The sequence below is a fragment of the Loxodonta africana genome, chromosome 2 (genome assembly GCF_030014295.1).
Source record: "Loxodonta africana isolate mLoxAfr1 chromosome 2, mLoxAfr1.hap2, whole genome shotgun sequence".
In the NCBI taxonomy this organism is placed as follows: domain Eukaryota; kingdom Metazoa; phylum Chordata; class Mammalia; order Proboscidea; family Elephantidae; genus Loxodonta; species Loxodonta africana.
In genome coordinates this window covers 126,050,119-126,122,207 of record NC_087343.1, presented here as the reverse complement: position 1 = coordinate 126,122,207, position 72,089 = coordinate 126,050,119, and the positions used below count along the sequence as shown (strand labels likewise).

The window sequence follows — 72,089 nt, the reverse complement described above, 5'->3', positions numbered from 1 at the left end:
ATTCCCCCATCAGTTAATTTCTCAAAATAATATTTAATGGGTATCTCACAGACTAACTGGAAAACAGGCAGGAATAAAGAGAGGCCATGCAGATAAAACCACAGCCAAAAATAGAACCAGAGAGCCAATCCACTGGGGCACTGCTACCACTGCCACTGAACACAGAAACCACAGCCTGCACTGTTGTCATTCCAGGTATTCAACACTGAATCCAAGGGCTGGCAACACAGATACTGCTGTGCCCGCCAACTGGATGTTGCTGCCACTGACACCAGACAAACGTCTCCACTGTCCTTGCTTCTTTGTGTCATTAGTTTGAAATTCAAAATCTCAGATGAGTGCATCTGATTGGGAAAGTTGAAGTCAAAGGCCTACATTCCAGCTGGCAAAGGAGCTAGTATAGTAGGTATCTGTTCACCTCAACTTCTCCTTTGGGAGGCATCCTCAATAGGATGGAGGCTTAAGTGTTAGACATCAAAAACCGCAATTGTCCTTTATATACAGAATATTCAGAGCGAACACCATGGGGTGTAATAGAAGGACACAGGGTTGTTTTGTTTTAAAGCAGTGCTATGTTTAATGAACACTGCACAGTGCCTGGCTAGCAGACACTAAATAAATAGCAATTGTTATTGATGCTATCATAATCAAGATCATGGTCATAATTGTTACAAAATGTCAACCACTAGGGATTACTGAGCAGAACTAAATGAGATAGCAAAAGTAAGGTCTGCAAAGACGGATGACAAAGAGGACTAGATGGTCGCTCCTGATGCCATGATAATATATAAAACCCTCTAGAAATTAGATATGACCCCAAAGACAGAAGGGGGTAACCCTAAATTGGCTAAAATTAAGAATCTCCCACCACGGTGGATTAGAGACTCAAAACAGAAAAATAAGTTTGTTTTGTTTGTTTGTAAATTGTGCTTTAAGTGAAAGTTTACAGTTCACGTTAGTCTCTCACACCAAAATTTATACACACATTGTTAAGTAATACAGAAAATAAGTTGTTACAGAAAAACAAAAAGAGGTATATTTCTTGTATACTTATAGGCTGATATTTGTACCCAGCACAACTATTTTCAGGTACAGTGTACCAGTCAAGCAAGGTGCCTGTATTGACTCCTTTAGGAAAGCTTCCGAGGACTGCCACACCACAGTCCCTTTCTAAAAGGCCACTATAATACCAGATTGCCTCACTACACTCTAAGGTGATCTGGCCCCAGGTTTATGCCTTAGGAGCCCCTGACTTCCCTCCTAGGAAGTATGCATTTAGGTCACACAGAGTTAGAGAAGCAATTAGTGTTAATGGCAGGAGGAAAGAAAGTAGTTCAGTCATCATAAGGGCAGCAGGGTAGACTGTTCAATGGCTACCACTTCCTCCCATCTTAATATGCAGGCCCCTTTGCAATGTGACTTTTCTGGTTCTCCTGCGAAGAGGTGAAGTCTATTTGTCCAACCCCTTTAATCTGGGCTGGCCTTACAACTTGCTTTAACCAAGAGGATGCTGTGGAAGTGATATGAGTTCTGAAGCCATGGCCTCAAGAGATCTTGCAGCATCTGCTTTGCCCTCTTGGAATACTGCCGTGAGAGCTTTATGCCATGAAGAAACTTCGGATAACTTGCAGAGAGACCAAGCTGTCTAGTTGTCCCACCTGAATCCATTCCCCTGCCAACCCACCAGCTGAATGTAGTTGTATGAGTGAGCCCAGGTGAGACAAGCAGAACTGCCCAACCAACCCAAAAAAACATGAGAAGACTTTGTTTTAAAGCACTAATCCTTGGGTCATTTCTTACCATGAGGCAACCATGTAAAGAAGCTGGTCTAGCCTGCAGGAAAATGAGAAGCCATGTGGAGATCAAGGGACCCTAGCTGACTGCCAGTACCAACTGTGAGACCATCTTTGACTTTCCAACCTTCCAACCATGCAGCAGCATGACTAATCCTAGGTGAAAGCAGCAGAGAAACTGCCCAGTAAGCCAAAAGAATCTTGAGAAATAATAAATGCTTGACTCCTTTTTTTCTCTCACCCTCTATTTTATACATTGATAAATACTGCCTTTGCATAGTCAATAAAACCTTCAAAGTACATGTTGAATCTGATCACTTCTCATGAGCTCTATCACTATCATACTGATCCAACTATAGAATCTCATGCATGGTTTATAAAATGGGCTCCTAACAAGTTTTTGTGGTGTGATTAAAATATTCTATATCTTGATTGAAGTAAAAGAGCTGGAAGAGATCCATATTTGTATCCATTCCAAAGAAAAGAGATCTAACAGAATGTGGAAATTGTCAAACAATATCATTATCACACGCAAGTAGAATTTTGCCAAACATCATTCAAAGGCAGTTGCAGCAGTGCATTGACAGGGAACCACCAGAAATTCAAGCCAGATTTAGAAGAGGACATAGAACAAGGGATATAATTGCTGATGTCAGATGGATCTTGGTTGAAAGCAGAGAATACCAGAAAGATGTTTACCTGTAATTTATTTCCTGTGCAAAGGCATTAGACTGTGTAGATTATAACAAATTATAGATAACACTGCAAAAAATGGGAATTCTAGAACACTTAATTATGCTCATGCAGAACCTGTACATAGAACAAGAGGCAGTTGTTTGAAAAGAAAAAGGGGATATTAAGTGGTTTAAAATCAGAAAAGATGTGCATCAGGGTTGTATCCTTTCACCATACTGATTCAATCTATATGCTGAGCAAATAGTCTAAGAAACTGGACTATGTAAAGAACGTGGTATCAGGGCTGGCGGAAGAGTCTAAAAACCTGCGATATGCAGATGACACAACCTTGCTTGCTGAAAGCAAAGAGGACCTGAAGCATTTACTGATGATCAAAGACCACAGCCTTCAGTATGGATTACACCTCAACATAAAGAAAACAGAAATCCTCACAGCTGGACCAATAAGCAACATCATGATAAACAGAGAAAATATTGAAGTTGTCAAGGATTTCATTTTACTTGTATCTGTAATCAGTGCCCATGGAAGCAGCAGTCAAGAAATCAAACAACATACTGCATTGGGCAAATGTGCTGCAGAAGATCTCTTTAAAAATGTCACTTTGACGACTAACGTGCACCTGACCAAAGTTATAGTATTGTTATTCACCTCATATGCATGTGAAAGCTGGACAATTCTGAATAAGGGAAACTGAAGAATTGATATATTTGAATTATGGTGCTGGCAAAGAATACTGAATATGCCATGGACTGCCAGGACAAATCTGTCTTGGAAGCAGTACAGCCAGAATGCTCCTTAGAGGGGAGGATGCCAAGACTTCATTTAACATACTTTGGATATGTTCTCAGAAGGGGCCAGTCCCTGGAGAAGAACTTCATGCTTGATAGAGGGTCAGCAGAAAAGAGGAAGATCCTTAATGAGATGGACTGACACAGTGGCCCCAACAATGGGCTCAAACATAGCAATGATTTTGAGGATGGTGCAGGACTGGGCAGTGCTTCGTTCTGGGGCACTATGAGTCGTACATAGGGGCTCTATGAGTCAGAATCAACTTGAGAGCACCTAAAAACAATAACAACATATCTCGATTGTGGTGACAGAGACATAACTATATATATTTGTCAAAACTCATCAAATTGTAAATTTTTAAAGGGTAAATATTACTGTATTTAAATTATTCCTGAATAATCCTGACTTTAAAAAAAGTAACATGAAGCTACCCAAGCTTTCAGACCATTTTCAAACAAAGATCAATGAATTTATGTTAAACCGGATATACTGTTTTGAGGACAATTGCAAAATAATCTTCAGTATGAGATAAAGAGAAGAAACCAACTACAGAAACATCAAAATTTACTCTAAATATGCAAACGCATGTACAAGTCACTACTTCTCAGAAGCTTATAGAACTAGCTATATTTTTGCCTATAACATATAACTCATTAAACTTAGCTATAATATATAACTAAGTTTAATGAGTTATATGTTATAGGCAAAAATCTCTGTATTCAATGATCCTATGGTATGTATAAGGAGCCCTGGTGATGCAGTGGTTAAGAGCTAGGGCTGCTAAACAAAAGGTTGGCAGTTCAAATCCACCAGCCACTCCCTGGAAACCCTACGAGTTGGAATCGATTTGATGGCAGTGAGTTTTATGGTACATAAAGCATTCAAGGAGCAATTACTATCATCAGCTGGTACTATCAAATAGGTTGCTTTTGTGTTTAATAAAATGATACGCAGAGTTTGAATCAGCAGACATATTTACAGTACATATTTGAGGGAAAAACAATTAACCACTTTTTGCTCCCTTTAAAACCCCATGCTGTAACAAAGAGCCTTTTAAAATTTATTATTTTGTAAGCCATAATGTGGAAAGAAAAAAATACGTATTGTAGCCAGTATAAGAGAGCACCAGAAACGAGTGTAGCAAGGAAAGCGCTTTAGTTGGGATTAAAATTGCACTCACTGTTATTCACAGAAAATAGTTGGTGGTGGCCAAGACCAGTGCCTCCTGGTCTTGACTCAATGTCAGAGACAAGAGAGAATGCAGTCAAATTGTGGCTACTTGGGATAGACAGAAGCACCACGCCATCCCCCGACAGCAAAGACCCGAAAAACTAAGTAAAACGGAGACAAACGTCATTCCTGGAACCTGAAGTGCCAAATGAAGAGATAGAGAACTCAGCCAAGCACTGAATGGAATAAGAAACTGACAGAGCATGGAGAGCGAGGAGAAATACATGCGGAGGGCCCCATCAGCTAACGCAGCACTGATCCACCACCTTGGACTCTAATCCGGGCTCGGCAGACAGGGAGCACGGGAAAGTAGCTTCCCGGAACTCCCAGCAGGAGACAGAGCTCCCAGTAACCAGAGATGTACACTTTCCCACTCCCTGTATTCTTCCCGCTGTTCTACCTCAGAGGTTCCCGGCTGGCTGCGGTGGCCCAGCTGGCTGGGAAGTGCAGCATCTTTACCGCTTGGATTCACCCCACCCATGTCGGAGATCAGCAGACAGGGAGTACAGGAAAGCAGCTTCACAGAAGTTCCTAGCAGGAGATAGAGCTTTCCTAGTGCCCCCCGTTCCGCCACCCCCACCCCCCCCCCCACCTCCTCTGCTTCCCGCCACACACAGTCTCTTGGCCGGGGGGCAACTGCTTTGGCCTCAGGCTGCTTGGATTCGTCCTGCACACACTGGCCAGGTCCCTGAGTTGGTATTCGTTCTTTCCGTCTCTTTTGGTTTCTTCTGTTCCTTCTACCACCTCCCCCTCCTTTCTCTGGAACACCTGGCTCCATGTGCCATCTTTGCTTCTTCTTGAAAGGCTGAGAAGCCATGCTGGACTAGGGAACCACTCCCCCGGCCTGCGACACTACACTGGTGGGATCCCTGAGGCTTTTTTTTTTTTTTTTTTTTCTTGCTTTGCTTTGTTCGGGTTTTGTTTGCTTTCTGCTTCTTTTTGCAGCTTGGGAGCCCCTTCTAGCTGGGCTGCACTGATGGCTTAGGAACCACTCCCCCAAGCTGCACAGCCCTATAGGTGGGATCAGTGGGGGCATTTCTTTTTTCCTTCTCTTTTTTTCTTTCTTTTCTCTCTTTTTCCCTTTCTGTCTTCATTTCTCAGTTCTCATCTCTCCACACTCATCTTCTTTTCCTGTCTCCTGAATACCTGCTGCTGTGTGACATCTATACTCCCTCTAGCCAGGCTATACTGCACAGGCTGGGAGCCACTTCCGCAGTCTTAGCAGCCCCACCAGTGAGACTCCAGGACTCCTGGGGGCTTCTCTTTTCTTTTTTTCTTTTCCAAATTTTAATCTAGTTTTTTTTTTTCTTTTTCCCTTTTTGCTTCTATTTCTCATGTTCTCATCTCTCCACTCCAACGGCAAGTTCCCTTTGCATGTTTTTTTTTTCCTTTGTTTGTTTTTGGCTCCTGTTTCTCTCTCCTCTTTCCCATACCCATATTAGCTCCATACATCACAACCTCCCCCCCTTTTTCCTGCCTATGCACACCGTGTGCTGAACATCACACCTCCGAGCAGCTCAGACACAGCGTATTGGAATCTGCCCAGCACTGATTCCTGGCCCGCCCTGTTGGCCGTAGTAGTACGTGCCACAAACAACCCATCACAGGCCCTCCCCTTCAGCTGGACCTGCCCTGCTGCACCACAGCTGAGTGACCGGCCCCACCCATTGGACAGGGAGGTGAAAAGTATCGTGACTACAGATGAGCAAACAACATAGAACGCGTAGCCTGGCTGCTTAGACATAACCAAATAAAACATACAGGATGAAACAAACAAATCTACAATCAAGAAACAAAGAAAATAACTACTGAATGTCCCAAAGACAGCAGACAACATCAAAACATATTTTAAAAAAGGACAGGATGAGTCTAGTAGGTGTCCAAAATAAAACACCAGATGACTTTCCAGTAGAAGAAAAGGCACTAGAACTACCTGACGGGAATTTAAATCTCTAATATTCAGAGAAATCCAAGAGTTGACGCAAAAAGCAGACAAAAATGAGGAAAAAATAGACAAATTTTTGGAAAAGGCAGAAAAATTCATGGAAAATACAGACCAAAAATGGAACAACTCAGGAAAGTAATACAGGGACAAAATGGCAAAATAAATTCACAACTAGAAATCATACAAAAACAACAATTGGAAGTCCAAAAGATAAACAAGATTTCAGAAATGGACAATGTCATAGAAGGGCTGAGGAGCAGGTTTGAAATGATGGAAGACAGAATCAGCAAAACTGAAGACAAACACTTGCATACAACTGTGAGGAAAAAGTCAGAAAAAAGAACAAAGAAAAATGAAGAAACCCTAAGAATTATGTGCCATAAAATTAAAAGTAAAAATTTGCAAGTGATTGGCGTTCCAGAACAGGGAGAGAAAATGGAAAACACAGAGAGGATCACTGAAGAATTGCTGACAGAAACCTTCCCTAATATCATGAATGATGAAAAGCTGACCATCCAAGAAGCTCAACAAACCCCATATAGGATAGACCCCAAAAGAAAAACACCAAGGCATATCATAATCACACTAGCTAAAACCAAAGACAAAGAAAAAATCCTGCGAGCAGCTTGAGAAAAACAAAAAGTCACATACAGAGGAGAAACAGTAAGACCAAGCACTCATTATTTGGCAGAAACTATTCAGGCAAGAAGGCAACAGGCTGATGTATATAAAACCTTGAAAGAAAAAAATTACCAACCAAGAATAATATATCCTGCAAAACTTTCATTCAGATATGATGGTGAGATTAGGGCATTTCCACATATATTAAGGAAATATGTAAAAACCAAACCAAACTCACAAGAATTATTAAAGGGAGTCCTTCGGTCTGAGAACAAACAATATCAGACCACAGCCTGAATCTAGGACGCAAGATTGTACCAGCCAGGTACCAACCTAGGAAATGAACTCTCAGGGACTATCCAAAATCAAAACGATTGCAACACAGAACCAGAGAGGTTAATTTGTAAATGACAACATCAGGAAAATAAAAGAGGATATAAACGGTATAGGTATAGAACTTTCTAATGGAGAGGAAGGCAAGGCAATACCAAGTAATAGTAGAAGATAAGGGTAAATTTCAAGGTAACCACGAAGAAACAAACCATCAAAATAAAGAAGAAAAACATAAAGTCTCAATAAAAACAAAATCTACAAAAACAAAGGAAATTAAAAAGAAATCTACAAACAAAAGGAACTCAGCACAGGAGGGTAACAGGAACAAAGAAAATGTTAGCACCACAAAAAAAAAAGCACTACAAAAACACAATGGAGTATTATGAAACGATAAAGACCAACAACGGATCTGTGAAGCATGTCATAACATGGATGCATCTGGAGGACATTATGCTGAGTGAATTAAGTTAATCACAAAAGGTCAAATATTGTATGACACCACGACTGTATAAACTCATGAAAAGGTTTACATACAAAGAGAAACAATATTTGATGGTTACAAGCGAGAGGAGGGGTGGGGATGGAAAAACACCTCATAGACAAAAGATAACCAGTAACTTTGAAGGGTGAGGCAGTACACAATACTGGGGAAGCCAGCACAACCTGTACAACTGCAAGGCCATGGTAGCTCCATAGACACATTCAAACTCCCTGAGGAGCCGAATTGCTGGGCTGAGGGCTGTGGGGACCATGGTCTCAGGGAACATCTAGCTCAATTGGCATAACATAGTTTATAAAGACGTTCTACATTCTACTTTGTGAGCAGCGTCTGGGGTCTTAAAAGCCTGTGAGCGGCTATCTAGGATACTCCACTGGTCTCATCCCTTCAGGAGCATGGAAGAATGAAGAAAACTAAAGACATAAGTGAAAGATTAGTCCAAAGGACTAATGGACCACATCTACCACGGCCTCCACCAGAATAAGTCCAGTGCATCTAGATGGTGCCCGGCTACCATCACTGACTGCTCTGACAGGGATCACAATAGAGGGTCCCAGAGAGAGCTGGAGAAAAATGTAGAACAAAATTCTAACTCAAAAAGAAAGACTAGACTTGTCTGACAGAGACAGAAGAAACCCTGAGAGTATGGCCCCCCACACCCTTTCAGCTCAGTAATGAGGCCACTCCTGAGGTTCACCCTTCAACCAAAGATTGAACAGGCCCGTGGAACAAAACAAAAGGGGCGTACCAGCCCTGTGCCAGGGACTGGAAGGCAGGAGGGATCAGGAAAGCTGGTAATACAGAACCCAGGGTTGAGAAAGGAGAGTGTTTACATGTCATGGGGTTGTTAACCAATGTCATACAACTATGTGTGCGCTGTTTGATGAGAAACTAGTTTGTTCTGTAAACCTTCACCTAAAATTAAAAAATAAAGGAAGAAAAGAAAGCAGGAAAAAATTGTGGCTACTTGGAGCAGTCTCTTCAGCACTTGGGTGAAGGTCCAGGAATGCATGGCTGCTTTCCCACATTCACATATGCTAGCTATCAAAGATCGGGCACAGGCTGTGACATGTCTCTCAATACCTACTTTACCTTTTTCCTTTCTAATTTTATTCTGGGCCGCAAGTTACCCAGCCTGTCTTAAAGCTTGGCATGGCTAATGATATATAAAGTGCTGAGACGAACCTCTAGAAAAGCTCCTTTAAAAAGGGATATAACGCTAGCATGTGACTTTTTGCCCTTTTTCCTTTCCTCTTTTTGATGGGAGAATTCAGTAGCTAGAGCTGCATCAGTCACATTGAACCATGAAGTGATCTTGAAGATCAAAATCAAGTGCTAAGGGTGGCACAGCACATAGGGACCCAAATTCTTGCTGACATTATGGAGCTGCCAGAAGTTCTGGACTTCTACCTCAGGACTCTGTTGAGAGAAAAATAAGCCTCTATCCTGTTCAAGGAAACCCTGGTGGCATAATGGTTAAGAGCTATGGCTGCTAACCGAAAGGTTGGCCCTTCAAATCCACCAGGTGCTAGTTGGAAACCGTATGGGGCAGTTCTACTCTGTCCTACAGGGTCGCTATGAATCAGAATTGACTCAATGGCAACAGATTTGGGTTTTTTTTTTTTTTTTTTTGGTTTTATCCTGTTCAAACCTCTGTTTTATGTATTATGAAGGATAATTCTAACCAATACAAATGAAAATTACACATTTTTTAAATAAGGGCTATAGACAATTTTGATTTTTTCAGTGGCTTACTCAAACAGATTATCACAAAGATAAACTCTTTGAATGGTTGAACCTATCACTTCAGATCTAAAATGTAACATTTAATGTTAAAGATAGCTGCCATCTCCCGTTTAACCTCCCTCTCAGCTCAGTTCAACTGAGCTGTAGTGCTATGGTCTCAAAAAAAGCTGCCTTACACTCACTTACAAATCCAATTGTTACTTCTAAATTCTAACCTTGCTAGTGCTGACACTCATCCTCCTGGCAAATTCAAAGAGCAGAGAACAATAAAAGACTAGGAAACCCTGGTGGCATAGTGGTTAAGTGCTACGGCTGCTAACCAAGAGATGGGCAGTTCAAATCTGCCAGGTGCTTCTTGGAAACTCTATTGCGCAGCTGTACTCTGTCCTATTGGATCACTATGTGTCAGAATCGACTCAACGGCAGTGGGTTTGGTTTTGGGTTTTTTTAATAGCTGTTAAAATTCCAAACCACCTTATACAGGTGGGTAAATTCAACTACTCCCCATTCATAGGTCTTGTATTATTTATAGTAAAGAGCTACTGTTACCTAAACCCTGAAGTCTCAGTGGCTTAACACAACGCAAGTCCGGAGATCAGAAGTAGGGACAGGAACTCTGCTCCATTCATTCATTCAGGCATTCAAGTTTCTTCCATCAAACAGCTCAATGTCTACAGGTAGAAAATGTTAATTGGATATATGTTTTGTTATGAATATTTTCACAAAAAAACAAGTTCAATGTCTTCTACTGAATCCTTTCTGCATTGTGCCAGCAGAAAGGGTGGGCATGGGAGACAGCATGGACGATTTTTCAGGGGGCTGGAAATGGCACATATCAATGCCTCACACATCCAACTGACCAGGGTACAGACATAAGGCCCCACACAGCTGGAAGGATGTGGAGAAACAGTCTTGCTATGGGCTAAAGAGAAAAGAAAATGGGATGTTATCTAACAAAACTTAGTGGCTTAAAAAACAGTAATTATTATCTCAGCTTCTTTAGGTTAGAAATTCAGGGGCAGATTAGCCAAGTGCTTCTTCTGTCTTGGGATCCCTCATCAGGTTACAGTCAGATGTTGACCAGGACTGCAGTCATCTGAAGGCTTGACTGAAGGATCTCCCTCCAACGTGGTTTAGTCACACAGCTGACATGTTGTTGCTGGCTCTTGGTAGGAGGCCTGTTCCTCTCAACATGGGCTTTTCCAGTGGGCTGCTTGAGTGTAAGCAGCTGGCTTACCCCAAAGTTTACAATCTAAGAGATCAAAGTATAAGCCACAATGCCCTTTATAACTTACCTTTAGTAATCAAACTCTGCCACTTCTACCATACTACTGATCAAAGACCAGCCCTGATTCAATATGGGAAACTACACCAGGGTGTGAATACCAGAGCGAGGATGACTGCAGACTATCTTGAAGACACAAGGTTTGCTGTATATTATCACAGGTACCTTTAAGGCAGAGAGGTCACACCACTGTCTACCTATTTATTAGCACAGGTTTGACTAAATTAGGAGAAAAGACAATATGCTGGCAGTACCCCAGAGGCTATCGGAAAAGCAGACTCAACCCTCTTAGACATAATACAAATGCTTCTCTCACGATTTCATTCTTTATTGTGGCACAAACCCTTCCAAAATTCCTCCAGACCTTCCCCCAATATAAAGCCGTAAGGTACAAGAAAAAAAAATGATTTTAAAAAATTCTCTTGGGCTAGAAAAGGTTTTTTTTTTAATACAAAGCAAGTTTTTAAAATGAGGCTTAAATTATACAAAATATTTTAAACACCATGAACAAAGTAAGGAAACCAACGACAAATTGGAAAAAAATTATTATTTATAAAACATAAAGAGCTAATTTCCCTAAATTCCACCCTGCCAAAAAAAAAATCTAAAAATCACTCAACAAAAAATTCAAAAGAAAAACAAAGAATTTTCAATTAAATGTGTCACCAAAACCAAAAACCCATAGCCATCGAGTCAATTCTGACTCAAAGCAACCCTACAGGACAGAGTAGAAGTGCTCATAGGGTTTCCAAGGCTATAGCCTTTATGGAAACAGACTACCACATCTTTCTCCCATGGAGCAGCTGGTGGGTTTGAACTGCTGACCTTTTGGTTAGCAGCCAAGTGTCTAGCCACTGCACCACCAGGGCTCCTTGAATGTGCCAAAAGCCTACTAAAATGCTCTTTTTAGAGATTTTAAAAGAGGAATAAACACACAAGGACAAAGAGAATGAAAAAGAAGACCAAAGAGACAAGAAGTATTCAATTTTGGAAGCTGAGAAGTACATGAGCAACTGGTTACTGATTTAGCAGGCAACAGAAAACGAAAGCTAAACGCCTACATGTAGGAAAATCAAGAAGCAAAACAATTTGCCCTTCGAAAGGCTGGGGTGTGTGGCAATGTCAACACCGGAAGGTCTGGTTGTCAGTCTGTGTAACAACTCTGATTCTGACGTTCCCTCTACTACTCCACAGGGTCAGATTCATACATAACTTATTTTTGCTAGTGTGTACATATACAATCACAACAATGAGTTTTCAATTTGAAAAGTGAATGCTAAGTAAAACGTTTTCAAGTATTTATAATGAATATTCAGAGAGAGTTTAGACAGCAAGGAGACACCACTGCACGGCTTCACTTGGTCATCAAAGATTCTGTGACACTACGCTCACCCCTTCCAAATTACTCCAACGGTCCAGGGGAAACATGTAGGCTAGGCCCAAAACATTGTTTCTGGACTCACTGGATCAATCATATCACATACTCCTACGTTCTTAGAAAATGAGAACTAGGTTAGAAAATCTTCTCCTGGACTAATATTTCATGATTTTAGCCTGAAAGGGTATTTCAAAGCTAAAGCCAAATTTGTCTCCATAGACTAGTCACAGCATTATAACAATGTCACAATGAAGTCTCCCTGGGGGAAAAAACAAGAAATTTCCCAAGTTATGAGCCCCACCCTCCAAAAAATTCCAACAGATACTTTTTTTAAAATAACAAATCAAAATACAGAATTCAGAGACTGTAAACCATGCAACAATGTCTTTTATTATGTATGGGTTTTAAAATTATTTCCTTAATCCCTCCATACACAGGCAAAAACAAATGTTCCATTTAACATATTCAAACATGCAAACCTGGTCACTGCCTAGAGAAGGGAAAACTATCCCCAAAGCATTTTTAACCAGGAGGCCAATTCATCTGCCGACCTCCAAGAACATGGAGATGAACATGATAGACAGACTGTCCCCCATCTGAACCTTCATTCACCACCATTCGATAACCCTTGCTCAGGCCCAGATCAGCAGCACATTTCTTGCCAACAATCATTAAATGTCCCAGAAGCTGTAAGAGAAAAAAAAGTTTCTTAAGCATATGCAATTTAAAACTTCCTGCCATTAAACAACAAACTGCCAAGAAAAACATTAAATTAAAAAACCACCAAGTTGAAACATACCCCTTTAAAGGGGCAAATATGTGAAAACGCTTTTAACCCTAATACAGCAAAAATTATATTAAGAACCCATTAAGATTAGATATTAAATCACTGCTAAATGGAGCCTATTAACTAACAACAATTTCAATAAACAAAATAGACACAAAATCTGCTGCTTGATTAAATAACATTTTTAAAATCATATTCCAAATGGTATTTAAGTTTCCTTAATAAAGCAAGACATCTTGCTTTCTTGGTATGAGGGAATATATAAGTCAAGACAGGTTTGGTTACATGGTGGTAACAAACCACCCCCAAATCTGTCTTACAACAAAGACATTGTTGTGTTCATTACGTGTTCATCATAGGTTGGTTGCTGCTTTGTATTCTACATCTTTTTCACTTAGAGACCCAGCCCGATCAAGCAGCCTCTTTATGGTAACGGTGGCAGTGGAAAAAGAGAACATGGTAAAGCAGATGCTGGCTCTTAAAGTTTCTGCTCAAAAATGACATATACCACTTATGCGTGCATTTGTTCATTGGCCAAATCAAGTCATATGACCAGGCCTGCCCTCAATGAGCAGTAAGTATAATGCACTTCCCTAAAGAAACAAAATGTAGTGAGAATTTATGAACAATTATGCAATCTACCACAAGGAGCATTGTTGTTGCTAGCTGCTGTCAAGCCAACTCCAACTCACAGCAACCTTACGCACAACTAAACGAAATGATGCCCGGTACTTCTGCATCGCCCTCATCATCACTGGCACGTGAGTTCATCACTGCAGCTACTGTGCCGATCCATCTCTCCAAGCATCTCCCACCCCCTCATTGGGCCTCTACTTCACTAAACATAATGCCCACTTCTAGCGATTGATCCTTCTGGATGTGTCCATAGCAAGCAAGTCAGACGATGTGTTGTGATCCATAAGGTTTTCACTAGCTGATTTTTGGAAGTACATCACCATGCCTTTTTTCCTAATCGGTCTTGGTCTGGAAGCGCCACTGAAACCTGTCTACCATCTGTGACCTTGCTCGTATTTGAGATACTGGTGGCACAGCTTCCAGCATCATAGCAACACACAGACAGGTGGTGGACAAGGAGCATTAGGAAAACTTTTCATTGAAGCCTGTACCCCCTGGCAAAACAACACGTATAGGTAAAGATATGTATCTGTGTGAATACATACATAAAATATATATATATACATATACACACATACATATATTTTTTTTTCTATGTAATCAACAGCATTAATAGATGGTTACTGAGCCCTTTCCTACATATTATCACATTTCTACATTGAGGAAAAATGAGTATTACCAACTTATCTTTGCCTAGAACCCTTCTTGTTTAGGAATCTAGTTTACTTGTTCTTTTGATATGGATGCTTGTATTAATTTGAAGAGAAACTTGACCTTTATATTTAAAATCAGGCAAAAGAACCACAATTTTTGCTCCAGAAAAATAAACTCCAAAGTCTCACGTCATCTCTTTGGTCAAAAGGCTATCCCAGTTGAGCCAGAAAAACCCTCCCTATCGAGGTACAGTATTCCCTCTTTGCTACTGCCCCAAACACCAATGAAGCAAAGCTGGTTCTGGAAATCAAGACCCTTCTGAAGGTAGAAGGCTGACCAGTGTGGTAGTATTGTTTGCTAAATAGTGTTTCCCTGTTGTATCTATTTCGTAGCACATAAAAGGTGTTAAAATAAATAAATAAACTTTCCTCTGTTTTTTAGTGATCTTAAAAATCTCACTGCCATCATAAGAATCAAATTGCGGCTTTGACTAGAGTCGGTAAGCATCCATAAGCTTCAGACTACAAAGGACGGTACAGCAGGAACAGCAGAGTTCACTATCCTGGGAATTATTATTGTTGTCAGTGGCTATCGAGTCGATTCTGACTCACTGAGACCCAATGTGACTGAGCAGAGCTGCCCCATAGGGTTTCCTAGGCTGTAATCTTTACAGGAGATTGCCAGGTCTTTCTCCGACAGAGCTGCTGGATGGGTTCAAAGCACCAACCTTTCAGCTTAGCAGCCAAACACTTAACCATTGCACCATGAAGGTCCTTTGGGGCTTATAATGACAATGGAAATAGAAACTTTAGATTCTCTCTTCCTTCCCTCTTTTCTTGTCATAGGAACCAGAGGAGTTCCCTCTCCTGAGAGCTTGTTAGAATGTTTGTAAGAGAGGCAAGCCCCCACCTTTGTTCTCTTACCATAAGAAATCATAAAGATTGAACAGGTAGTTTAATGTTCTTTCTCTCTCCATCCCTTCCACCTTTATCTTTACTTAAAAAAAAAAGCTAGCAGCACACAAGTAGGCTCCATTTGCAAATGGAGACAAACTACCTGTAGACTGAGTCAAAAAGCAGAAACAGGATGAACAGGAGTGATACCAATATTTGCCACAGAGTCCTGCAAGTCCCCAAAAACTATAACAGATCTGGGAATGTTCATGTTCGTCACGAATTTAATTAAGGGTTAACACAGTTTTAAAGTTGTTCAGTGAATCCTTCCCAGCAAAGAACTGTGTCTTCTATGTTAAAGAGCTGACCTTAAAACTCCAATTTAGAAAGTTAACTGGGTAAAAATTAACATTCTATCTAGAGGCAAGCTCAACGTTAGACTGAGAGGCTCTGACTTTAAAATACCATAATTTGTGCAACTACAATGAATGTTAAACTTTAAAACTCTAAAGGTTTAATCTTTCTGTTATTCCAGATAAGGTGGTATTTTACCACTCAGCACTCTAACCTTTGAACTCTATGATTTGTGCAAATGCACTGAGTTAAAAATTAATGCCTGAAGTTTCTAAAGTTTCAGGAGTAATTTCTCACTTAAAAAGACACACCCAAGTAAACAGAATACTGAAGACACAAAACATCCATTTTTTAATTTCCAGGTTTATTTTTTACTTATTGTGAAACACCACATATATAAAAATGTATGAAAGCACAATTTAAAGAATAATAAAACAAACATGTATGCCTACTAAAAAAAAAAACCAAACCCATTGCCATCAAGTCATTTCTGACTCATATGATCCTATAGGATAGAGTAGAACTGCCCCACCTTTCAGTTAGCAGCCGCAGCTCTTAATCACTACACCACCAGGGTTTCTGTACGCCTTTTTTTTTTTTTTTTACTAGCAAGTCAAAAAATAGGACATTATCATTCCCTAGAAGACTCCTGAGTGACTCTATTTATTCTCCACCTTTCCCCCAACTTCAGAGATTACAAGTATCTTTCCTCAGTTTTTTTGTTAAGGAATCCTTCCTAACCCCAAGGACATGAAGGCATTCTCTAATTTTGGCTTCTAAACACCTTCCTTTAACTGAAAATATGATGTTTTGGTCCAATTTCATTTTTTGATATGATATCCCAGCATTGTTTATTAGAAAAATCCACCCTAAAATGACATTTCTGGCATTTGCTTCAAAAAAATTAGGGGGAGAGGAGAGATATGGGACTGATAAATTGACAATTGTTGGCATTAGTTGACATGTATCTGAGGCTTCATTATACTGTACTTGCTATTCTCCCTACTTCTCCATGTTTGAAATTTTGCATTATAAAATTTATCAAAACCAAAGAAGCAAACAAACACTTCCTTTCCTTACTGATCTGGAACATGACTGTTAAACACCGAAGGTTCACAGACATAAGGGTCTGTTTCTGGACTCTCTATTTCATTCCAAAGTTCCATTTATCTCTGAACTGATACCACTCTGTTTTTTAATTACTGCTGCTGTAACATGCAACTGTTAGGGCAAGTCCTCTACCTTGTTCTTCAAGAGGCTTTTTTACTATTGCTGAACTTTTCCACTTTCCACCTATACTTTGGAATCAGCTTGTCAAGTTCCAAAATTTTTATTTTAACTGAATCTATAGCTCAAACTGAGGAAAATGATATATTCATGAAATTTAGTCTTCTAATCCATGAAAATAGTATATCTATCTATTTACTTAGGTTATCAATAGTCTTTTAATAAAGAATTGACAAGAAAGGTCTAACCATCTATTTCCAAAAAATCTGCCACTGAAAACCCTGTGGAACACAGTTCTACTCTGACACACATGGGGTCACCATGAGTTGGAGCTAACTCGACAGCAACTGGAACTGAGAGAAACTTTATATAAAACAGACTTTCCATCTTGCCCATCACCCTCAAGTGCCATTATGGAATGAGCTCCTTAAGTCTCAGGTCAGGCGCCTCATTAACTCTAATTCTCTAAGGTCATGTAACTTTCTCCAGAGTCAATGTCATTATGAAGCTGTAATACCCATCAGCCTAAGTAACAGGTATAGATGACTGAGTCCAGACTAAGGAATAAATGATTAAGTTTAGACCACAGGGATAAAGGTCATATCCAACAGGTAGGAAGCCAGATCAATGCTAATAAGGAACACTGAATCGCTATTTGCAAAATTATAAGGACAGGAAGTAGAAAGAGTTGTGTAATTTACTCAATCGGGATTAAGAGGGTATGACGAACGTTCAATATGTAGCTAAACGGGGACATTGAAAATATATAAAAGTCATTTAAAATTAAGAGGTCTCTAACTGATATCTTTGATAGCATAATTCCCCTAACCCTGTTTGAGACCAGAATCATGATCCTATTTCATTAGGATCAACTCTCTCACTGGTGTGCCAGGGCCTGGCTAAAATGCACTTTGATCTATCTGCCAAGAGAATGGCAAGCCTTAACTCCTTATAAAGGCAACTGGGTCAAATTAAATATGTACTGACTTTTCTAAGGTAAATTGGGATGTCTCCACCCCTTTTATTTATCTAGCAGTAATGCCACACTGGATCACCCTTCCAGTGACTGAGAATGCACAGCTGATAGGAGAAATCGTGTGCTAATAATGCTATCAATGTAGATGGGCCACTGTATACATTTACACCACCCAGGGACTCTGTATACTAGGATACAGATAGCAAATTAAGCACATACTATTTGAATTAAAATTAAGAAGAGAGGCATATCCTTGGCGAGACAGACTGAATAAACTGGGACTCTCCTAAATTCACAGATTATATCAATCTGGATCAAACTAAAATGTTTGATCTTATTTGACATAATATAGAAAATCAATACAAGGCCAAATTACTGATCAGTTTGGGAACTGTGACTTATTTTGCCTTGAAAGAACAGTATGTTGTACCTTAAAAGTCTACCTATCCTTAGCCATTAACCCAAAAACCGGGAAATGCACATCCAAACTGCAATGACATATCACTTCACACACACTAAAATGGCTACAGTCAGAGATAATAACGACTGTTGGCCAAAATGCAGAAAAACTGGTACCTTCATACATTGCCGGTGGGACTGTAAAATGGTACAACTGCTTTGGAAAACACTCTGACAGTTCCCCAAAATGTTACACATAAGAGTCACTGTATGACCCAGCAATTCTACTCCTAGGTACATACGCAAAGAAATGAAAAAATGCATCCACATAAAAACTTGTACAAATGTTCATAGCAGTATTTTTTCACAATAACCAAAAAGTAGAAACAACCCAAATGTCCATCCACTGATGAATAAATGTGGTATTTAGTAGAGTATCATTCAGCCATAAAAAAGAATGAAGTCACAGGTCAGGAGCCAACATGTAATTGATACATGGTATCACAAGCCTTGAAAACTTTGCAATAAATGAAAGAAACAGTCACAAAAGATCAGACTGTATGATTTTGTTTATATGAAACACGCAGAACAGGCAAATCTATTGAGACAGAAAGTAGACTGGTGGTTGCCTAGAGCTTGGAAGGGAAGGGCTTTATGGGAGGGAGGTGGCATACTGGTTAAGAGCTATGGCTGCAAATCAAAAGGTTGACAGTTCTAATCCACCAGCTGCTCCTTGGAAACACTATGGGGCGGTTCTATTCTGTCCTTCAGGGCTGCTATGAGTCAGAATCTACTCAATGGCAGTGGGTTTGGTTTTAGTTTTTTTGTCAATGGGTATGGGTTTCCATTTGGAGGTGATGAAAATATTCTAAAATCGGCTGTGGCGATGGTTGCATGACTCTATGAACATACTAAAAACCTCTGTATTGTACACTTTAAATGGGTGATTTATATAGTATGTGAAGTACAGCACAATAAAGCTATTTAAAAAAAAAAAACCTATCCTAATTGTTCCAATTACTCAACTCAAGGGGTAAATGGGAAGGATCTTTGGGGAAAGCACTAGAATTCCTTAACATGTCTGTTAATAGTACTTTTCCTTTATGAAAACAAATGAACAAATAGTGACCATTGTGCCTAAGTTAAGACAGGCCTTTCCTCAAAGACAGTTGCATTTCCGCATTCAAGGAAAATAAGCAATACCTCCTAATCCCTTGATTAGAACCTTTTTGTTTAGTAGTCCTGTACTCTTTTGATATTTAAGTCTCCAGCAGTTTAGGGAGAAACTTGTCCTTATGCTTAAGATAAAGCAAAAGGAAACTGGAATGAATTTAATCATAGACTCCCAATTTCTACCTTGTAGAGAAGAAAAAGGATCACAATTTCCTTTCCCTTTGATGGGACAGTGGCCTAGTTGAACTAGCAAAGGTTTAAGGCAACCCTTCTTTCTTTGTCCGCCCACAATCACCAAAGGAATAATGCCGTATGTGGGGCCTCAGATCATTCAGGATACTGAAGATGCCCTCCTTTAGACAGAGGGCTGAAAGCAAGGAGAGTAATAGGTGAATAATGTTTGGTCACTGCTTTTATTAAGAGAAACGAAAGTGAAATACTTCAACCCATGTGTCTCTTGGTGTCCTGAAATTTTTATTTCCCTGCTTTGAAAGAATCCAAACACAATCTAGTCCTTGTGAGAAACCATCCCCAAGTTTTTGGCTCTAAAACACCTTACACAGTAAAGGGATCTCACAGAACTTCCCAAGGCAAAGGAAAATGAACAAACATTGATACTAGAAAAACCACCTAAACTTCTCTTTGGCAATTGTTTTAAGGTACTACTACCTTAAATTATACCAAACACACCTTTATGCTACTTAAATTAGCAGTTTCATAAAAGTTTGGGGAAAAAAAAATACTGTTCAAATACCACCACCACCTTAGACTACGGAAGCATCTTCAGTTTTTTTTATTAGAGTAACAGGGCATCTTCTCTCACTTTTCTATGCTCAATCTTAAAGGATAATGGTATTGTAATAAAATATACAGATGTTAGTACCAATAAATTAATTCATAATGAAAATTAAGAATGTAAGAACACACAGTTTAAAGAAACAAATGTTTACAACGGTCATCACTCTTCTATGTATATTTTTAAATCTATGCCATCACTTGCCTATGTAACAATTCTAAAATTTTGATTCTCTGGCATAGAAGATGACAGAAGTAGCCCTATCTATAATTCCTCTCATTTACATAAGTCAGCAATCTGTAACTGGGTCTCAAAAAAGCTGCTTCCATAAAATTTTACAAATACCATTTAATCTTATAATGAAGATTAAAATAGCCTGTGAAACTCAGGCACCTTGTAAGGTTTCCTTTGGAAAACACTACAGAAATCTGAAAACCTCTAATCTAGGTAAACAAATACTATAAATCCTCATGGAAATAGCAATAATGAATGAATATTTTCTACAGAGTTAAGCTGGTAGAAATTTATACAAATTGTGGATACAACTCTGTCTTCTTAAAACAGTTTATTCAAAATAATTTCCTTATTCTTGACCACTCAGGGTTAAAACTATGAAAATTACAGTACTATGCTAGCCTGACAGAATCTGAGATATTTTTAAAGCCCATCCGACCACGTATTATGTGGTACCAGGACTGCTGTGCTTTTCAAGTTATATCTTTGTTTCACAGATTTTCTAATTTCTTCTACAGAGCAAAGTGATACTTCCTGATTACCTCTTTCTGTTCCCGGGCTGCTACTTAAGCTAGCAGTCAGCAAACTTTTTCTGTAAAGGACCAAATACTCAATATTTGAGACTTGCAGGCCATATGGCCTCTGTCAAAATTAACAATGCTATTAGGAGATAATAATTTAAAAAATGAAAGTAGCTGTGTCCCAATAAAATTTACAGCTAGCCAGATGGCCCACAGACCATAGATTGCCAACCCCTGCTATAATTTGTAGATTCAGTAACCAAACTTTTGGACTCACTAAGCACAAGTATTTGGAGTGTTCATTGTGAGTTATATACATGGACTTTGTATACCTATTTTAGATAAACATAGTTTATTTGATCTTGGCTTTCATATATTTGTGACTTTCCTTTTAGTGTATGCCTCCGATGTATCTGCACAAATCACCTTTAAACATCATTTTCATTACCAGAATTTCAAAAGTTTGAATTTTTCTTTTTTCTCAGATCTAATGACACAGCATACCAATTCCTTGTCTTACAGCACACCAATAAAATGTATTTTATTTCTAAATATATGTTTCATGAAATTCAAACTATTTATACATTATATTTAAGCCCTAATGGTTTTCCTGGTTTTCCTTAGTAATAGCTCTAGCAAGATGAAAATGTCTATCGCTGTGGAACAAAATTTAGTCTCCTAATTTAAAAAGCAAGATAATAGACAAATTTGTGTTAATAAATTTACTTACACTTTCATCATCATCTTCTGCTACAGAAATCTGGGAAATATGTTTCTTAGGTATCACCAGAAAATGTGTTGGTGCTTGAGGGGAGATGTCATGAAAAGCGAGACACTAAAGAAAAGAAAATATCCAAGTTTTAGTTTATCATTTGGTAAGCTAAACTTAACATAATTTCAGAGTATTTAAAGAGCACTAACCACACACAGAGGCCCTGGTGGTGCAGTGGTTAAAAGCACACCTGCTAACCAAAAGGTCAGCACTTTGAATCCACCAGTTGCTCCTTGGAAACCCTATGGGGCAGTTCCACTCTGTCCTATACAGTCACTATGAGTTGGAACTGACTCGACGATGGGTTTGGTTTTTGGTTTAACCACATGCATAGCACTGTACTAGCTGCTAAGAAAAGAATTAATATAAAACACACAAGGTCCCAGGGTCCTTTTCATGGAACTTACAGTCTAGTGAGAAGATCAATTTTAAATAAAGATATAATCATCAAAGGTCATACATGTTACAAAGAAAAAGGGTGAAACTGTAAGATAATAACAAAAAAAAAAAGATTTAGTGACATTTAAGTCGAGATCCAAGGGATAAGTAGAAACTAGCCAACTAGTTTCCTACCTTTCCAGTCTCAACTCATGCAACTCTTTACATTAAAGTCACACTGTCCATTATCTCTCCATACTCAGAGCTTTTTCAAATGCGGTTCCCTCTACTGCAATTATCCCCTCTCCGGTAACATCAACTTATGTCTAACTTAAACTGCTATTCATTCCTCAGCTCTCATATAGATTGTGTCTGAAGGAAACCTTGGATTACTCCCTGTCCCATATCACCCTTCTTCCTCAGGTCAGAAGCACCTGTTGTGCAGTTTCCTGTGTTTTTCCTTTACAGCTTCAATCAGTTTTGTAATTACATATTTGGCTGATATTTGATCAGTACCTATTCTTCCCACTTTATTTAACTATTTAAGAAATATACCTATTCTCTTTTGTAGAACTGAGGAGGGTGAGTAGCATTTAGACAAATTACCACACAAGAGGTATCCATAAACGAATATATTACATGAATGTTTTTATATCTCTTGTTCTCCTCTGAAGGTGGAAGCTGCCCAAGAGAGCCCATCCACGCTTATCTGTCTCAGAAGTAATTTTATTTGGTACTCCATAAAAAATGCTGTATCATTCTATGTGGGCAGCTCCTGTCTGGAGGGGGGATGAGAAGGCAGAGGGGGCAGAAGCTGGCTGAATGGACATGAAAATAGAAGGTGGAGAGAAGGAATGTGCTGTCTTGAGAGAAATTCTTGTATGAGAGGCTGACTTGATTTGTAAACTGTCACTTAAAGCACAATTAAAAATTTTTAAAATGCTGTATCATTTAGATTGTTTCATGATGTTAATTAAACTGTTGGATTTGGGGGTTCAAAACTCAATATTTCAACGATCATTTGTAAAAGGCAGTAGCAAATTTTTTTTTAAATATGCTTTTCCTAAAACAATTTTCCCCCAAATAGTACCAAATAAGGCATTTAAACCAAATTTACCTCTAAGAAAATAAATTGTAGATACATTTTGAATCCAGTATAGCATAAAATGATGTTTCTTTGATATTCCGTATTTCTTAAATTTAAATTAACAGGAAGTTTACAAAGCGTTTATATCTAAACCAGCCAACCTCCTGCCCCACTTTATCTAAAATCCAAACCCATAAACACAACCGTCCACTAAATACTTTGCATAGGACGTCTCAAAGTCACGTTGACTCGGCCTTTCTAAATCAAAATTTCACCTATAATGAAGTCAACAAAACCTACGAGTCAGAGTCGACTCAATGGCAACTGTTCAGCATAGAATTGCTTCCTGTGGAAAATAAAAGAAACCATTCAACTGTCTATACGTGGAAAATGTTCAGTGGGAGAGGCCAAAAGAAGGCAAATCCCAGACGCGGGCCCACTCCTATCTCCGGAGTCCGCGGCCCGAGCCGGGAGGGGTGCTTGCCAAACCGCGCGGAAGCGGCCTGCGGGCCGGTTCGCCGCCCAGCTCCAAGGCGTCCAGCGCGGCCCGGGCCCGCAGCCCTAGAGAGCTGCGCGGCGAGGCCAGGCACCCGGGAACGCCCCTGGCTGGCCGGCTGTGCGCGGGAGATCGCGGAGATTGGGCCCGAGTCAGGGCCGGATAGGGTTTCTCCCTATCAGGGAGAGAGCTGGCGAGATTGCGAGATTCCTCACACAGGCGAGGTCCGAGGCAGCCGTGCAGCGGGCGGGCGGCCACGCCGAGGACTCGGCGCGCCCCCCACACGCGCCCAGGCCCCGCGGCGCACCGCGGGCGGCCGGGCGGCGGCCTGGCCCGCGCCCGGGCTGATAACGAGTAACCGGAGCTCCGGCACGCGCCGGCAGGCCGCCTCCGAGCGGCCGCGGCCCTGCCCGCTGGCGCGGGATCCGCGACAGAGGCCATGCGGGTCCTTGGCCCGGGCGGCCGGGTCCCTTCCCTTCCGGGCGGCGCCGCCCAAGCCTCCTCTTCCCTCCGCGGGAAATCCGCGTGTCCATGGGCGGCTGCTCCCTCCTCAGCCCACGAGCCAGGCGGCGCCCGGTGCCTACCCGGTCATCCTCAAAAATGATTTTGGCTGGGATTTCCTTGCGGATGATTTTCCCGAAGATTGTGTCGCCACCAGGCCGAGCGACCTGAGCTTTGGCGATCTCATCTGCCATCTCGGTCTCCCTCCTGCGCCGCGGCTCCGGGAGAAGCTCCGGAGGAGGAAAGAGCAAGGCGAGCGGGAGAGGGACGGCAGCGCGGCCAAGCCTGCGCGAGGACCGCTGCTCGCGCGCCCGAGCTGGCCGTGCGCGTGCGCACTGGAGACTTGAGCTGCAGCTGCCGCGGGGGCGCGGGAGTCCCCGGGGAACTGCCTGTAGCGACCCGGTTTGGAGGAGGTTCTCCATCCAAGGGTCGAAGAGCCTCAGAGACTTTTTTTCCATTCTTTAATTTCTTCATTTCTTCCTTCTTCCTTCCCTCCCTCCATTCTTCATTTCTCACCCTTCTTTTCTCCCTCCGTCCTTCCATCTCTCTTTTTCTGTCTCCTGCTGTGTATAACTCTCCGGGGAGTGGAGTTCCTGGTGTAAGCACTTTTTCACGTATCTTACGGAGTGTTGTAGGTAAAGCTGAATGCTGTACTGAAAAGATTTAATAATCGAAGTGTGTTGGTCAGGTTTGTTGGCTGAGACACCCCACTACTTCTCTGGGACTAGGGGAGCAATAGAATCGTCTGTTTTGATTTTTGCAGCAGTGTTTCACTACTCGGCTACCTAAGGTCTTGGCTCCTTCTTGCGTCACTTTTTTTCTAGCAGTGGTTGTCAACCCTGACTGCACGTTAAAATCACTTGGGGAGCTTTGAAAAATCCCCGAGACCCTGGCCGCACACCAGATCAATTAAATCGGCATCTCTGGTTGTGGGACCTAGACATTGGTAGTTTGTAAACCTCCGCAAATGCTTCCGATTCAAATTTGAAAACGACTGTTCTAGAAATAATTATTCCCAGCAACAATCAAAAGAATGTAATACGCCCCACCTTAAACAACTTTCCTTAACCACACACCCTCCTCCATATCTCTGCTATCTTAAAGAGTTTATATTGTGTTCACTTTCTCATCTTTCTTTTTCAAACCCATTACCCTCTTGTCAAGGTCACTGTGGGCCTGCACTTATACAAAATCCTAGGGGCAACCCCAGTTCTGATCATACAGTACCTTTCTGCATTATTTGGCGCAGTTGACCATTCGCTCCTGTCGGCAATAATCTTCACCCTCCTGGTTTTCCTCTTACCTCTTCTTACCTTCTCTACCCCACTACCCTAATCCAAGCTACTATCTCTTGCCTAGAGTACTTCAATAGCCTCCTATCGGGCCTCTCCACTTGCACTATAGTCAAATTACCATGCGGGAGCAACATGGTCTTTATAAATCCTGGTATCATTCTCCTGCTGGTAATACTTCTAAGACATTCCATCCCATTCAGAATAAAATCCAAAATCCTCATAGGATCCTATGTGATCAGGCCCATGGCTGCCTCTCCTACCTCTTTGCCTTCAATTTCCGCCTTATTGACTGGCTTCACTCATATTGGGCGTGGTAGACAGAATAACGGCGCCCCAGAGATGTCCGTGCCCAAATCCCTGGAACCTATAAATATGTTACTTTACATGGCAAAGGGGACTTGAGATGCGGAGGTTATCCTAGATTATCCAGTTGGGCCCAGTGTCATCACAAGAGAGGGAAGTGAAGCAGGAGAGTGAGAGTCAAGACGTTTGAAGATCCTACCTTGCTGACTTTGAAGATGGAAGGGGCTGTGACCCAAGGAATGCAGACAGCATTTTGGAGGGCAGATGTTTGAATTGGATTTTTTTTTTTTTTAACTAAAGTCAAGGAAGGTGTCAGCTGGGCTGTATTCCTTCTGGAGGCTCTAGGGAAGAATTCATTCTTTTGCCTTTTCCAGCTTTTAAAGGCCACCTGCCTTCCTTGGCTTGACTTCTTCAAAGTCAGCAACATAGCATCTTCAAACCTCTCCTCGATTCTGCTTCCTTCTTCCACTTACAATGATCCTTGTAATTACATTGGGCCCACCTGGCTAAGTCACGCTACTCTTCCCATCTCAGAATCCTTAAGCACATCTTCAATGTCTCCTTTGCCATATAAGGTAACCTATTCGGACACTTTTGGAATTAGACATGAACTTCTTTGGGAAGTTCCGCCTACCATAGAGCTCCAAGAACTTACATAATGAACACGTTGGAATTTTCTGTTCGGTTCTGGGTCCCACACTTTGACATTCAGACAAACCAGGACATTTTCTTAGAACAATCAGGACAGTAAAGAGCCAACTCATTTGTGGAACAGCTGAAGGAACCGTATATTTATCTAAGAGAAGAGAAGCCTCAGGACTTGGTACTCTTGGCATTATGGGAACTGTATTTTCAAATACTGGCAGATGAGAGGTTTTGGTTACGTGAATACAGGACCCTAGTTGCCAGAAATTATCACGATGAATTACCAATTTTCAAGAAATTGGGTTATCCTCCTAAACGGTAAATGAAAATAAGCATCTTCTAATCATTTTTTAGCATTCAGAAGGCACTACAATGCAACATCACAAATAGAATTTATTTTTTCCTGGAAAAAGGACAATACCAGTAAGGTTGGTTTCACTGCTTGAACCGAATGCATCGTAATAAAGAGTCAGCTATTATTTTGCTGGGTCATGATGACTTGGCAATATTCTTTAACATGGGCCTTGGCGATTCATCAGCCCAAACCCTTCATTCTCAATAAAGAGTAAATTTTATCTAAAAAGTAATCCGAAAGGCTGTGGGGGTAGAGAAAGCAACCAACAATTGTGCAATGGGGAAAAGTTTGAGAATTTTCTTGATGCTTGCAAGGGCAGATATTAAGACGCACTTGTTTTATGATTGTTTACGATTAAACATGATACCACCAATATCATCCATTTCAGACCTCTTCATTTACCAGCAAAACCAAGGAGCACGGCAAGTAGAGGAGGCAGGATGTTTAGACTAGGCTTCGGGGTCAGACATAAAACATTGGTATACCAGACCCACATTTACAGCCGTGTGATCTCGGGCAAATAACTTATCCTCACCTTCTTAGTGGATTAAAAGAAACGATCTACAAATGGCGCTTTTAGGAGTCAGCGTTCCAAAGTCGGCTGCAGTTGTTAGGACATGGTTCTTTTTTATGCACGTTCCCAAAAAGACAATCACAACTGGGAACTGTTAACATAAGAGCGCTGTAATAAACGACTCCAAAGCCCAAACAAGAAGTAATGACATATAAGTGCCGAATGAATCCGTTAAAACCCAAACCACTCTCCGAGGGCGACTCTAAGAGACCGGAAGCGATTCTGCCCCTCACGAACATGGTATCGAGGCGGTTTCCGCTCTTCTCTGTCTAGTACGTAATTGGGCTACGCAGCCTCTCGCGGTTTTACCAGTTACCACACGCTTAGCAAACACCTCTCCCCCGCCCTTCCAAGGAAGGCGGGGCTACGAAGAAGATGCTGCGTGATGATTGGTTGCGGAGCCTTAGGAGCGTAGCTACGGGAAGTTGGACAGTCATTGCCCGGCAGTGATTGGTTGCTGAGAGGCGGGGCGACTCGACCGCTTAGGAGGTGGTTGCAACAGCGAGGAGAACCATGAGTCAAGCGGCCAAGGTGACAGGGCTCGGGCAGGGAGTGGGTGCGATGTCGACGGGGAGGGTAAGATCCTTACGGCCTTGCGAAGGTTGTCTGGGGTCTGCGTAGTTGGGAGTGAGAAACCCTCCACGGTGGATGTGGCCGTTGCCCCTGAGGAGCCCGGCGACCAACCCCGAGGGGCGGTCCAGGTTTTGTGCAGCTGCGGAGGAGGGAAGGAAGCATCAGTGTGGTTCCTATTTCTTGGTGCTACCGGGGTAAACGATGTTTATTCGCCATGCAAGCCTGCCACTTGAGTTCTCCCGTTTCATCTCCAGACTTGGTATTTGTCTGAGGGACCCATTTCACATCCCTGAGAAGTGTACGGGACGCCAAAGGCAATCCTGAGCTATAACCATCCAATGAGGTGCAAGGTTTATCTGGATAACCAGAAGGTGCACAGAAGTCTAGGAACCAAGGAAACCACATCCCAGCAGATTTACTTGCCAAAAGTAGCACTTTTCGAGACACTGGAGATCAGCGAGCTCTGAATGCTGTCAGTGAGGTTGGGAAGTGCCGGCCCTGTCCTGGTCGTAGCCTTGAGGACTTGCTCTTAAGATTGTAGTTTCCCGTCAAGCCGATGCAGAATTCTCGGGGGCCGGCCATCCCTAACCTAAATGTCATCAGCAGAGCCGGTTGGGACCTGTACCTGTCACTTGCCGAAACAAGCATGGTCAGATACAGTGCGGTGAGGCAAAGGAATGCTTATTGTTGGCGATAATAGGGAGCCACCAAGCGGTGCGTCTTGTGCTATTGAACTTGGTGTTCACAGCACCAATAGAAACAGAATTGAAAAGGATTATTCATTCAAAATTTATTGAGCGTCCATAATAGCTATTTTTAGCTTATACTATCTAGGCATAACAAATACAACAATAAACAGACCTTTTTTTTTTTTTGCCTTCTGTAAGGAAGTCTAGCAAGGAGGGAGATTTTAAACAGTTATTCATTAAAATTGTAGTAAGTGCTTTGAACTGAAAATACAAGTGTGTTCTGAGAGCATATAAGTGGGATTTAACCTATTTGGAGGGATACAAAAAAAGATCTCTCGCTTAAATATAAGTTAAATTCAGACCTGAAGTTTGATTAGAAATTACTTAAGAGAAGAGAGAAAAAAGAGTATTCCAGAAAGAGGAACATTCCTTGAAGTGGAAAGTTGCTTGGAAAACTTGGATATATGAGAATAAATAGCATTCTTTTTAAAAACACTTCTGGTGAGGCCTACCATCTATAGGGAGTACCTGGGTGGTACAAACGATTAACACATTCAGCTGCTAACCAAAAAGTTGGAGGTTTGATTCCACCCAGAGGTGCACTGAAAGAAAAGGCCTGGCAACTGACTTCCAAAAAATAGATATTGAAAACCCTGCGGAGCACAGCTCTACTCTGACACACACGAGGTCACCATGAGTCAGAATCAACTGGATGGCAACTAGTTTATCATCTATAGATGGTACTAGTGCTAAGTGCAGAGGATATAGAGGTGACCATAAAACCTTTGGCAAAGTATGGAACAAACAGCAAGTAACATAACAGTGTTATGACAGGATCATTGCTCAGTGATATGGTTGTACTTGGGGGTGGGGAGATAGGGGGCTTCTAACAGACTTAAAAGGGCTGAGGAAGTGATAACTATCTAAAGTGAAGTCTAGTACAAAAATATACCATACTCCCTTAAGATAAGCTAGCCGATTTAGACCAAAATTGAGGCAAAAGACTTAATAATTTTGCCAGCCTTACAATAAGTAGCAATGTCAGATTCAAACCCATCTGATTGTAAAAATATGTTGTTTTGTTAGGTGCCATCGAGTCAACCCTGTGTACAACAGAACAAAACACTGGCCGGTCCTGCACCATCCTCAAAATTATTATCCTTGAGTCCATTGTTGAAGCCACTGTGTAAATCAGTCTCGTTGAGGGTGTTCCTCTTTTTCACTGACCCTATACTTTACCAAGCATGATGTCCTCCTCCAGAGACTGGTCCCTCCTGATAACATATCCAAGTGTGTGAGACAAAGTCTCGCCATCCTTGCTTCTGATGAGCGTTCTGGCTGTACTTCTTCCAAGACAGATTTGTTCATTCTTCTGGCATTCCATGGTATATATTCTTCACCAACACCATAATTCAAAGTTATCAATTATTCTTCCTTATTCATTGTCCAGCTGGCATATGCATATGAGGCAATTGAAAACACCAAAGTGACATCTTTGCTTTTTAGCACTTTAAAGAGGCCTTTTGCAGCAGATTTGCCCAATGCAATACTTCGTTTCATTTCTTGATTGCCACTTCCACAGGCATTGATTGTGGATCCAAGTAAAATGAAATCCTCGACAACTTCAGTATTTCCTCCGTTTATCATAATGTTGCTTATTGGTCCAGTTGTGAGGATTTTCCTTTCTTTATGTTGAGGTGTAATCCATACCGAAGGCTGTGGTCTTTGATCTTCATCCGTAAGTGCTTCAAGCCGTCTTCACTTTCAGCAAGCAAGATTGTGTCATCTGAATAACACAGGTTGTTAATGAGTCTTCCTCCAGTCCTGATGTCCTGTTTTTTATATAGTCCAGTTTCTCAGATTATCTGCTCAGCATATACATTGAATAAGTAAGGTGAAAGGATACAATCCTGATGCACACCTTTACTGACTTTAAACCTTGCAGCATCCCCTTGTTCTGTTCAAGTGACTACCTCTTGATCTTTGTACAGGTTCCTCATGAGCACAATTAAGTGTTCTGGAATTCCCATTCTTTGCAATGTTATCCATAATTTATCATGATTCACACAGTAGAATACCTTTATATTGTCAATAAAACGCAGGCAAACATCCTTCTGGTATTCTCTGCTTTCAGCCAGGAACCATCTGACAGCAGCAGTGATATCCCTTGTTCCACATCCTCTTCTAAATCCGGCTTGAATTTCTGGCAGTTTCCTGTCAATGTACTGCTGCAGCCCCTTTTGAATGATCTTCAGCAAAATTTTACTTGTGTGCAATATTACTGATATTGTTCAGTAATTTCCACGTTCTGTTGGATCATCCTTCTTTAGAATCGGTACAAACACAGGATCTCTTCCAGTTGATTGGCCAGGTAGCTGTCTTCCAAATTTCTTGGCAAAGATGAGTGAGCACCTCCAGTGCTGCATCCATTTGTTGAAACATCTTAATTTGTATTCTGTCAATTCCTGGAGCCTTGTTTTTTGTCAATGCCTTCAGTGCACCTTGGACTTCGTCCTTCAGTACCATCAGTTCTTGATCATATGCCAGCTCCTGAAATGGTTGAACATCAACCAGTTCTTTTTGATATAGTGACTTCGTATATTCCTTCCATCTTCTTTTGATGTTTCCTACATCATTTAATATTCTCTCTGTAGAATCCTTCAGTATTGCAACTTGAGGCTTGAATGTTTTCTTCAGTTCTTTCAGCTTGAGAAATGCTGAACATGTTCTTCCCTTTTGGTTTTCTGTCTCCAGGTCTTTGTACTTGTCATCATAATTTACTTTGTCTTCTCAAGCCACCCTTTGAAATCTTCCATTCAGCTCTTTTACTTCATCATTTCTTCCTTTCACTTTAGCTACTGTATGTTCAAGAGCGAGTTTGGTCTTTTCTTCCTTTCCTGTCTTTTTAATGACCTCTTGCTTTCTTCATGTGTGATATTCTTTATGTCATTCCACAACTCATCTGGTCTTCGGTCATAAGTGTTCAATGCATCAAATCTATTCTTGAGATGGTCAATTAATCCGGGTGAAATGTACTCAAGATCACACTTTGGCTCTCGAGGACTTGCTCTAATTTTCTTCAGCTTCAGCTTTGTCTTGCATATGAGCAATTGATGGTGTGTTCCACAGTCAGTCCCTGGCCTTGTTCTGACGGATGGTATTGAGCTTTTCCGTCATCTCTTTCCACAGATGTAGTTGATTTGATTCCTGTGTATTCCATCTGGCAAGATCCACATATATAAAAACCAAAAACCAAACCCATTGCGGTAGAGTTGATTCTGACTCATAGCAACACTATAGGACAGAGTAGAACTGCCACAAAGGGTTTCCAAGGAGCGCCTGGTGGATTTGAACTGCCGACCTTTTGGTTAGCAGCTGTAGCCCTTAACTACTATGTCACCAGGGTTTCCTCCATGTGTATAAAAAAAAATATAGTCACCATTTATGTTGTTGAAAAAAGGTATTTACAGTGAATAAGTAGTTGGTCTTGCAGAATTCTATCATGTGATCTCTGGCTCAGTTTCTATCACCAAGGCTGTATTTTCCAACTGTGGATCCTTCTTTGTTTCCAACTTTGGCATTCCAATCACCAGCAATTATCAATGCATCATGATTGCTTGTTTGATCGATTTTAGACTGCAGAAGTTGGCAAAAATCTTCAATTTCTTCATCTTTGGCCTTAGTGGTTGGTGCATAAATTTGAATAATAGTCATATTAACTGGTCTTCCTCGTAGGCGTATGGATATTTTCCTATCACTGACAGTGTTGTACTACAGAATAGGCCTTGAAATGTTCTTTTTGATGATAAATGCAACGCCTATTCTTCTTCAAGTCATCATTCCCGGCATGGTAGACCATATCGCTGTCTGATTCAAAATGGCCGATACCAGTCCATTTCAGCTCACTAACACCTAGGGTATCAATCTTTATGCATTCTATTCCATTTTTGATGACTTCCAATTTTCCTAGGTTCATACTTCATACATTCCACATTCTGATTATTAATGGATGTTTGCAGCTGTTTCTTCCCACTTGGAATCATGCCACATCAGCAAATGAAGGTCTGGAAATCTTGACTGTATCCACGTCATTAAGATCAACTCTGCTTTGAGAAGGCAGCTCCTCCCCAGTTATCTTTTGAGTACCTTCCAACCTGAGGGGCTCATCTTTCAGCACTATATCAGACAAGGTTCTGCTGCTAATCATAAGGTTTTCACTGTCCAGTTTTTTCAGAAGTATACTGCCAGGTCCTTTTTCCTAGTCTGTCTTAGTCTGGAAGCTCCGCTGAAAGCTGTCCACCAAGCATGACCCTGCTGGTACTTGAAATACCATTGGCAGATCTTGCAGTATTACAGCAACATGCAAGCCACCACGGTATGACAAACTGCTACCTAAATCTCTAATCAGTGTAAGTTAAAAAGGAGGAGAAGATGGTCTGTGACCTAGGTTTCTGCATTTTTAATAAAAGTTTATTAGCTCCAAGGCTATAATGATGACTTTTTTTTTTTTTTTATTAGTCCTTAAACCAGTGATGCTGATTGTTGTACTAGTAGAAACACCCTTCTTTCTCTTTTCTTCTAGATAGTGTGTATAAACCATTAGGTTTACTTACTTGTCTCTTCTTAATCCCATGCAACCTGTCATCCACCACTCTTGCAGTATTAAACTCCTTAGGTTTCCGCAATGTTCTGTGCTCTTCTAGCTTCTGTCCCTGGTCACTCCTTTTTCTTTTTTTTTTAATAACTCAAGAGCTACAAAAAGTTGTAAAAATAGTATGTAGTATCTCCACCTTCCCTATTAACATTTACCACACTTACTCTATAGTTCTTTCCATTGCTCATTTTGTAAATACTTTTTTTCTCTCCTATCTTGCATTGAATGTTTCCCAAGATTCTGTTCTCAATTATCTCCTCAGGCCTCTACTTTCTCTTCTTTAATGTGCCTGTTTACTCATGGATTCTGTTTTCAAGACTCTAATATCATTGATTTCCTAATCTACAGCTCCACCACTGATGACTCCCCTGAACTTTAACTTCCTGTTCAGCATTATTGCCATCATCTTAAATTGAACATGTTTAAAATAAAACTTACTTTCTTTTTCCCAATTTCTTCTTTTAAACTTCTCGTTTCTGTTAAAGGCTCTAGTATTCCCCCAGGCTGGAAACCTTGAATGTACCTTTGACCCTTTACTTTCCCCTGCTTCTGTACTTCCAGTTAGTCACTGTATTGGTTTCCTAGGGCTGCCAGAGCAAATTGTCACAAACTGGGTGACTTAAAACAACAGAAATTTATTTGCTCACAACTTAGTTCAGAAGTCCAAAATCAAGGTGTTGGCAGGGTTGGTTCCTACTGGGTCTCTGAGGGAGAAACCATCCCATGCCTCTCTCCTAGCCACTGGTGGTTGCTGACAATTTTATGTGTTCCTTGGCTTGTAGATGTATCACTTCGATCTGTGGGTCCATCTTCCCATCGCTACCTTCTCTGTGTCTCTGTGTGTCCTTCTCTGTCTCTTATAAGGACAGTCTCATTGGATTTTGGGCCCATCCTAATCCAGTGTGACCTCATCTCAATCCCTACCGTAATTACATCTACAAAGACCCTATTTCCAAATACGGTCACATTCTGAGGTTCCAGGTAGACATGAATTTTGGGGGGATACTATTCAACTCACCATAGTCTCTAAGTTCTGTCTATTCTTTCTTTTTTTTTTCTCCTGCTCCTTTCTCTCCTTGCCTACTGCCATTGCCCTAGTCCAGGCAGTTAGTACTACTGCCAAGCTGCATTGCTTCTCCAACCCTTCTCCTAGGTAAAGATTGTGTTATTATCTCTCTCGGAAATATTTACTGGTACTTCATTATCAGTAGCATAAAGTTAAAGCTATTCATTTGTTCGTTATTAGACATTACGTAATTGAGCATCCAATATGTCGGGCCTTGTGCTAGCCTTAAGATGCAAATATAATGCCCTTATTCTGAAAGAACCCTCAGTCTGATGCTAGAGACAGACACTGAAACATAACTTAAACTATGAAATAGTAAGTGCTTTCACAAGTGTAAGACCCTGTAGGATGGAGTAGATAGAACTGCCCCACAGAGTTTCTAAGGCAGTAATTTTAAGGGAAGCAGCTGCCACATCTTTCTCCTGTGGAACAGCTGGTGGGTTTGAACCACTGACCTTTCAGTTAGCAGCCAAGTGCTTAACGACTGTGCCACCAGGGCTCCTTGTGGGAGCACAGAGAAGGGGCATTTAATTCTTCCTGAAGTTGTCAGGAAGCATCACAACGAAGGTGAGGTTTGAGAGAAAGCTTGAAAGGCAAGTGGGAGTTCCCTGGGTAATGAAGGGATAAACAGTAATTTCAGACATGGAAACAGCTTGTACAAAAGCCAAGGAGCCGTATTTGAGGGAATCTATTTTTTTTTTTTAATTTTTTTTTTTTATGGAGTGAATTAGTGAAAGATGAAGTTGCGTGAGATTGAGAACCAGGTGTGCCACGTGTGGTAGAGACTGCCAGGTGTGTTCTGCCCTAATTTCTCTTCTTCCTTAACAGTAAAGCCTTCACTTTTTGATTTGGTACTTAGCTGCCTGCAATAAATACATTTGCAAGCTTCCATTGTGTTATGTCCAATGAAATATAAGTGAAAATGTAATAGGTAAACTACAAAAGATAACTGGTTTGCACCTTTTCCCCCTTTGGGTGGAAAATGTGGCAGCTGGAGCACTAGCCCCATTGGACCATGAGGATGAGGGCCAAACCACTGGAATGGTAGAATAGTGACCAGAAGGAGCCTAGGTCCCTAGTGATTTCATGGAGCTACTAACCTAGCTGGAATGGCTACCTCCAGATTTTATGTTGTTTATGTTATGTGCCGTCCAGTCAATTCTGACTTCGCAACTCAAAGTAGAACTGCCCTGTAGGGTTTCCTAGGCTGTAATCTTTACAGGAGCAGATGGCCCACCAGCTCTTTTCTCCCACAGAGCCTCTGGTGAGATGAGACCACCCACTTTTTGGTTAGCAGCCAAATGCTAACTGGGGCTCCTTTTGTTTATATTAGAGGGAAATAAATGTCTACCTTATTTCAACCACAGTTTTCAGGGTTTTTGTCACACACAGCTGAATCTGATCTTAATGATACATCATGGTATGTGTTTGGACTTGGTTCTGTGGAAGACAGTGTGAAGCATATGTTGTAGTTGCTGAGAAGTGGATTCCAACTCGTGGTGACCCCATGTATACAGAGTAGAACTGTGTTCCGTAGGGTTTTCAAGGCTGTGACTTTTCAGAAGCAGATCGCCAGGTCTGTTTCTGAGGTGCCTCTGTGTGGGTCTGAACCACCAGCCTTCCGGCTAGTAGTCGAGCGCTTAACCATTAGTGCCACCCAGGGACTCCTGTGTGGCCTATACCCAGTTGACTTTCTTTGTACAGTATCTCTCTGGTAGAACTTCAGAGACAACTGTATGTATTTTGTTGGCAGGGGTGTATTTTTAATTACTAATAGGTTTTCTGGGGCCCTGATGGTGCAGTGGTTAAGAGTTATGGCTGCTAACCAAAAGGCCGGCAGTTCAAATCCACCAGCCACTCCTTCGAAACCCTGTAATGCAGTTCTCTGTCCTGTAGGGTCGTTATGACTCGGAATCAACTCGACAGCAACAAGTTTGGTTTGATTTTTTAAATAGGTTTTCCACATCAGTGCTGGAAATTTTTTGAAGAAAAATTTTATTCATTTCTCCTTGCTACAGTAATTTTAAAAATTCTTTTACTGAGAACCTATGGATGTTAAGTACTCCCTGTCTTTGTATGATTGGAAATACTTTTTTGATCTCACTATTGAATAATAATTTAGCTACTTTTGCATTCTACATTGATGTTTATGTTCCTTTCTGGCATCTGCTGTTGCTTATGAGAAATCTGCATCAGTCTAATCATCACTTTTTGTAGATAATCTGTTCTTCCCTTCGGGCAGCTTTAAAAAGTTTGTGTTCTTTCACTATGGTATGTCTAAACATGGAGTCATTATTTATTTATTAGCTTTCATGCCTCTTTAAACTGAGAATTAAATGCTGGGAAATCTCAGCTATTGTCTTTTTTTAAAAGCTTTATTAAGATATAATTCACATAACAAAATTCACCTGTTTAAAATGTACGATTCAATGGCTTTTAGTATATTCACAAAGTTGTACATCTACCAACACAATCAATTTTAGAACATTTCATTACCCTAAAAGGAAATCTTAAACGCCTTAGCCATCATCCACCATTTTCCCCTACCCTCAAGCCCTGGGTAACCACTAATCTGTTTTCCGTCTCTATAGATTTGTCTTTTCTGTATATTTCATATAAATGGAATCATGCAATATGTACACCTTTGTGTCTGGCTTCTTTCACTTAACATAATGATTTCAAGGTTCATTCATGTTGTAACATGTCTCAGTACTTCATTTTCAGTTATTATCTTTTCAAATACTGCTAGTCTACCATTCCTCATTCTCCCTATTTCCTCCCTTTTGTTTGTTTTTAAACTAATATATATTGTTACAGAAACATGACAGAACAGGCTGCTTATAACTTAGGAATTCTAGCAACTACCTGTATTATGATTTGTATAGAATAAGAAGTAGGAATAATATGACTTAATTTATATCATATCACCTTGTTTAAGCTACTTTTTAGTGTGCAGCTAAAATACAGGGTTTTTAAAAAAAATTATGTACTTGTTTTTGTCATTGTTCATAATTTTTAATGAGATAATTTGCATAACAAAATTCACCTTTTTAAAGAATGCAATTCAGTGGTTTTTAGTTTAATGAAACCATCACCACTATCTAATTCCAAAACATTTTCTTCATCCCAAAAAGAAGCCCTATACCCTTTAGCAATCCCTCCCCATTCCTGCTTCCCCTCAGACCCTGGCAGCCACTGATGTACTTTCTGTCTCTATGGATTTGCCAATTCTGGATATTTAATTTAAGTATATTGATACAATATGTGACCTTTTGTGTCTGGCTTCTTTTACTTAGTGTAATGTTTTCATTTATGTTGTAGCATGTACCAGACTTCATTCGTTTTTATTACTGAATATTCCATTGTATGGATATACCATATTTTTTTGTTTATCCATTTGTCAGCTGACGGAAATTTGAGTTGTTTCTGCTTTGGGGCAATATGAATAATACTGCTAGCAATTTCTTCTATATTTTCATCTGTGTATCTAAATAAACCAAAAAAACAACCCCACTGCCATCGCGTCAATTCTGACTCATAGCAACCCTATAGGACAGAGTAGAACTGCCCTATAGGGCTTCCAAAGCTGTAAATCTTTACAGAAGCAGACTGGCACATCTTTCTCCCACAGAGCGGCTGGTGGGTTTGAACCGCTGACCTTTCGGTTAGCAGCTGAGCGCTTTAACCACTGTACCATCAGGGATCCTTATGTATCTAAACAGCATGTTTAAACTGCTATTTCTTAATTTTTTTTTTTTTTCTGAGATATTTATTGACTTTTAACTATGGAGAATGAGGGCTAAGTTCTCCCCTCCACTCGATGTGCAATTTCTAGCTGGTCAGTTAGGATCTTTGAGATTATTATGTCCTTACGACAATTGTTCAGAGATGAATCCTCTAATGTACTAACATATGATTATATTACCTTTCTTTTCTAATTTTTAGTTCTTGAAATTAATAACTGCCTTATTTTTATTATCATTAATTTGTTATTGCTAGTAGGTACCGTCAACTTGATTTTCGACTCCTAGCGACCCTGTGTGACAGAGTAGAAGATATCTGCTCCCAACTCTTAGCAAAACTGAAGCCTACCAGTTTCAGATTTTTCATGGAGCATTTCATCTTTTTGCTGTAGTCTGAACTAGTTGCCTCTAGGCTGGCTGCATAAATATTGACCTGTATTTATCCTTCATAATCATCTCTTTGCCTCTTCAGTGTTGGATCACCTGTTTTCTTAGTACCCACATCTTTTTTCTGTTGTGGCTTACCCCTGTTTTGGTGGAGTACATTCTTCTGTTGCTTTCCAAGAGAGGCTGTGTGGCAAGTAATAGACTTTACAGTTCTTACATATCTATTTGCCCTCGTGTTTAGGTGACAGTTTGGCTATGCATGGTATTCTGAGCTGAAGTTTTTTTTTTTTTTTCCAAAACTTGAAGACAGTATACCATTGTTTTCTCACAGTTATGCTATTTAGAAGTCAGGTGCCATTCCAATTTTTAAATCTTTTGTATGTGAACTGTTTTGTTTTTTTCTCTCAGGTTTTCTCTTTATAGACATTGTACTGAACTTACATAATGATATGTTGTGGAATGGGTTTTGTGTTGGGCATTTCATGTCACTCACTTAGTGAAATTTTCTTGGTTTATTCCCCCTTTAATTCCTCCCCTCTGCTTTCTCTTTTCTGTCTTGTAGGAGCTCCTATTAATAAACTGTTGGGTCTTCTAGACTTCTTTAATTTTTTTATATTTCTCTTCTCAGTTTGTATCTCTTTGACTTTTTAATTCTACTCTCTGGGCAATTTTTCTCAACTTAATCTTGACTATTACATATTTAATATTCAAGAGCTGTTTGGGGATTTCTGATTGTTCTTTTTAAAATTTATTATAGCTTCTTTTTGTTGTTGTTCCATGTTTGCAATAACATATTCTGAGGAAGTTCATTGTGATTGCTGAGTTTTTGTTTGTTTGTTTGTTTTAAGTTTTCTGCTTTCAATTTCCTCTTTCTGTTTTGGTGTCTGTCTTTAATGTTACAGGTTTTCTTATATCTGTAAAGCACTTAAAAGTGCCTGACACACAGTATATGCTCCATAAATGTTAGGTATTATTGTTTTGATAATGATGATCCTAGTTTCATTTTGCCTTTGTTTATTTTGTAATTATTATTTATGGATATTATTTCTTTATTTCTGTGAGAATTCTAAACATAACTAATTTTAATGTTACATTTTCATTTGTTTACTGTTTTTCTTAGGTGTTCTCAAAGTCCTCTCACAGAGAGAGGAGACCTTTCTCAGCCCAGATATTAAGCAATGAGCCTTGAGCTCAGTCCCTTGTTTAACCATCGGGCACTTTTAGCCTTTATTTTACCACAGCAGTTGAGCGAGCACTTGTCTGACTGTTCCTGTTTCTGAACCCAGAGCTCAACAGGTTGGCAGCCTGAGCCCTGTTTACTATGATAGAGTTCATTCTGTCTCTGGAGAAGGTAATCTTTTTTTTTTTAATCACAATATGAGGGTTTTTTGTAATACTTTTTAAAATTGTTTTTTAATTCATCATTGCTGTCTGTTTGGATTGTAGGTGGTCTTCAATCCAAACCGTGTCTTTCTAGAGAGTGGACTGGAGAAAGGGAGAGAATGATTACAGAATGACAAACCTTTGTAGTAGTCTAAGCAAGAGATGGGGAGGGCCTGAACTTAAATAGTTGGGGAGAATGGAGAATATAAAAAAGATTAGAGAGACATTCCTAAAGTTAGCATATGAGAACAAAGTAGGTTTAAAGGATGACCGACCGATTTCTGGTTTGAGATACCATGTACAAGATGGCCTCTGTAACTGAAATTGAGAAGACATGTGAAAGAGCAATTTGGGGGGACAATATTGAGCTCCTTTCTGGATATGAAAAACATTACGTGGCTTCAACCTGTCACTAAAGCCTCTTCACAATCTATCTTCTACCAAAACGCCAGGCTCTTTTCTGTTTTCTTACACAGACTCAGCATATTCATAAACTCTCAGCAGTCCATTTCTCTTTTAAGAAATCACAATTAAACTAATCTAAATTATCTGAGACATCTTTCTTCTGGGCTTTCTGAAGATCTAATAAGTTAATGAGTTTGTATATGTATGTGTTTGATCTTGAGAGCAAATGAAGACCTCTGTATGTTAAAGTTTCTCAAGTAGTGTTATCTAGGTTGTTAAAAGCTATCTTTGGTTTTATAGCTGAGCTCTAGCTAACCTTTTAAAAGCAGATAATTTCTATCTTAGTTAAACTTTTCCAGTCTAGAAAAATATGAAAGTTCAGTTTATTACATGAAGCTAATATAAACCAAAGCTTAATAAAGATCCTAAATAAAAACGTATACCTCAAATTTACTTACGAAACTAGATACAGACCTTATCAATAAAATAATTAAAATCAAATCCAGCCCTGTTTCAAAATATACCATTATGACCACATAGTCATAGTCTTTAAGAAAACTGTAAGAGTGGTTCAACATAAATTATTATATCATCAGTTACAGGAGGGAAAGCCTAGAATTATATACCAAGTCATGCCAAAAACACAGTTGATAAATTTCAGTTCAGTAGCCAGTCTTCATTAAAGCTCTGAAATAGAAATAGAAACTACTTAAACCTTATAAAGACTATTTATCAAAAACTAACAACCGTAATATTAAATCAAGAACCAACAACTACTACTTAATTTAGAGCATCAAAGTAATGTAACAAAATAGTAATATGAGATAAGCAATATATATAATGGAAAATGATAGAAAACTCAGTCTTTATTTGCAGATGATATAATTACATCCCGATGCAAGATAGTCTACTAGAAAACTGCTAGAATTAATAAGATAATTGATACAATGGCAGAATACCTTTTTCTTTATATCAGCAATATTTCATTGGGAATGGCAGGGAGGACAAGAAAACCTATTCATAAGAGCAGTAAGGAGTATAAAATACCTAGTAATAATTTTTAAAAGAAATATACATAACCTATTTTTTTTTTTATATATATATAAAGAAATACGTAAAGCCTTGTGAAAGGGCAGAAAACAAGATCTGAATAAATGAAGACATGTATCTTATCCTGGGTGGCAGTTGTGATTCTCAAGTTTTTATTTTGACAGGATCTGGGACCTGTAGTCTGGTTGGAAGTGGGGAGGGGAAGACTTAAAACTGCGTTTTCGAAAGTCTTTAGATAAGATTGAGAAATGTTGATTATTCATACTAAAGAATGGGCCAGGGTAGGGAACTGATGGACATTATGTGTTTGGGGGGTGGCTCAAGAATCCTCAGGGATCCTTTTTGGCACCCACTGCTGGATATGAAACTTAATACCATGAGAATATCAGTCTTTCCCGAACTTATTTTCATATGTGTAAATTTAATGCATGTATATGTGAATTAAAAAAAAAATGAATTAGTACAGTTATAATCAGAATTGTTTGGGGGGTGAAAGAGGACCATATTATGTTAGATTTTATGTGGAGAATGATGAGAAAAAAAAAATTTTTTTTTTTTTTTTTTAAAGTTGGTTACCTTAGTAGGCTAGTTTTCGGCAGGGAAATTATTAACTTTTTTAAACCATCTTTGTATTGTGTCTGTGTTCAAACCACTTGTTTTTGGTAAACCCTGATTTTCACTGGAGCCCTGGTGGTGCAGTGGTTAAAGCACTCAGCTGCTAACCAATAGGTCAGCAGTTCAAAACCACCAGTGGCTCCAGGGGAGAAAGAGGTGGCTTTTTGGGTTTTGGTTTTCACCAGCTATTCTTAAAAAAATCAGAAAAGGAATACTGTTTAAGTCTTGTAATACAGTTATATGTAATGTAATTTTTTTTTATTATGAGGCCTGAATTCTGATTTTGTTAACAGGTTTTACAGCTCTTTAAAACATTGCACAGGACCAGACAACAAGTTTTTAAAAATGATACCAGAGCATTAGAAGGTAAATTTATTTTTTTACCCCTTTGGGGCAAGTTCATTCTTCAGCCTCTCCAATAACAGTCTTTTAGCCTGCCTACTAACTGCTAATTTATGTGAAAGACCTTGTATGGTCAAGATCCATTTTTGGGAATGAACTTCACTGTCTTTCCCTAAGGTTGTTACCTTTTATAAAGACTAGTTTATATTACACTTGAGGAGTATCTACTTAAAGAGACATTTTAGAAGATAAACTTTTCATAAAGAATCAACCAAAAAAAAAGATCAGAATTTCAGTGTTCTCCACTGTTCACCTTATGTTCAAGCCTTTAAACTCATTTCTTTAATCAAATTTTGACACTGTCTATGTCCAAATACCACAATATTGTTGATGTTTTGTGTCAGTCTAGAAATCACAGCATCTGTGAAGGAGAATCTAACCCAAATAATTCTAAATGCAATACCTCATTGTTTTAAGTAGAAGTTATAGCTCTAAAGCTTACATTCTGTGTTGGTCATGTTCAGTTCTAATCCTCAGACATTTCTAAACCTCCTTAAGAGTCCCCACTGTCCCTAGGAATTCAAGTTTTTGTAATTCACCAAAAACAATTTCTTGAGTGTTAAAGTGTATAGCTGATGTTCTATGCACTTTACGTGAATTCCTCATTTAATTTTCATTAACAACCCTGTGAGGTAATTACTATTATAATTCCTGTTTTTACAGGTGAGAAAACTGGTAAATGTGCAAGGATTTGACCCCACTTCATACTTTCGTAAGAGGTAGAGTTAGGAATTTAGCCTAAGCGGTCCGACTCCAAAGCCCAAACTCTTAACCACTTTGCATACAGAAATGTGTGAGGCACAGAAAAAGGGGTTTTTGGCTATTCTCCATCAACATGGCATATTTTTGTTGCTTTACATTTTTTTTAGTAAAATAATTTTAAGAACAGTTAACATTTGTTACACCTTTACTAAGCACTTCATATGGATGGTTCCATTAAATGCTCACAGCAAACCACGAGGCAGGATGTCAGTCAGATTAGACTAAGTTATGCTGTTATAATGACACCAAAGACTCAGTGGTGTACATGAACAAAAGTTTTATTTGTCACTCAATTTACATGTCAGCCGAGGCACTCAAAATTATAGATGTATCCTCTTTGCTGTTTATCTTTTATTTTAATTTATTTGTGTGTGTATATATTAGTTTAACATCTTGTATGTACTGAGTTTTGCCATCTTAAAAAGGCAATTTAAATCCTTAAATTTGTAGAAACAAAGCATTAAATTGGATTTGTAGGATCGAATAGCTATAGGTACACACACAAGGCAAGTTGGGAGTAAAAAGCAGGAAACAAAAATACTGGAGTACTAAAGTTTTATACTAGGTGTAATTACAAATTTGCCAGAGTTCTCCAATAGACTTCTTTTTTTTTTTTAACTGTGCTTTAGGTGAAAGTTTACAGAGCAAATTAGTTTCTCATTCAATAATTTATACACAAAGTGTTCTGTGACATTGGTTGCAATCCCTACAATGTGTCAGCATTCTATTTCCACCCTGAGTTTCCTGTTTCCATTAGTCCAGTTTTCCTGCCCCTTCCTGCCATCTAATCTTTGCATTTGGGCAAATGTTACCCTTTTGGTCTTGGTATAGTTGATTGTTCGAAGCACTTTGCTCACAGGTGTTACTGTTTATTTTATAGGCCTGTCTATTACTTGGCTGGAAGGTGATCTCTGGGTGTGGCTTCAAATCCAAGTTAGAACAGTGACTAAGGGCCACAGTCTAAAGGGTTCCTCCAGTCCCTATCAGACCAGTAAGTCTGGTCTTTTTTATCAAGTTGGATTTTGTTCTACATTTTTCTTCCACTCTGTCCAGGACCCTGTATTGTGATCCTGGTCAGAGCCGTTGGTAGTGGTAGCTGGGTACCATCTAATTCTTCTGGCCTCAAGCTAGTGGATGCTGTGGTTTGTATGGGCCGTTAGTCCTTTGGACTAATTGTTGCTGATGAAAATAGAGGGGCAACATGAAATAAAAACCATTACTTATAGTTAAACCAATCACAACTAGAGATAACCTTTCACTTGTTTGGTATGGCTCACCTTGTCAGGGTCATCTGTCCCTGGTTTTCTTTACTCTTCTTGCTCCAGACGGGAAGAGACCAATAGTTTATCTTAACTGGCCACTCACAAGCTTTTAAGACTCCAGTTGCTAGTTACCAAACTAAGATGTAGAACACTGACTTCATAGCTATGTCATGCCAGTTGACCTAGGTGTCTCCCAAGACTGTGGTCTCTAGCCCTCAAGCCTAATAACTCAGTCCTGCAAAGCATTTGGTTATGTCTAAGAAGTTTTCCTGACTGTGCTCCCTTTGTGCTCCATTGTATATATGACTGTACAAACAGCACATACGAATATGTATTTTGTAGAAATATCCACAGCTTAGTCTATATGTGTACATGAGTGTACTTCCATACACCTTTCCATACCTATTCAGCCTATTCATACATATCTGCCTGTGTATCCAAGACTTTTTTAAATAAATTCCTTATTTATCTACTTTGTTTTGCATGGACAAAACTGTTTCCTGTCCTATAGAGAAATAGTCATTCGTAGTGAATAACCTAATATATAAATTATTGGGACTGAAATTATTAATTACAAAGCAAAATAACTCTGTGTGTTTCTCTGTCTTCAGCAGCCAGAATAAAGATAAATGAAGAATTCAAAAATAATAAAAGTGAGACATCTCCTAAGAAAATAGAAGAGGTAAAGTAATTGAGTTTTTCAAATAGAATAAAGCTATTATGAATTTTCTTGTCAACTGGAGGAAATGATGAAAATAGAGGGGCAACGTGAAATAAAAACCATTACTTATAGTTAAAGCCATCACAACTAGAGATAACCTTTCACTTGTTTGGTATGGCTTACCTTGTCAGGGTCATCTGTCTACACCCAAAAGAGCAAGTTGCCCAGTGAAAGGAATATGGATGTATCCATTGTCAAAGCAAGAACAGTTGAACTATCTTAGAAAGCCACAGAAATTTTATCTTCACCCAAGGCAAGTGACTGACGCTAAGGAGAATGAGTATTGTAGTAACTCAGGACTACAGAGGTTGTTTCTACTTTTTCAGCTTCAGTAAGCAATTAGTTTTTTTGTTTGTTTGTTTGTTTTCATCTCTGTCTTGGCAGTGGCGGTTAACCATCCACAAACACTTGATGAGCTAGTTTTGCTTTGTTTTCTATATTTGCATTTTCAGTCACTTGCTCTAGTTGAAGACACTAGTCTGTGAACTCCATAGTACTCCCAATACTGTGCATTGAAAAAAATGTACAGTGATCCTTTTCCTGTATAAAATCCTGCTGCATATACATTGCCTGTTTTGAGCTTCCTCCATTGTTACTTTATCTAACTTCCTGTAAAGGTAGGAAAGGGTCCTTAGGAAGAAAGTGGAAAGTTATTTGCAGGGGGTAGTTATGATTCCAAGAATTGGTTGGATAAGGAGGAAGGTACGAATTAGAGAAAATCTTCCATGTTTTATAAAATTTCTACATGTTTAAACAAATCTGATAAAAATATGTTTACATTTAGTAAAGAAAAATACTTTTTTAAAAAATAGTAAATATCTGTAGTAATCAAGGTAATGAGACAAAATGAGATTTTCCTTAACTATATGAGTGGGTTTTTATATGGTAGGGCAAACAGGGAATAAATTGTTTTTATCCATGGCAAGGATTAAAATGAGTATAATCGAGTAATGACTTGAGGAGAAGTTAAAATGTATTGTAAGTAAATTTGTACCGTTTGCTCTTCATTGGACTGATTAGTAGCCATATGCTAATTTTTCTGAAATTTTGAAATCATGATAAAAAATTTTTTTTAATCGAGATCTCTTTATATCAACTAAACTGGGAAAATGAACTACAGTTTCCCAAATTCATTCCATTTGTAGAACATTAGCTAAACATTAAGCAATCTAGAAATTAGACAGGTATTTGTTATATACAATATAACTCTGCATATAGTATTTAGTAGTTTTCAGACAATGACATTGTCATATATTAGAAGATTCATGAACTCTTGGCACCAAAAGCAATCTTAGACATCCTCTAGACCAGCAATTCTCAAACTTTTTGGTCTTAACACTGCTTTACTGTCTTAAAAAATTGAGGACTCCAAAAAGCTGTAGGGTCCGTGGCTTTGAGAATCACCATTTTGCCCCAGGTCTTCATTTTACATTTGATGAGGCCTGACGCTCAGAATAGGTGATTAACACGAGGCCATACACTTAATGATAGAGCCAGAGTTGTTGTCCAGGTGTTCTGACTCCTAATGCAGTACTTCTTCCAGTGTTCAGGACAACCTAGTCTACAAATGAAAGATTCAAAAACCCGAAAAACAATACATCTCTTTTTTTTTTTTAATTGGCTTTAGGTGAAAGTTTACAGAGCAAATTAGTTTCTCATTAAACAGTTAATACACAAATTATTTTGTGGCATTGCCTTGCCAACCCTGCAATGTGTCAACACTCCCCTTCTCCACCCCAGGTTGCCTGTTTCTCTTTATCCAGTTTTCCTGTCCCTTCGTGCCATCTCATTTTTGCTTTTGGGCTGGTGTGCCCATTAGTCTCCTGTACGTGATGAACTGTGAAGCATGTTCTTCACATGCATTATGAAACTATGCATCTTAAACCCATTGTAAGATACACATTACAACAGAAAATACCCTAAATCTTTTTTAGAACAAAATACGGATTTGAGGGATAAAAGTTAAACCTAAATACATATCTGAGTTCTCCATTCTGCTTGGAATGGTTACAAAAAGTCAAAAGCAGTATGGCCTAAAAAGAAATTATAGTAAACCTGTAGTTTTCAAACATAGTACATTCATATGAACCATTGAAAAAACCTGACGGATCTATTCTGTTTGTTTGGTTTTCTTAACAGCTAATGAAAATAGGTTCTGATGTTGAATTGTTACTCAGAACATCTGTTATACAAGGTATTCACACAGAGCACAATACATTGCGTAAGTAAAATTGAAGAATGGTTTCCAACTGCAATCTCTTTTAAAATATTGAATAATTACACAGTGCTTTTAATGCTGAGTAGTAAAATAACTTGATTTTGCCAGGCAATGTAGTTAGTTTGTATCATACACATTTGTAATATCGTATACATTTGTAAGGCTATAGTTTAAAAATGCTAAATCATGAAACTTTGTTTTACCAGGTATTTTTTGGTTTTAACTTTTTAATTTGTTTTTCCTTTTTGTCTTTGCCCCCGATTATACTGCAAAACTATAGTTACAGAGAGAATACAACAATTTTTATCATATTTATTTTACATTCTTAATTTGTATGGTATCATTTATCGCTTAGCTAGTCTAAGCCTGTTTCTCTCAGGGCTTGAACCGGTTCGTTAACCCCTGCTGAGAATTTGCATTTCCACCCCAGATATATTGAATCAGAATCTACAGTTTACCAAGATCCCTAGGTTATTCTTATGTATAATCAATTTTGAGAACCACTGCTTTACAAGTGGAGCCCTGGTAGTGCAGTGGTTAAGAGGTCAGCAGTTTGAATCCACCAGCCGCTCCTTGAAAACAGATCCTTGGAAACCCTATAGAGCAGTTCTCCTCTGTCCTATAGGGTCACTATGAGTCAGAATCGACTCAACGGCAATGGGTTTGGAGTTTTGTTGTTGTTGCTGTACTAGTGGATCTCAGTGTTGGTCCCTAACCAGCATCACTAGCATCACCTGGGAACTTGTTAGAAATGCACGTTCTCGCCAGGGGTTTGAACCCCCGAATGGTTCAAAGCCCTGATTTATCTACCTTTTAATCTACAAGTAATGTTATTTTAATTCAAAAGAATAGGGATTATAGGAAATGGAAATATAGTAGAAGATCCTCCATTATACATCCAGACTCCTAGTAGGGCTTCAGCAAATCTCGGTTCACATTATATTTTGGTTTTATTCTCTGAAGTGTCTTTGGGGACCCAAAAAAAAGTGACATCCAAAATTTTCGAAGGCTCTTTTTTGAAAAAAATAAACTATTGGAGTATAATATACAAATAGGAATGAGCACAGTTTGTACAGCTCAGTGAATTTTCACAAAGTGAAATACGCATATAACCAACATCTGCATCAAGCTATATAACATTACCAGCATCCCAAAAGCCCGCTTATGTCCCTCCCAGCCACCTTTTCCTACAAGGGTAACCTATCCTGACTTTTAGCACCATAGATTAGTTTTGCCTGTTTGAACTTTATATAACTGGAATCATATAGGTTTACTATTTTGCCCAGTTTCTTTCCCTCAACATTTTATTTGGCAGATCCATCTGTATCGTGTATAGTAACATTGTTATGTAGTATTCCATTGTTTGAATATACCACAGTTTATCCATTCTACTGTTGTTCATTTGGCTTGTTCCCAATTTGGGACAATAGTGAATAAGAATGTTATGAATATTCTTGTGCGTGCTTTTATTTTTTCTTGTACATGCCTTTTGCTGAAGGCATATATATATATATATATATATATATATATATATATATATATATATATATATATATGCATTTAACTTGGGCATATACCCAGGAGTGAAATTTCTAGGTCATAGTGTATACATTTATTCAGCTTTAGTAATGTTGCTAATCAGTTTTCCAAAGAAATTGTGTTAATTTTCACTTCCAACAGCAGTACCAAGTGTTGCTATTCCTCACCAATACTTGGTACTGTCTATTTAATTTTAGCCTTTCTGGTAGATGTGTAATGATATTGCCTTGTGATTTTAATTTTTATTTTCCTAGTAACTAGTTTTTTTTTAGTGAGAGTACCTTTTCACTTGTTTAATGGCCATTTTGATATTCTCTTTTATGAAGTGCCTGTTCATATCTTTTGTCCATTTTTCTAAGGGATCGTCTGCCTTTTATTATTGATTTGAAGGAATCTTTATATATTCTGAATACAAGTCCTTTGCTGCACATATGTATTACAAGAATCTTCTCCTATTCTTGTGGTTTGCCTTTTCACTTTGGTAATGGTGTCTTTTGATGAGAAGGTCTTTATTTCAATTTAGTCCAGTTTATCAATTTTTTCCTTTCTGAATCCTGTTTAAAAAATCTTTGCCTATCCCAAGCAGAGGTCGTGAAGAGATCCTCCTATGCTTTCTTCCAAAAGCTTTATTGTTTGATCTTTTATATTTGGTCTTTTGTATTAACTTTTGGGATAAAGAAGTTAACTTTGCGTAAAAATTTAGTCTTTGTCTTTAGTTTCTGACAAATAACCTTTAAAACCTTGGACTTTCCCTAATCATTGAATTGTCTTTGATGAGGACTCCAGACCATACCTAAGGGTTTATGATTCATGTAGGGTGACTATGCCAGAAAGACCCACCACATGGCATGATATCAACCTCGTGATATCAAGTGACCTCAGGGGAGAGGGGCTGGAGTTTGAATTAGATAATGAAACCCCCAGTAAAAGCTCTGGACACAGAAGCCCCATGGGTTTCCAGGTTGGGGAAAGACAATGATGCCTGTGGCAGGATAGCTCATCCTTTTTTGAGACATGGAAGCTTCACATTGGAAACCCTCCCAGACCTCACCTTATGTACTTCTTAATTTGTATCCCAAATTTTTACTATAATAAAATTATAATCGTAAGTATAGCATTTTCCATTCTGTGTGTTCTGTGAGTCATTCTAGCAAATTATTGAACCCAAAGGCATATTGGGAGCCAGCAGGTCAGAAGTGAAGGGGCCTTGGTGACCCTCATACTTAAAGCTGGTATCCTGAGGCGGTAGAAGGAACCCTTGAATTTGTAGCCAACAGATCAGAAGTGAGGGGATCCTGGGTACCTCCAAGTTTGCAACTAGTGTCTGAGGTCTTGGGCAGACTTAGCAATCTAGAAGACTATGCCCTTTAACTTGTGAGGTCTGACCTAGCTCTGAGTAGTTAGGGTCAAAGTAATACATATGCAGCTGGTGCCAGAACAGAAATGGAACAGAGGATAACAGAATTGATAATAAATTGATTTGGATTGATCAACACATTTGATTTCAGAGAAATAGATATGATTTTCCCAGCACAACTAGAGTTGATTTTTATGTATACTGTATGTGTTATGGATTGAATTATGTCCCCCCAAAATATGTGTTGTAAATCATAACCCTGCAGTTATAATCCCATTTGGGGATTGGTTTCCTTTGTTATGCTAACAGTCCAGATCAGTGTAAGGTATTGTCATGAATTGAATTGTGTCCCCCCAAAATATCTGTCAGTTTGGCTAGGTCATGATTCCCAGTATTGTATGATTGTCTATATTTTGTCACCTGTTGTGATTTCCCTATGTGTTGTAAATCCTATCACAATGATGTAAGGAGATGGATTAGTGGCAGTTATATTGATGAGATCCACAAGATTAGATAGTGTCTTAAGCCAATCTCTTTTGAGATATAAAGGAGAGAAGCAAGCAGGGAGACATGGGGACTTCATACCACCAAGAAAGCAGTGCCGGGAGCAGAGCACATCTTTAGACTTGAGGTTCCTGTGCTGAGATGCTCCCTGCCAAGGGAAAACTGATTACAAAGACCTTCCTCCAGAGCTGACAGAGAGAGAAAGCCTTCCCCTGGAGCTGGCACCCTGAATTCAGAGTTCTAGCCTACTGGACTGTGAGAAAATAAACTTCTCTTTGTTAAAGCCATCCACTTGTGGTATTTCTGTTACAGCAGTACTAGATAACCAAGACAGGTATGTTTTAAGCCAATCACCTTTGAGATACGAAAAGGACAGATTAGGACAAGAAAGCAAGCAGAGATGAGGGAAGATAGATGCCAAGCCACATGAAGATCACCAAGGAACAAGGACCTTCCCCCAGAGCCAAGAGAGAGAGAAAGCCTTCTTCTAGAGCTGGCACCCTGAATTCAGATTTCTAACATCCTAAACTGAGAAAATAAATTTCTGTTTGTTAAAACCACCCACTTGTGGTATTTCTGTCACAGCAGCACTAGATAACTAAGACAGTGTGAGACGGGGGTCAAGATTTATTTTTTTATATGTGGATATCCAGTCGATCCAGCATCATTTGTTGAAAAGGCGACTCTTTCCCCCACCGCACTGCGGGGTCACCTTTGTCGTAAAATCAGGTAACTATATTTGTGTGAATCTATTTCTGGACTTTACCATCTCACCAATTAATCTGTTCTTCTATCCTTGCCATGCTGTCTTCATTACTACGCCCTTATAATAAATCTTGATATCTGGTAATATAAGGGTAACACAAAGGGCAGTTATTTTCAGGTAATGAGAATTTATCAAAAAATTTGAATTACTTTCATATGGGCAGCAAACATAGTTAATCCTAAATTTAAAATTTATAGCCACGAGCTTTAATCTTAAAATGACCTTTAGAGCTTCTATTTAATGTAGCTAACATTTTATTATTATTTTTATCCTATGATTAAAAATGTAAATTATGTCAAATATCTAAATTTGATGTTTATATTTCAAACGTTAGATATGACAATGTTGGTTTTGATTTCTCTTTATCTTTTGGTTTTCTGTGTAATTTAATTTTCCAACAGGATCAAATATTTTGACTCTTTTTCATGATTGGTATATCCCAACCCATTGCCCATTGCCATCAAATCGATTCCAACTCATAGCGACCCTATAGGACAGAGTAGAACTGCCCCATAGAGTTTCCAAGGAGCGCCTGGTGGATATATTGCTATATTAATCAGCCTTAGTAATGGCTGATTCTTTCGTTTTTATGCTTATGGATCCAAAATGTAACATTTTTTAATTTCTGTTTTAAAAATTACTTTACGCAGAATTATTCCTAATATTTGAACAGTATTTGTATTGGCACATAGAGGAGAGAGGAATTTAAATTCTGTTTCTTGGCTAGAAAATGGAGAGTTGTGATTGTGTGTTTGCAAAGGATATCATATAATGCCCCAAAATGAGAAATAATAGAAAAATGAAACTTTATCTGCAGGAGCAGTCACCTTATATGCATTAATTCTAAATCTAAATTTCTTTTTCTTCCCTTTCAAATAATGTCTACAGTGAAAATTTAGTACTGAATCCCAGCAAGGACTTTTTATCCTAAACAATTTCTTATTTTTCCCTTTTTTTAAAAAATCACTTTATCCTTACAGATGATTTCAAGGTTCATTATTATAAACCTGGTTTCATCTTTTGAAAAACACTCCATATTTTTAAATCTTTAAAAAACATTGTAGAAACTATTTTTCTTTCCAAATGTTCCCAATTTTTGTAATTTATTTTTTTATGATCTCAGGTGCACTAATTTGGATGAATCATAATTTTTCATTCATGTAATTCTCGTCATTGGTTCAGCATAACCGTCCCTAGGTCTTTTATGGAAAAGTAGTAGCTATGACTTTAAAAAAAATCCTGAAATTAACATAGTTCTGCGCTTCTTTTCTCATTGACTATGGAAAGTTGTCCAAGTCCTCTTTCTAATTTGGACATAGTAGTCTGGTTTCAGCATTGACCTTTATCAAACATATATTCTATAAACACTAATCAAATTTATGAATAAAGATGGTACCAAGAAAACCCAGGGCTTCAAGTGTCTGTATATTAGTGGTGAGCCCTGGTGGCACAGTGATTAAAGCAATCGACTGCTAACTGAAACCACCAGCAGCTCTGCAGGAGAAAGATGTGGCAGGCTGCTTCTGTAGAGATTTACAGCCTTGGAAACCCTTTGGGGTCACTATGAATCAGAACCGACTTGACCGCAGTGGGTTTGGTTTTTGGTTATATATTAGTGGTGCTTGGTTTTGAATAGCATTGTCCATATTTTATGATGTCTACTCTGGCATATATGTAAGACAAACAAAATAGGGACATGATTCTGAACATGTGTGCTACATAAAAAAAAAGAAGCTCTAGGAGGTTTTTCTTTATTTCAGACACATTTTTAAACTTCCACCCTTTAGTTTAATTAAGTTTATCTTTGCCTAACACTATCTTATAGTCTGTATTCCAAGACAAGTTAATGTGAGTCAATAAACATCTGATTGAATACATTTTGTGCTAGGCACTAGGATGGAACAATGGGCAAGACAGGTGTGGTTCCTGTCCTTAGAGAACTGAGAGTGCCTAGAGAAGATAGACCATTAAATGTGCAGTCACAGTCCATTAGGTGCCATGGTAAGAGAGGCAGAGGTATTGTTGAGGCCCAAAGACAGAGCTCCAAATCCAAATTTGGTGGGTAGAGGCTGTGTTCTTGGAAGAAAACAGTATTGTGTTCCAAGTTCTCTAATCTGAGTTTATCGTTTCAAGAGGATTTATATTTATGTGATTGATATATTTAGCAAAGTTCCTGTAATATCAGAGTTAAATATTTTAGCGTCCTATAAATTACTACAGGGAAACCTGTGAGAGCCAGAAATTGATGGGATGGTCTTGTTTTTCCAGGTCTTGAAAGTTTTCCACCTTTGACAGGGTATAGTCTTAACCACTTTTCTATCACTCAATGTAGTGGAAAATATTTGAGTTTTCCTTCTCTGACAGGTTTCTGTCTTTCACAGGTTCCAGATTTTACAGGTTTTACCATATATCCAAAATGCTTCTATGATTGCCATGCTATAAACAATGCCATCTACAGATAATTAAAGCCTTGACCTAAATTTTTATATTTGGTCCATAGATGAATTAAAAGCGTTTTCTTTCAAATGATTACTTTTTGAATGATGCATTTAATATGAGCAAAGTAGATAAGATTTTTCAGGGCCCTAAAGTACAGGAAATAAACCATGATCTCAGTACGGTTCCTTGTCAAAGACCAGGCAACTTCAATAAATTGGTGGTGGTATGGTATTTTGGTATCTTACATAGAGAACAAATTCAGGGATTTTAGAATCAATAAAGGAGCTCAATGGTTAAGCACTTGGCTGCTAACTGAAAAATTGACAGTTCAAACCTACCCAGCAGCTCCTCTGAAAGATTGGCGGTTCAAACCCACCCAGAGGCTCCTCAGGAAAACAAGACCTGGTAATCTGTTTCCATAAAGATCACAGCCAAGAAAACTCTATGGGGCTTTTCTGTGGTATCACATAGGATCGCTATAAGTAAAAAACCAACTCGAGGGCACCTAACAACAACAAAAATCCATAAAACAAAATTACACTGAAAAATAGTGTCATACAATTAAACAGCAAAGGAAGTGGTCACATTATAGACATCAGTCTATAGCATGTAAATATACCTTTGGTATGTTTAGCTTCATTAAAGTGTTAGCAATTAACGAATACAGAAAAGTCCAATAGTACTTTTTGTTCCAAAGATTACTTAGTAGTGACGTGAATTGGGTCAAGGGATAGAGTAGTGTTTTCTGGTTCTTTGCCACTTTTTGAATGTTCTTACTTTTTTCAGGAGTTTTCATTTGAATGAACTCTAAATCCCCAAGATAGAAAGTTTAGTTGCTCAGTTTACATTGCAGCCCAGGCACAGGCATTTTGCATAGATGCCAGCAGTCATACTCACCTATATTCAGAAGTGAACAGCTTGCAGAAAGAGATTGGGCACAAAATCTGTTACAGGGTCAAGTTCCCGGTACAGAAGTGGCAGTGGTATGGTGGTGGCAGGAGCAATTTCAGTTAAAATGAGTTTGTGGCAGCATCCAACGTGTGGCCTCTTGTACTCATGGGGGTAAAATGGTGGCAGTTTCTTCTAGTGCTCCATGAGGCAGCAGCAGTTTTATCATCAGGCCAGTTCTACATTGTGGCTTTGGACATTGTTCCTGGAAGTTTAGTCTCAAGCCTGGCACACCTTTAGCCCTCCAGCAGTTCTGTGAGTTACCTAAAAGCTTGTTATGCCTTTTCTACTTAATCAGCAAGACTCAGCTTATGATACCTGTAACTAAGAGCAACAAATTTGTTACCAGAAATGAGCTGCTGAAAATTTCACAACCTAAAATGCAAAAGGCAGAAGTAGAAGGGGGTATGATTATTGTGGAACTGATCATTACGGACTTCAAGCTAGTAACCCTTGTTATGCTGTGGTGAAACGTAAGGTCAGTGCCTCTTCCTGTTCCTTGGGACAAAGACCAAACGCCCCCTGAGGGTACAGCAATAAGGGAAATAACCAGAATGTCAGTGTGTGCTGCATATTTCTTGTTGCTTTCAGCAAAATATTGACAAAGAGTATGAATGCAGATTAAACTAGTCCATCTATGAAGCATTAGAAGTATTATGTCACTGAGAGGCACTCTTCTGTCTACAGCCTAAAGTCTAAATTGACTGAGAGACCAATAATGTAGAGTCTTGCAGGGTTGGAAATGCCAATTGCTCCTCTATTTTAAAACTAGTCAGTATAAGTAGGAGGCTTCTGAGCTCTAACATGGGATAAAATCAGTGCCCCCAGACCTTTATCTATCTACCAGACAAAGATCAGATATAGGGTATATTTACTCACTGGAGTCTTCTTTTATATATATATATTTTTTGAGCCTATTGTTTTTAATTGCTTTAAGGAAGTGACATTAAGCCTAACGGTAGGGGGAAGGGTAGAACATAGAGGCTGTTACCACAGGATGAGAATCTTTGTACTTAAAAACTGTCAGAGTGCTCATCTGTGGCTACTTGTACGTGGAAATGACTTGAAACTTTTTGAGGGAAGTGTATTGCCAAAGAAACCTCAGACCTGGCTATTAAATCTTCAACCTTTAAGGCCATCACTAGGCCCCTGAACCTATATCAACAGGAAGTGTGCTATGAGAGCTACAGTGCCCAGAAAGGTCCCAAAGAAGGGCATCTTTCCCAACATCCCCATCTCTGAACAAGGAAGATTACCCAGAGGACAGAACTAGGGGCCTTGAAGGACATTGGACAAGAGAGGGTCTTTAGGTCTCCCAGAAAATAGAATTAGGAGTTTCTAGATTGGCTGACCCTTGGAAAGTCCATCGGGCAGTTCTACTCTGTCCTGTAGGGTCACTATGAGTTGGAATCGATTCGAAGGCAGTGGGTTTGGGTTAGATTGGCTGACTAGGGAGTCCTTGCTGTTCCTATTTAGCAAGATTTAGGATATGCTGTGGACCAGTGGCTGCCATGTGTTCCCCATTCCAGTTTTCTAATTGATAGTTGTATTTATCTATAATCTGTAATCAGGTGGAAACCTTGGTGACATAGTGGTTAAGAGCTACAGGAGCTAACCAAAAGGTTGGCGGTTCGAGTCTACCAGGCACTTTCTGGAAACCCTGTGGGGCAGTTCTACTCTGTCCTATAGGGTTGCTATGAGTCAGAATCGATTCGATGGCAGTGGGTTTAGTTTTTGGGTAATTAGATGGTCAATAATGTGTTTTACCTGAACTCTGTTCACTTAATTATGTTTAAGAAATAAATGATAAAGTGTTAAGTTGGTTGTATATGTTGCTGTACAATGGAAATGGGAATCCTAGTGTCTGTCTCCATTTAGAATCAAAAAGTCCACGTTAGTTGTCAAATGAAATAAAATATCCCTGGAAGATTTACCTTAAAACCAGATATTTTATTGTCTTCATTTCCTAGGGCTGCCATTATAAAATACCACAAAGTGGGTGACTTTAAAGAACAGAAATGTTCTCACAGTTCTGGAGGCTAGAAGTCTGAATTCAAAACATCAGCAGGGCTATGCTCTCTTTCAAGTGCTCTCTCTCTTTCTCTCTGTCTCTCTCTGCTGGCTCTAGGGGAAAATCCTTCCTTGTGTCTTTCAGCTTCCATAGCCCCAGGTGTTTCTTGGTACTCCTTGGCTTGCAGATGGATCCTCACAAGCTGTCTTTCCCTGTGTATGTGACCTTGTTTCCGTACCTGTTCTCCCCTTTTATAAGACACCAAATAGAAGAGATTAGGGTCAGGAACCACCCTATACCAGTATGAGAAAGCTAATAAGATTTGCAAAGAGTACCCTATATCCCCAAACAAGGTCACATGCATAGGTCCAGGTATTAGGACTTAAACATGTCTTTTGGAGGACACAATTTAACCCATAACATTTATTATTATCAATTTAGGGGGGAAGTCAGTATACTTGGATTTCATTTTAATGATGTTAAATATTCTCTTTATGTTTTTCTTTCAGAATTGGTTCCTAGGAAAGACCTTCTTATAGAAAATGTGCCATATTGTGATGCGCCAACTCAAAAGCAATGAATTTCCTAGGAAAAAATCGAGCATTTGTACTTTTTAATTTTAAAATACATAACTCTGGAAAAAGTCCTGGAAATGTAGTTATTTTTCTCTGAACTGGCATATTGAAAATGAGTGACTTAAAAATAAAGCTTCATAAATAAATTTCAGGTTAAAAGGGACATCACTAACGAGAGCAGAATATAGTTAAATATTTCTAATGGACATTAGATAAGAAGATATTTCATTTTCACTTAAAATCAAACTTTATAAAGTGAAATAAATACTTAAGTATATCATATTTACACCTCTTTGACCTTGATGAGTATTTTGGTCTTATCATAACTATTTGAAAATGAAGTGTTTTGACAAGTTGGTGGGTTTTCCTTTTCCTCTCGTGTATAAAGGAAGTTATTACATTAAGTTGATATTTAGTCCCAGAAACATTAAATTGGTCACAGAAATCACAGTGTGCCAGCTCTTCACAGAAAGTGGCCTTTGTTTTCCAAAGCGCTAGAATTATTTCTGTAGCCAACAAATACTTGTACAGTTTCTTTTTAGAGACACAGAGTGTCTCCATCTTCTTAAAAAGACACATTTTTATCAGTCTTCTGCCAATAGAAGAATAAAGTATCAAAATCACCTAGAATCCCTGTAGAATGAAGAAATTCTAATTTTTTAGGAAATATAACCTTTGATCAAACTATAATACAACCTTAGGAATTAGCAGTATCTAGGCCACAGCTAGACTCTGTTGTGAACATGTAGTATATGGCTGAGCTGTCTTCGTTTTAATCAAGAAAACTTAAATGGCCTTTCATCTTCCACCTGTCCCATCCCCGATGAGATCAGCAGGCTCACAAAATAGTTTCATATTCTGTCATCTAATGCTCATCTAATGCTAAGAACTATAAAATCGCGTTTGACGTTTTTGTTTCTCTTTTATCTGTGCATCTTTACCATTGCTTTTTAGTGAACAGTGTGTCCTTTCCCATTCACTGATGAATTCTCCCATTCAGTGATGACACAAAGCTTTTAGTTTTTGCAAGATTCCCAATACAAGCTTTGCTCATTGGCAAAACATTGGTATATCCATATTGGATATTAAATGTCATATTTGAAAATAATTTAATTTTAGAAGATCTAAAACTTATTAAAAGTATTAAGACATAGCATACTTAACTATAAAGGAGCCCCAGTGGCTCAGTTGCTAACTGAAAGGTTGATGGTTCAAACCCACCAGCCTCTCCATGGGAGAAAGATGTGGTAGTCTTTTTCCGTAAAGATTTACAGCGTTGGAAACCCTATGGGGCAGCTCTGTCCATCCTATAGGGTCAATATGAGTTGGAATTGACTTGACGCCAACAGGTCGGTTTTCTGGTTTCTACTTAACTCTAAACCAGAAGTTATTCTTAATGCTTTTTAATACTTTTACAATCAATTAATAGTCTAAGAAATGAATTGTATGCGTCAAAGAGTCACTACATAATTTTTCATCTCCTATGTATATTTCTCATTATGTATTTGGAAATTATATCTAGATAAAAATTAAAGTTGTTTGAAATTTGAAATTGGCCCTTCTAAAAGAGTGCTGAAAATCATCACAACACTGTCACTGTATAAATTCCCAGATTTACTACTATTTTAGTAAGTGTCTATATTAGATATTTTGAGGAGAGTTGGCAGATGTAGTTAAATTTTAATATATATTTCAGATTGTTTCTGTATCATTGAGCATTTTTTAGAAGTTTACGGATCTTTGTTCAACTCCCTGTTGCATTCTTCATTCACATTAATTTCAATATTTTATTAGATTTTTTTTTTACAAACTAGTTATCATTGGGAGCAGTTGTTAGTTACCTTTGAGTCTTTGTTCTATGCCATTTTCATTATGATTGGTATATTTAAGTCTATTGTTATGGCTGTTGTGTCAATCCATCTCATTGAGAGTTTCTCTCATTTTCATGACCCTTTGCTTTACCAAGCATGGTGTCCTTTTCTAGAGATCTTTCCTGATGACATGTCCAAAATAAGCAAGATAAAGTCTTCCCATTCTCACGTCTAAGGGGCATTCTCATCATATTTCTTCTAAGACTGATTTGTTCATTCCTTTGACAGTCCATGGTATATTCATATTCTTTGCTAATGCTACAATTCAATTGCATCAATTCTTTTATTTTTCTTTCTCATTGTTCAATTTTCACATGCATATGAGGCAATTGAAAAGACCATGGCTTGGGTCAGGCACACCTTAGTCATCAAAATGACGTCTCTGCTTTTTAAAATTGTAAAGAAGTCAACTTACTGGACCGGTATAGACTAAAAGAAGCCCCGAGACTATCTCCCTGAGTTACCTTTAAATTCTGAACTGAAAGTACTCCTGGAGGTCACCTTTCAACTAAAAAACAGATTGGCTCATAAAATAAAAAATATCACCCATGAGTACTGTGCTTCTTTAAAAAAAAAAAAAATCATCTATATGAGACCAAATGGTCAGCACTTAATCTAAAGCAAAGATGAGAAGGTGTGGGGGTGGCAGGGAAGCTGGATTAATGGATGCAGAACAACCCGAACGGAGATAATGAGAATGTTGACACAATGTAGAAAATGTAAGCAATGTCACTGAACATACATATAGAAATTGTTAAATGGAAACCTAATTTGCTGTAAACGTTCACCAAAAACTCAATAAAATATGAAATAAATAAAATTGAATTCTAGAAAAAATATTTTTACAGGTCTTTTGTAGCAGATTTGCCCAATGCAATATGTCATTTGATTTCTTGACTGCTACTTCCATGGACATTGATTGTTGATCCAAGTAGAGTGAAATCCTTGACAACTTCGATCTTTTCCCCGTTTATCATGATGTTGCTTATTGGTCCAGTTGTGAGGATTTTTGTTTTCTCTATGTTGAGGTGTAACCTATACTGAAGGCTGTAGTCTGACTTTCATTGGTAAGTACTTCAATTCATCTTCATTTTTGGCGAGCAAGGTTGTGTCATCTGCGTATCGTAGGTTGTTAACGAGCCTTCCTCCAGTCCTTATGCTGTAGCTACATATAGTCCAGCTTCTTGAGTTATTTGTTAGGAGCAGTAGAAATTAATTCACATATTCATTTTATTAAAGCCAGTAGCTTAATGAGTCAGAATCAACTCGACAGCAACACCTAAGGTAATGGTAAGTAGTTTTCTATAAGCTTTATACACAACACACACTTTATTATATTTTCATGTCTTAAGACTATGCAATAAAATTCTTGTGTAGTATATCAACAATAGGATTGACTGTCACTAAATGACAAGCTTCAAATTTTGAAAGATTTGGCCCTCTATCCTCATAGCATCTATTTCAAATAAATTTTAACTAATTATTTGATAGCTGCATTATATCATTTAAAATAATTCATGAGTTCTTGGTCTGTTGGAAAGCAAAGTTTGAGGATAGTTTAGAGAGCAAAATACTGCACCTATATGGGTTTCTTTGTGTAAACCATTTATAGAGACTTTGATATGATGATTATCAATTTGTCTCTTGTACACTGTCTACATTAAATCTTTTTCATGTATTTAGTTTTAAAAAACTCCCACAGGGAGCTGCCCAAATCTAGCATTTCACTCTGACTATTGAAATCTAGTGAAAAGTGTATTGTACAAATTCTAATTGCAGATATCCAGGCTTAGAGGCCCAGCCAAACTTTGTAAAACAATCCTTTGGCAGAAGTTAAAAATGATGTGTGGCAGGAGAATCATATTTGTCAAGCATGTGTAGGAAATATTCCTTCACTCAAGATTTGAAGCCAGGGGGAATATGGCAGGTACTTTGATACTTTATAGTTCAGAACCTTGAAATTAAGGTTTAGGTCAAATTGTGTTTTAAATTTATTATTATTTTGCCTGCAGTTGCATCTCTCAATGTCAGTACAGTAGCCAAAAAAAGCATACAATATTGAGACTAGGTGGAACTTCTGTAATTGTTCTTTACAAGACAAATAATTTAACTGTAAATACAAAGCCATAGGTAACAAAGGAGTGAAAATTTCAGTTATTAAGCAGAATTTTCAAAAGCAAAATTGGATCGATACAAAATTAGTATAGCCTTACTATATGTCAGCTGTAACCAATAAGAAATGAAATGGAGAAGATATCTTGTTTATAATAGCAAAAAAAAAAAAAAAAACTATGAAGTATCTAGGAATACACACACACACACACACACACAAAACTATAAAACTTAAAAATCGAAGACATTTTATGGATGGTTCCCAGCTGCCATAACTGAACATTTTGATCAAAGATTCTATAAAAGGACCCTGAACAAAAGGGAGAAAATGTAGAACAGGATTTCAAATTCTCATGGACTCCAGACTTTCTGGAGCCACGGAGGCTAGATGAAGCCCCAAAACTATTGCCCTGAGATAATCTTTAAACCTTAAACCAAAAATATCCCTGAAGTCTTCTTAAAACCAAAGAGTAGTTTAGCTTAACTAGTAGACTATCTACCTTGAGCGTTATGCTCTTTTAAGATCATATTGACAATGTATCTAACTGGAAACATTAGATAGGAACCTTAGGAGACAGAGAGTTTATGTTAATGGAGAGGAACAACTCAGAAAAGGAGGTTGAGCATGGTTGCACAAGTCAAAGAATGTAATCAATGTCACTGAATTGTACATGTAGAAACTTGAATTAGGGTGTTTTTGCTGTGTATATTCTCAACAACAAGAACAAAAAATAAAATAAATTACTTTAAAAAGATAAATTTTTTTTTTTTATGTTCCTAGATGGGGCAATTGAAAATTGTGGAGATGTTAGTTCTCTGAAAATTAATTTACCAAAATTCCAAGAGATCAACAAATATGTCTACATGTTGTTGTTAGGTGCCGTCCCATCGGTTCCAACTTGTAGCAACCCTGTGTACAACAGAATGAAACCCTGGTCCTGCACCATCCTCACAGTCATTGCTATGCTTGAGCCTATTGTTGCAGCCGCTGTGTCAATCCATCTCGTTAAGGGTCTTCCTCTTTTTCACTGACCCTCTACTTTACCAAACATGATGTCCTTCTCCAGGGACTGGTCCCTCCTGATAAAATGTCCAGAGTACATGAGATGAAGTCTTAGCCTTCTGAGCTTCTAAGGAGCGTTCTGGCTGTACTTCTTCCAAGACAGACTTGTTCGTTCTATTGGCAGTCCATGATATATTCAATATTCTTCACCAACACCACAATTCAAAGGCATCAATTCATCTTTTTTCTTCCTTATTCATTGTCCAGCTTTCGCATGCATGTGAGGTGACTGAAAACATAATGACTTGGGTCAAGCGCACCTTAGTCTTCAAGGTGACATCTTTGCTTTTCAATACTTTAAACAGGTCTTTTGCAGCAGATTTGCCCAATGCAATGCATCTTTTGATTTTTTGACTGCTGCTTCTGTGGGTGTTGATTATGGATCTAAGTAAAATGAAATCCTTGACAACTTATCAATCTTTATCATGATGTTGCTTATTGGTCCAGTTGTGAGGATTTTTGTTTTCTTTATGTTGAGGTGTAATCCACACTGAAGGCTGTAGTATATTATGCAGGGGTTGAAATGAATGATGCAAAACATATTGTCAAGTAAAAGAAGCAAGTCACAGAATATATCTGCTATGAATCCACTTATGCAAAAAAAGAGTTTATCCCATATATCCACTTATGCATATGTATGTACAAGTGCATAGAAGTTATGCACGCTAAATGTTAATAGGGAATGAAAATGAGATATGAGGAAAGGAGTAGTAAAGGAGGAATTTTATTCTGTTTACTCATGTTTCTGTATGTTTGAATATGTCTTACAGTGAGCATATCAACATAATTTGTAAAGGGCAGTATTTAAGCTACTAGTGGTTTTTAATTTTAAAAAAACTATGAAACTTTTCAAATATTAGAAAGTAATATAAGACACTCATGAACCTACCTCACACATTGGACAGATATTATATTTTTCCATGCTTGCTTAAAGATCTCCTTTCTATTAAGTCATAAAATATTACAAAGCTAAAGTTCCACCGCATTTCTCTTTCTCCTTTCTCCTCTACAGGAATAATCACTGTTTAATTGTTGGTGGATATCATTCCCATCTCGTTTTTGTTTTCTTCCCAAATGTGTGTCTATTCAAAAACAATATGAAGGCAAAACTATAGAGACGGTAAAACGATCAATGGTTTCCAGGGGATCAGGGGAGGGGATAGGAATGAATAAATAGAACATGGAGCATTTTTATGACAGTGAAACTATTCTGTCTGACACTGTAGTGGTGAGCACATGAGATTATGCATTTGTCAAACCCATAGACTGTACAACAAGAAGCATGGACCATAATGTAAACTATGGACTTCATTTAATAATAATGTATCAGTATTTGTTCCTCAGTTGTAACAAATGTACCACAAAAATGCAAGATGCCAGTAACGGGAGAAACAGTGTGCAGGGGGAGAGAGGGCATATGGGAACTCTGTAGTTGGCACAATTTTTCTGTAAACTTGAAAGCTGCTCTAAAAAAATATTCCGTTTTAAAAAATTATATTGTATTGCTTTGTGGTTTTAAAATCTTCCATGTGTTCTTCTACAACTTGTTTTTCATCATACTTTGGAAATTTATCTATGTTGTTGCATGAATATCTATGCCTTTCATTTTTATTGTTTTATTCCATCAAAACAATAAGCTAGTTTGTCCTTTCATGCCTCTGTTGATGAACAACAGGATTATTTCCAATTTTTTTAATATCGCAAATCAATTTGATAAAAAAAAATCAATAAATGAATTCTTGCACCCGTGTAAAAGTTTAATCTGGCTATATACCAAGAAATAGAACAGCTAGGTCATAGGGTATGTACATGTTCAACTTTCCCAAGAAATTTTAACTAGCTTTTTAAAGTGATTGTACCAGCTTACACTCCAACCAGCAGTGTGTGAGAAGTTCCATTTCTACATATCCTCACAGTTATTGTTATATAAGACTTCTCTCATTTTTGTTAAACTGATGAGTATGAAATTGTATCACTTTTTTCTAATTGCACTTCCTGACAACCAGTGAGGCAGATCATCTTGTCATATATTTATTGGCCATTACAGTTTCCTCCACTATGAATGTGTGTTCATATTTTTGGCCTGCTTTTCTCTATTGGTTTGTCTTTTTCTTATGCTCTTTTATGTATACATATATTCTGAATACTGATGCTTTATCTGTGCTGCAAATATCTTCTTCCAATATATGACTCGTCCTTTAACTCTGTTTATGATAAGCTCGTAGTATTGGGAGTTTATTCTACTGTATTCATACTTTTTTAAATCTTCCTTTATCAAGTGTGCTTTTGTGCCTTGTTAAGAAATTCTTTTATACTTCAAAGTCATAAAGACATTCTAATACATTTTCCTCCGTTTTTGTAAATAATGTTTGAGTGGAACACAGCCACATTCATTCAGCTGCATATTGTCTATGATTGCTTTCTTGATATAGCCCTAGAGTTGAGTAGTTGTGAAAGAAACCATATGGCCTACAATGCCTAAAGTTTTACTTTCTGCCTCTTTACAGAAAGAAAAAAAAAAAAGTGCTAACTCCTGGTCTAGAGACAAAAGAAATTAATTATTTTTTTATCTGTATTGGCAATCTAGAACATCTGCCACATAATTATATATATGATTCTGCTCTAGGACATATTTTCTGAGTATGCCTTCTCGTGTAGGCTTATCTCAAAAATGTAATTTAGAAATATATTCTTTTAAATAAGTGGTGCTGAGTCAATAGGATATCAATGTAGAAAAATAAATTATGGATCATAGCTCACACTATACTGAAGAATGCAGATCTAAACATGATAAAACAATAAAACTTTTAGGGAAAACATAGACCACTATCTTCATGACCTTGGAGTGAGCAAAGATTTCTTAAATAGGATACCAAAAAAAAAAAAAAATCATTAACTGTAAAGGAAAAAATTGATTAATTGGGCTATATTAAAGTTAAGATTTTCTCTTTGCTGAAAGACACCATTAAGAAAGTAAATGGACAAACTACAGAGTAGGAGAAAATATTTGCAACACATATATGTGTGTCATATCCAGAATATATGAAGAACTCCTACAAATCAATATACGAAATACATACATTAGAAAAATGGGCAAAAGACTTGAAAAAACACCTCAGCAAAGGGAATGTCTAATTGACCAATAAACCTGTGAAAATGTGCTCAACTTTGTTAGCTATCGTGAAAATGCAAAATAAACTGCGATGCAATATCACTGCATGCCCATCAGAATGACTAAAATGTAAATAACAGATAACACCAAGTGTTGGCAAAGATGTGGAGCACCTGGAACTTCTATATGTTGCTAACAAGAATGTAAATTGATAAGACAAATTCACGTTTGATAGAGTGTCAGCGAAAATGAGGGAAACCCTCAATGAGATGGATTTACACAATGGGCTTAAACATATCAAAGATCATGAAGATGGTGCAGGACCAGGCAATGTTTCATTCTTTTATACATAAGGTCATTATGAGTCAGAGCTGGCTCAGTTACAACTAACAACAACAACCAAGGTTGGATATATGCATATCCAATTACCCAGCACTTGTACTCTGAGGTATGGAACTATATTTACTAAAAGGCAAATGTTCACAGCTTTACTATTTTTAATATCCTAAACTAGAAACAATTCACATGACCAAAACAAGAGAATGAGTAAATAAATTGTGATATATTCTTACCATGAGATACTTACTGTATAGCAATGAGAATGAAAAAAAAATATTGCTATATACAACATCATGCATAAATCTCACAAACAGAATGTAGGGATGAAAGAAGTGCATACTTTGTGATGCATTTACACAAACTTCAAAACAGGTGAAACTCAATACAGGGGAAGTCAGCACAACTGGACTAAACCAAAAGCTAAGAAGTTTCCTGAACACAGTCAAACACTTCAAGGGACAGAGTAGCAGGGGCTGGGGTCTGGGAACCATGGTTTCAGGGGACATCTAGGTCAATTGGCATAACAAAATTTGGTGAGTGGTGTTTGGAGTCTTAAAATCTAGCAAGCGGCCATCTAGGATGCATCAATTGGTCCCAACCCACATGGAGCAAAGGAGCATGAAGAATACCAAAGACACAGGAAATTAAGAGCCCAAGAGACAGAAGGGGCCACATAAACCAGAGATTCCAACAGCTTGAGACCAGAAGAGCTAGATGGTGCTCGGCTACCACCAGTGACTGCCCTGACAGGGAACACAACAAAGAGTCCCTGACGGAGCAGGAGAAAAGTAGTATGCAGAAGTCAAACTCTAGTATGTCTGACTGAGACTGGAGGGACCCCAGAAGACATGGCCCCCAGACTGTCTGTTAGCCCAAAACTAAAACCATTTCCATAGCCAACTTTTCAGACAGGGGTTAGAGTGGACTATAAGGCATTAAAAGGTATTTGTGAAGATTGTGCTTCTTGAGACTAAATGGGCAGCTCCTGTCTGGAGGCGAAATGAGAAGGCAGAAACGGGGGGGAAAAAAACAGGTGAAACTAACCTATGGTGTTAAAAATCAGGGTAGAAGTTACCTTGGGGCTGGGGGAAATGACTGTAGGAAGACATAAGGGGGCTTCTGGGATGTTGGTAATGTTCTTCTGGTTTTTTATCTAGGTGCTGGACATATGAGTGTTCTGTTTATTAAAACTAATTGGTTGTATACTTATGATTTGGCCACTTTTCTGTATATATGTTATACTTTAATTAAAAGGCTTATTTTTTAAAAGATTAAAAGCAATCTTTGACATAGAAGTAGGTAGGGATAGTGGATAACTTTTGAGAGAAGGCAAATAACAATTAGAAAAAAGATCCAGGCACTACTGGAATGCTAGCAATGGCCTATATTTTGATCTAAGTGGGTTTACACAGTTATGTTCACTTTGTGAAAATCCTTTGACCTTCTACACTTCTGATCTGTGTGTCTTTCTGCAAATATGCATGTTATACTACAATTTTAAAAAGTTTACTTAAAAAGGAAAGTAAGGTTTATGTTAGCCCCTGTGGTCTTGGCGTAGTGACTTGGACACACAAAAAAAATTTTTATTTTTTTTGTTATTGATAATGGTATGAATTACACCAGTAAATGTTAAATCCACAATCCTATTATATTTCAAGATTCAAAAATTATTACCGCTTAACTAAGTCTGGCACTAGGAAGCTCCCTGGTAGCAGTTTATTTATAAACCACATTTGTTGCTTATTCTAAATGTACTTCAATATCCTTTTCATAAGAATAAAATACTGACTCTTTACACTGAAAATAAAGGCCAACTTTTTTTTCCAGGGACTGTAGCACTTTATTACTGCCTTCCACAATAGTGAACAAATAAGGATGAAAACCAAATTCGGTGGGATGGTGAACTCGGGCTGCTATAACGTCATTTACAAAAACATCAGGTAGTGGCTTTGATAACACACACTATGCAGGAAAATAAAGGCTGTGAGTTGCCACAGCAACTGTAATGTAGGTCTCTATCTGAATAAGGCTGTGATTATTTCTGTGTATCATCTCTCTAGTTTTTTTATATTTTGTATCGTTATGGCTGAGTAATGGTTGATACAGGAAGTATTGAGTTTCTTTAAATGTAAGTTGTTACTGCATAATGCTCTGGTCATATGCTTGCATTTAATTATGTCATTTGTTTTAAGAGTAATCCGGTTTTAAAATAATTTTCACATTTTTTCTCAGAAAATATTTCTAAACAAGCAGCAATAACACTTATTTCCATCTGGAACAGCACATTTAGCTAATGTGACTTCATAGCTCCTTGACATAATATCTTATTATAGACATAGAAAATGAGATAGAAGGGCCAAGGGTAATTAATTATTTAAGATCACAGAGCAGATCAGGGCAGAACTCTTGCTGGAATTTTGTTCAGCATGAGCCATTGGTTAGGTGACGTTTTAGTAAAACATTTGCGATGATCTGGTTACCTGCACAGTTCTAGCCTTATCGGGTGCCTGTTCACATTTGACTCTAATCTCCCAGTTATACACACTTGTCTGTATATCTCCAAGACCAAAGCATCTCCAGGACTACTTCATCTCAGACTCTAAACGTTCCTCTCATCCATTCTGTCTTCCAGACAAATCAATATTAGCATTCTTTTATATGTAAGAAGTCTCTGGGTAGTACAAATGGTCGGCAAGCTCTGCTGCTAACCTCAGGATTGGAGGTTCAAATCCACCCAGAAGCACCTCAGAAGAAAGGCCTAGTGATCTACTTCCAAAAAACCTGACATTGAAAACCCTAAGGAGCACAGTTCTACTCTGATACATAGAGGTCGCCATGAGTTGGAATCAACTCTACGGCAACTTTTTTTTTTTTTAATATGCAAAGCACAGCAATAGACACTATTAAAAAAAAAATCTGGTTGCCAGCGAGTCGTTCCGAATCATAGTGACCCTATAGGATGGAGTAGAACTGCCCCGTCCAGTTCCCAAAGAGCCCCTGGTGGATTTGAACTGCTGACCTTTTGGTTAGCAGCCATAGCACTTAACCACTAGGCCACCAGGGTTTCTGACAGGCAGTTTACGAAATACAAAAGAAGTGACAAACATGAACCTGCCCTCAGGTTTTAAAATGTAATGTTTTCTTCTGTGAGCACAGTGGCAACAAAAACCAATAAAGTCCCCAAAAAGTACCCACCCTCTTTTTCCAAGAGATCAAAGCTTTTATGGACTACTTCTATTACAAGATGGAGCAGCTTTATGCCTTCTGACTTGTTCATTTTATTTTACCACCACTCATGAGCCATTGCTAAAGTAGAGAAAAAATGGTCTTACTTGTCGAGGAATATTGACCATACTACGGACTGCCAGAAGAGCTGACAAGTCTATTTTGAAAGAAATACAACCAGAGTGCTCCTTAGAAGTAAAAATGGCGAGACTGCATCTTACATACTTTGGGCATGTTGTCAGGAGGGATCAGTCCCTGGAGAAGGACATCACACTTGGTAAAGCACAGGATCGGTGGAAAAGAAGAAGACCCTTAAGGAGATGGACTGACACAGTGTCTGCAACAATTGTAGGGATGGCGCAGGACCAGCCAGTGTTTCATTCTATGGTACATAGGGTCGCTATGAGTCAGGACCAACTCCACCGCACCTAACAACAACAACTTATAAAAGTGAAGTTCTTTCTCCGTTTGCAGCCCTGTCTTCCTTTCTCCCTCTTCCCACTTCCTATCGGCTCTTTTCCATAGGTGAATTGTGTACATTTTTTGTTAATTGTTAAGTATTGGTATTGAAAAGACCATAATGAATTATTGTTGATTCACATTATATATGAAATAGAAATCTTTTAAATAACTAAACTCTATCTAAAGAATGTTCACAGTTGTTGTTCTTAGGTGCTATTGTCTCAGTTTCAACTCATAGTGACCCTATGCACAACAGAAGGAAACACTGCCCAGTCCCACACCATCTTCACAATCATTGCTGTTTAAGCCCATTGTTACACTCACTGTGTCAATCCATCTCTTCAAGGTCTTCCTCTTTTTTGCTGACCCTCTACTTTACCAGGTACCACTGCTCCATCCTGATAACATGTCTGAAGTACATGAGATACAAGTCTCCCCATCCTGCTTCCAAGGAGCACTCTGGCTGAGTTTCTTCCAAGATAGACTTGTTAGTTCTTATGGCAGTCCATGTTATAGTCAATATTCTTTAACAACAAAACAATTAAAAGGCATCAATTCTTCTTTGGTCTTCTTTATTCATTGTCCAGCTTTCACATGCATCTGAGGTGATCAAAAATATCATGGCTACCATGGTCTCAGGAACATCTAGCTCAATTGGCATAACAGAGTTTATAAAGAATACGTTCTACATTCTACTTTGGTGAGTAGTGTCTGGGGTCTCAAAAGTCTGTGAGTGGCCATCTAGTATATTCCACTGGTCTCACCCCTTCTGGATCTAGGAAGAATGAAGAAAAGTAAAGACATAAGGGAAAGATTAGTCCAAAGGACTAATGGACCACATCTACCACGGCCTCCAGCAGACTGAGTCCAGTACAACTAGATGGTACCTGGTTACCACCACTGACTGCCCTGACAGGGATCACAATAGAAGGTCCCAGAGAGAGCTGGAGAAAAATGTAGAACAAAATTCTAACTCAAAAAGAAAGACCAGACTTGCTGGCCTGACAGAGACTGGAGAAACCCTGAGAGTATGGCCCCCGGACACCCTTTCAGCTCAGTAATGAGGCCACTCCTGAGGTTCACCCTTCAGCCAAACATTGAATAGTCTCATGGAACAAAACAAGACTAAAGGAGCTCGCCAGCCCTGGGGCAGGGGCTGAAAGGTAGGAGGAAAAGGACAGCTGGTAATAGGGAACCCAGGGTTGTGAAGAGAGGCTGTTGACATGTCATGGGGTTGTTAATCAAAATCATAGAACAATGTGTGTACTAACTGCTTGATGAGAAACTAGTTTGTTCTAGTTTCTAAAGTTCTATTAAAAAAAAAAAAAGAACAACAAGGAAAAAAAGAAAATATCATGGCTTGGGTCAGGTGCACCTTAGTCCTCAAACTGACTGCTTTTCAAAACTTTAAAAAGGTCTTCTGCAGCAGATTTGTTCAAATGCACTATGTCATTTGATTTCTTGACTACTGTCTCCACGGGCATTGATCACAGATCCAAGTAAAATGAAATCCTTGACATCAATCTTTTCTTTGTTTATCAGGCTATTGCTTATTGGTCCAGTTGTGAGGATTTTTGTTTTCCTTATGTTGAGGTGTAATCCATACTGAAGGCTGTGGTCTTTGATCTTCATTAGTAACTGCTTCAAGTCCTCTTCACTTTCTGCAAGTAAGTTTTTGTCACCTGCATATCACGGTTGTTAACGAGTCTTCCTCCAATCCTGATGCCCCATTCTACTTCATATAGTCCAGTTTCTCGGATTATTTGCTCAGCATATAATTTGAATAAATATGTTGAAAAGATACAACTCTGACATACACCTTTCCTGATTTGAAACCATGCAGTATCCCCTTGTTCTGTTTAAATGACTGCCTCTTGGTCTATGTATAGGTTCCTCATGAGTACAATTAAGTGTCCTGGAATTCTCATTCTTTGCAATGTTATCCATAATTTGTTATAATCCACATAGTTTAATGCCTTTGCATAGTCAATAAGACACAGGTAAACATCTTTCTGGTATTCTCTGCTTTCAACTAAGATCTATCTGACATCAGTGATGATATCCCTCATTCCACATCCTCTTCAGAATTTGGCTTGAATTTCTGGCAGTTCCCTGTCAACGTACTGCTGCAATGGTTTTTGAATTATCTCCACCAGAATTTTACTTATGTGTGATATTAATGATATTGCTCAATAATTTCTGCATTCTGTTGGATCCCTTTTCTTTGGAATGGACACAAATATGGATGTCTTCCAGTTGGTTGGCCAAGTAGCTGTCTTCCAAATTTCTTGGCATAGACGAGTGAGCACTTCCAGCATTGTATCCATTTATTGAAAAATCTCAATTAGTATTCTATCAATTCCTGGAGCCTTGCTTTTCGTCAATGGTTTCAGTGCAGCTTGGACTTTTTCCTTCAATACCATCAGTTCTTGGTCATATGCTACCACCTGAAATGGTTGAACATT

General features: G+C 38.6%; 2 protein-coding genes across 6 annotated transcripts; one reads left to right on the top strand and one right to left on the bottom strand.

Moving 5' to 3' along the window:
• Positions 1 to 12,684: 12,684 nt before the first annotated feature.
• On the bottom strand, positions 12,685 to 24,504 carry HINT1 (histidine triad nucleotide binding protein 1). Its single transcript, XM_064275515.1, has 3 exons — positions 24,283 to 24,504; positions 21,696 to 21,800; positions 12,685 to 13,002 (listed from the first exon to the last, which is right to left on the bottom strand). Exons 1-3 carry the CDS (start codon positions 24,391 to 24,393, stop codon positions 12,838 to 12,840), a joined length of 381 nt encoding a protein of 126 aa, XP_064131585.1. The 5' UTR covers positions 24,394 to 24,504; the 3' UTR covers positions 12,685 to 12,837.
• LYRM7 (LYR motif containing 7) lies at positions 24,474 to 64,949 on the top strand. Of its 5 annotated transcripts, none has more exons than XM_064275549.1 (6): positions 24,534 to 27,902; positions 39,604 to 39,834; positions 42,230 to 42,302; positions 44,977 to 45,044; positions 47,223 to 47,304; positions 57,375 to 64,949. In XM_064275549.1, exons 2-6 carry the CDS (start codon positions 39,805 to 39,807, stop codon positions 57,443 to 57,445), a joined length of 324 nt encoding a protein of 107 aa, XP_064131619.1. In that variant the 5' UTR covers positions 24,534 to 27,902; positions 39,604 to 39,804; the 3' UTR covers positions 57,446 to 64,949. The 5 variants fall into 5 exon arrangements, with proteins under 5 accessions (XP_064131604.1, XP_064131600.1, XP_064131606.1 ...); XM_010590185.3 differs by having other exon boundaries at positions 24,546 to 27,902; positions 44,974 to 45,044; positions 57,375 to 64,948; XM_064275534.1 differs by lacking the exons at positions 47,223 to 47,304; positions 57,375 to 64,949 and adding an exon at positions 45,215 to 47,214 and having other exon boundaries at positions 24,474 to 27,902; positions 39,770 to 39,834; positions 44,974 to 45,044.
• Positions 64,950 to 72,089: the final 7,140 nt, after the last annotated feature.

Coding starts and splice junctions, on each gene's coding strand:
- LYRM7 (XM_064275534.1), top strand. CDS start 39,805: ATGATAGAGTTCATTCTGTCTCTGGAGAAG. Junction 39,835..42,229: donor TCATTCTGTCTCTGGAGAAG/GTAATCTTTTTT, acceptor TTTTGTTAACAG/GTTTTACAGCTCTTTAAAAC. Junction 42,303..44,973: donor TGATACCAGAGCATTAGAAG/GTAAATTTATTT, acceptor CTCTGTCTTCAG/CAGCCAGAATAAAGATAAAT.
- HINT1 (XM_064275515.1), bottom strand. CDS start 24,393: ATGGCAGATGAGATCGCCAAAGCTCAGGTCGCTCGGCCTGGTGGCGAC. Junction 21,801..24,282: donor TCATTTTTGAGGATGACCGG/GTAGGCACCGGG, acceptor TCTTTTCTTTAG/TGTCTCGCTTTTCATGACAT. Junction 13,003..21,695: donor CAGAAGATGATGATGAAAGT/GTAAGTAAATTT, acceptor TTTCTCTTACAG/CTTCTGGGACATTTAATGAT.